This window comes from Cyanistes caeruleus, chromosome 24 (genome assembly GCF_971803275.1).
Source record: "Cyanistes caeruleus chromosome 24, bCyaCae1.hap1.1, whole genome shotgun sequence".
NCBI lineage: Eukaryota > Metazoa > Chordata > Aves > Passeriformes > Paridae > Cyanistes > Cyanistes caeruleus.
This window is the reverse complement of record NC_141724.1, coordinates 2,744,961-2,813,496: the sequence shown is the minus strand read 5'-3', so window position 1 is coordinate 2,813,496 and position 68,536 is coordinate 2,744,961. Positions and strand designations below refer to the sequence as shown.

The window sequence follows — 68,536 nt, the reverse complement described above, 5'->3', positions numbered from 1 at the left end:
AGAGGGATGGAGAGGGATGTGGGGAGATGGAGAGGGATGTGGGGAGATGGAGAGGGATGGAGAAGGATGGAGAGGGATGGAGAGGGATGTGGGGAGATGGAGAGGGATGTGGGGAGATGGAGAGGGATGGAGAAGGATGGAGAGGGATGGAGAGGGATGTGGGGAGATGGAGAGGGATGTGGGGAGATGGAGAGGGATGGAGAAGGATGTGGAGGGATGAAGGAGATGGAGAGGGGCGGAGAAGGTATGGAGGGATGAAGGATGTGAGGGGATGGAGAAGGATCCTGAGGGATGGAGAAGGATCCTGAGGGATGGAGAAGGATCCTGAGGGATGGAGAAGGATGCTGAGGGATGGAGAAGGATGCTGAGGGATGGAAAAGGATGCAGAGGGATGGAAAAGGATGCGGAGGGATGGAAAAGGATCCTGAGGGATGGAAAAGGATGCGGAGGGATGGAGAAGGATGCTGAGGGATGGAAAAGGATGCGGAGGGATGGAGAAGGATGCTGAGGGATGGAAAAGGATGCGGAGGGATGGAGAAGGATGCGGAGGGATGGAGAAGGATCCTGAGGGATGGAAAAGGATGCGGAGGGATGGAGAAGGATCCTGAGGGATGGAGAAGGATGCGGAGGGATGGAGAAGGATGCTGAGGGATGGAAAAGGATGCAGAGGGATGCGCGCACGTGGCCCCCGCGCCCGCAGCATCCTCCCCTCGGCACGCGCTAACGAGGTCCAGGCGCGGAGTTAAATTAAGCGGCCGCTCCGGTTATTGTTCAGGGGAATTATGTGCCCAATTTCCCCCCTGAGCCGCGTTGCAAATTGACTCCTAAGTGTCCCGTGAAATGGCTGCGTAATTTGCACATTTGAGAAGCAGGAGCGGGCCGAGCGCCGGTTCTTGGCTTCGCTTTGCTTCCCTCCCCACCTCGCCCGGTTTTTGCCGCTTTCGTCCGTCCCGCGGCTCTCAGGGGGTTCAGGCTCAGAGACCGAGGGCATCCATCCTCCAAAAAGGATCCAAAAGGGGAATTTTGGCAGCTCTCAGCGCTGTGGGAGCAGAGCTGAGGCCGCGATCCCTTGGCACTCCCTGCGCCATCCCCGGGAGCCTCCGCGGCTGCTCCCCAGCTCCCGAACCCCAGCGCATTTCCCATCGGCTTCCCTGGCCTAGGGGGGACCGGACTCGAGGGTTCAGATCCCCCCTGATTAGGGCAGGCTTTGGATTAGGCTCTGAATTAGGTCAGGGCATGGGGTCCTCCACCCTCCCCGTTGCTCTGGTCTTTCCATCCCATCTTTCTCCTGGAGTTGGGATTCCCTGACCAGCCCAGGGCTCGTGTGGCACACCCAGGGCGAGTGACACAGGTGACACGAGCACAGCCACCGTCACCCAGCTTTAATCAGCCCCATCCCAGCTGAATTCTCACACCCAACACCCCTCCAGGAGCCTCGGGAAGGGGCACCACAGAAGCACCACGTCCATCCCAACTTTTGGGAGGAGAAATGTCTTCATCGAGAGCCAGAAAGTCCTTGAGCAGTGATTTCCCAGGAAGATTAACCCATTTCTCCAGTGAAGAAGGGCAGCCGGCGTCTGGAGCCCATCCCAGTCCTTCTGACACATGAAAAACTATTAGTAAACGGAAGCGTTTTTAATGAAAACTGACCCAATTTTGAATGCCACTTCTCCTCCCGCCTCAGGAATAGGCTGTGCCAGAGTTTGAGTGAAATTAGGTCATTGTTGAACAAAGGTCATGAAAGAACTTGAAAAGCTTTTTGATGGGAAACCCCAGTTTTTATGGGGTTTTGTGGAAATCCCCTCCCAAATAAAGTTATAAATAGAGTGACAAAACAGCGCAGGGAGCCAACCATCCCTGTGTTACCCACCCCAGTAAAAAACCCAACTGCAAACTTCAGCCTTCCTGAACCTGGGGGAAGAAACAGGAAACCTGCTGAGAACCTGACTGGCTTTTTCCCCTACTAAACCCTGGCATCCCTCTCAAGCCTGGCCATCCAGGATGGGGATTTGGGGAAATCTCCCAAGAGCTTGGCAGGACAGGGAGGGCTCTGCTGTGCCTCTGATTCAACACAACCCACTGCCAGAGCCCTCGAACTGAATCAAAGGCCTCTTACAGGAAACGCTCCCTGAGCTTTCCCAATCGCCCTTGGATGAGCTAATCCCTGCCCCATTCCATGGGAAGGGATGGCAGCTCCTTCCTTCCTGTGCCAGACTCGGAACTCCTGGGGAGCTTGTGCAAATCAGTCACTAGAAGTGGAAGTTTTGGGGTTGGGAACACCCCAGGAGGTTTTTTTAAGGGGAAAGGATGGTTGAGGTGGCTCCTGTGGGAAGGTTTTTCTGTTTCTTCCCCCAAAGCTGCTCAGGTGCAGATGTATCCACGCCCCAGGAGTGTGCAAGAGGAGCGGCAGCCTGAGAAACCTCTGCCTTTGCTTTTGGGGATGAATTCTCAGATGAGGAGAGGCCTGACCCAGCAGCAGAGGCAGCTCTGATCCAGGGAATAACTTGATTTTTGAGGGCTCCCATGCCTTGCACGCACATGTGTCCATATATACACAAATACTCACACTCAGCACCAATTCCCCCTTCACTCTCTAACAGAAATTTGGGCGGACTGTGCCTGGTTTGGGTGGTTCGAGGCTCTGGTGGTCACTCCCCTGGCTGTTTTTGATCCTGGTGCCAAGTTCAGAGCTCTGCTGCCACCCTGTCCCCACCCATGGCACCTCTGCAGGGCCAGGAGCCACCCCGAGGGCACAGCCAGCACAGGCTGCACTGTCCAGCTGTCCCCACGCTCTCAGGAGCGGCTCTGGGGGACCCTGGCCCGGTGCTGGCCCCAGGGACACCGCAGTGTCCTCAAACCCAGAGCCCCAGTGGGGGAAGCAGAGCGAGGAGCAGAATCCCAGCCCCAAACAAAGCACTTTTGTGCTCCCACAGCGAGGGGTGGGAGGGCTTCCTGCTGCCCTGCTTTGGGGGCTGCTTCCCTCCTTCCCTGGCCTGTCCTGACCTCCAGAGCTTCTCCGAGCCCACATTTCTGCCCAGCACCTTCCCTCTCCTCCTCACCATTAGCATCCTCCCCGTGTAAATGTTAATGAATTGTCATCAGACCAAAGTAATCACCAGTCAGCAAAACTTAATTTTACTAAAAGACAAAAAGAGGCTTCGCTCTAATTGATGGAAAATTGGTCGTTTCTTGTCAGGTTATTGTTCATTTCCCGCCTGTTAATGACCAGATCCCTCCAGCCGTGCCCAGCCCGGAGCCTGGAGAGCAGCACGGAGCAGCCGCCAGGAAATCTGGGATGAACAGGCACATTTCCATTAAACTTCCAGTGGGAGCCTCCCAAAGGAGTGAGGAGAACGAGCCCCTGGCTGGGGAAGCAGCAGCGGTGGCTGCTCAGAGCGCACAAACAGCACCCAGATAAGAGATGGTGATTACATTTTTGGATGCCTTTCTGTTTTAATCACCCAAAGGGCTTGGAATTGGAGGAACTTTGAGGTCCTTTCCAAGCCAAAGCATTCCCTAATTCTTGTGATTCCAAGAGCCGGGCAGAGGAGCCCTGGTGCAATTCATGGCCTCACACATCAGAAATGCCTTTTAATGTCCCTTTATCACAACGTTTTGGGTTGGGGGAAAAAAAAAATGATGGAGAATTGTCTTTCCCTTCAAATCCTGGCATCCCAAAGGGAAACAGATCTGCTTCCCACTATCCCAAGCAGTGGTTTTAGGGACATGAGGACCCTGGTCTCGCCTTGCTCGGTGCCACCCGTGGAGTCCTGGCTGTGGTGGGAGCAGCCCTGGGCTCCCCGTGCCGCTGCCCGGGCTGGCTCTACTCAGGCTATTACGGTAATTTGATAAGCCACTTCTTCGTGATATGAATCTTCGCCTTCGTTAAAGGCAGGGGAAGAAAAAAAAAAAAACAAAAAAAAAACCCCCATTGCATTTTGATGGCTCACAGGGACAGTTCATTAAGCAATCAACTCTTTTAATGAAATATTTCTTTGTTAAAATATTCATTGATCTGCCGCGGGTGTGCGTGGAGAAGGGGAAGGACCGAGCGTCCCGAATGCTTTTCTGCTGAGTCTTCCCAAGCACGGGCTGGGAACGGCGGGATGGGCCCTGGCATCGCCAGGACAGGAATTCCCACAGCGACCCTTCCCTCTGGAGTGCCTGGAGCAAGGATTTGGGGATTTTCTGGGTGGTTTCCCCAGCCCTCTAACCCACCTGTCACACCCCGGCTCTGGGGGTGTGCATCCCGGGGGGGGATGCGGGGTGGGTTTGTGGTGACACGTGGGGACATTGTGACACACATGGGGGGAAGTTGGGCCAAGAATGAGCGGAAATGGGCAAAAGTGGAAGGGGCAGAGTGGGAAGAGGGAGTTGCCAAGGGGAGGAACTGCTTCTCCCAGGCAGGTGTGAGGGGACCCCTCTGTGACCATGCAAAGAACATTTTACACCCCGCAGGGCTGCAGCCAAACTCCCCAACCCCAACCTAAAGCGAGCGGGAGGGAGCCAGGACAGGGAACATTGGCAGGGAAAAAAAGAGAGGAGGGGAAAAAAAAATATATATATATATATCAAAGGGTGAGAAATGAACAACTGCAGACAAAGCAGCGAACGTGGCCTCCCCCCCTCCTTCCTCCAACCTTACACCGTGAGTAATTCCCGGCCGGCACCGTGACGGCTCCGGCAGCAGCCACCACGTGCGGGTGAGCATCTCCTGAAGGAGCAGGAGGGAACAAACGGCAGCAGCCGGGAGCGAGTCCTGCTCCGGATGAGGAACGCTCTTGGGAAAGCAGGGAAATGATAAAAAAGGAGGAGGGGGGAATGGGGGTGCTGATGGGGCTGGGGGAGCCACGTGTCCCGTGTGCCCAGGTGCTGGTGGCACAGCCCGGCTTGGCAGAGCTGGGGGAATTTCCATCCGGGCTGGGTGGTGGCTGCTCGCAGCTCCTTCCTGTCCTGCACTGTCTGCGGACCCCCCAAACACCCCAGATATCTTCGTGTCTCTGTGTGGGAGCAGCACTCCCAGGCACTGGGGGTTTCCCTCCCTTATCCTTTCCCTCCAGCTCCCTAAAACCCGGCTGGGTCCAACCCTCAGTGAGCAGTGGGGGAAACTGAGGCACGGCACAGCCACCAGCCGGGGATCTGAGGCGGTGAAAGCCCCACTCAAAACCCCCACTGAGTTCTGACCTGAGCCCAAATTGCTGATTATTTCCTTGATATAAAAATGATTGAGCTGCTCTGTGCAGCTCCGGGAATGTTGGGATCCCCCTGCCCGGGGAATCACCGGGAGCTCCTGCCCGGGGGTCCCGGGATGCCTCTGGCTGGAGCAGGGGAGCAGAGTGCCAGCCCCTGGACAGGCAGCAGCCTGTGGCTTTCCCGGGGAGCCAGGAGCCTCTCATCACTTACAGGAACTCGGTGCATCATCCCCTGGCCTTACGCAAGAGGCGAGCGCGGTCCAAGAGCTGCAGCGGCCGTGGCCCCGCCAGCCCGTCCGGGCAGAGCCGGATTGCTCCGTGTGCTCCCAGCCTGCGAGCGGGGCCCTGCCAGAACCCACCCTCGGGGGTCTCTGCGGGACCCCCCGGCCTCTCCAGCCCTGTCCCGGCTGGGGGTGCAGCTCCCAGAGCGGGGATTGCCCCGGGAAGGGCTGATCCTGCTCCGTGCTCCGCTCACCCGCCATGCCCCAGAGGGTGTTTGGGGGTCGGGATGAGCCCCGGGGGTTCTGGCCTGGGTCCTCAGGAGGGAGAGGAAGAGGGCAGAGGGCTGGGCTGTGGGTGCTGCTGGGCATGACAGGGTGCTGGGGTGAAAATTGATGGTGTAATTTGTGTGGAAAACCAGATTTGCTGCTCACCAGTTGAACTTTCCCCCTTGGAAGGGATGGGAATTTGGAGTTTAGCTGCGTCAACACACAATACCATCCCCAAAACACTGCTCTGGAAGGGAAAATTAACTTTCTTCCCTCATTCTCTCCATTCTCCCATCCCCAATTCTCCTCTTCCTCATATTTCCATTTGTTTTTTTTTCTTTGTTTTGCCTCAGAAGCAGGAGGGAGAGAATCGATTCAAGGCAGGAAGCAGAGGAGTTCAGGGGGACTCGTTCCCATCACCAAACACTGATTTTCCAAGCGAGCACATTCAGAAATCTCAGGTTGTGTTTCTGAAGTTGCTCTTCCCATGGAAGAAAAAAGAGAAACCAAAGGAGATGTTCCCCACTACCAGAAATGCCGGTTCAGAACCTGTGGCAAACAGGCTTTGGATTCATCTTGGAGAGGACTTTCCTGGAAGGATGAGGAAGTTTCAGATGAAGTGATTCAGAGCTGCTTTTCCTTGGGTGGGATTCAGGAGAAACCCAAACTGACCTTTTCCATGGAAGATTTCAGTTTTCTGACAACCTTACAGCAAACTGGGGTTGTTCCCATTCCAGGCAAACACGGGATCACCGTCCTTCGGCTGAAAAGGGTTTTTTTTTAGGTTTTAAAGGTTTTCAAAATCCTGGTTGTGAGATCAGACAATCCCCAGGGAGGAAAAACCCCAACTTTGTTAGGAAAAACAATTTCCCACAGCTGGGAGTTCGGGGGTGGATTGCAGATGCTGAGAGTGAGGGTGAGCTGGGAAGAGGTGGAAGGTGGAGTTTTCCTGGAAGAGCTGAAGGACTCGGGGTTTGGGGCTGATCCCTCACCCCGCTCTGACTCTGCTGCTCTGCCCACGTGGCTCAGGGCTTTATATCCACACAAAGTGTTTCATGCCAGAGCTCCAAATCCTCCTGCCTCCGCTGGACCCTTTGGAGGTGATCCACGCCTGAGGCTTTACCTGGTGCAGAACAAAAGGAAGTTTTTTTTTCCCCTTCCCTTTTTCCCTGTGTCTCTCTTTTGGGAGCTCAGCACTGCTGCAGGAGCACCTATGGCAATCCTTCCTGGCAATTTCCTCATCCCTGCAGCCTCCCTGATGTCCCCATTGGTTTTCCAGGAGCGAGGTGGTCCCTCAGTGACCAAACCCCGCCAGGGAAGGAGCTGTACCAACCCTGTCTGCCCGCGATCCATCCGCGTCTCCTCACCCAGATCCCTCCTCCCTGCTCTGCCTCATTTCCAGGCTGACACAGTTGAACAAAGAGGGATTTTGGGGCCACGCTGGATTCACAAACTCCCCTCAGTGAAGGCTGCCCACGTCTTTTCGTGCGGCTCCTTCCCGCTCTGACGATATTTGATGTCTTCAAAGGGGCTCCTCTGATGTAGGGAAAAGAGGGCAGGCACAGGTTGGATGAGGCTCGTCACTCAAAGCTGTTTTTTCACTCAGAAAAGTGCCGGGTTGGGATGGAATAAGAGTGGGTATTGTGTTTGTCATGGACTGACAGCTGGGTGTAAAACTCACAAAGGTCTCAGGGCTTCCAGCACTCCCAGGGTTTGGAATGTGTCAGGAGCGATCTGGGCTGAACTGGGGGGGCCGAAGCTGCTGCACTTCCCATGTGGGGACCCTCTAAAATGATTTAAGGTGTCCCTTAACTCTGAGTGCTGAGCATGGAATGGATTGAACCAAGGATTGATCCAAGGGCTGGATCTCCCCTGCCGTACTGGGAGAGCTGGGAATGTTCAGCCTGGAGAAGTGAAGGCTCCAGGGAGACCTTAGAGCCCCTCACATCTAGAGGTGCTCCAGGAGAACTGGAAAGGGACAAGGACAAGTGCCTGGAGTGAGAGGAAGCGGCTGCTCCATCCCTGGAAGGGCTCAAGGCCAGGTTGGGTGGACTTGGAGCAGCCTGGTCTGGTGGAGATGTCCCGTGGGTGACGGGCTGGGATGCAGAGCCCTGCTGGGCCATCCTGGCCCTGGGTGCGAGGGGTCACCCAGAATCCAGAGCTGGCTGGAGAGGTTCTCCCTGGTGTTTGATGGCAGGGGAGAGGGAACGCTGTCCTGCCATGAAAGGAGGTGCTGGCAGGAAGCGGAGCCGCGGCGCTTCTGAGAAACGGGGCCTGGGGCGCCTCTGCCACCAACGCCGGGCTCCTTCCACCAGGAGCTCTGCAGAAGTGGGAGCAGCAGAGGCTCCCTGATGGGAGCTCCAGAGGGGCCTGAAACCAAACCAAGCCCTCTGGAAAATCCCTGGACTCCAACAGGGGTAGGTGAAGACCTCGGTTTCAGGCTCGGCACAGCCCAGGAGCTTGCCCTCATCCTGTTTGTCCCCTTGAAGGGAGATTTCTTTGGACAAAACCAACAGGATATTTCCTAGGGCCATCAGAATGTAGTTGTAGAAAACCAGCTTTCCCATCTCACAGAAATTCCCTAACTTTTCATTCAATAATAGATTATTAAAAAATAACCAAACCAACCATAAACAGTCTTCCTGTAAAAAAAAAAAATCAAATTATAGGGGGAAAAAAAAATCCAGGTGTGTTGAAATACTTTTCATTCCAATTTCACCTCTTAAAGCTACTTTAGCTGTCCATAAAACGGAAATTTCAAAAGAGCTACTTTTGAATTTAAAAAAAAAAGGGAACAGAGCAGCTGCTCTTTGGTGCCATCAAGACATAAGTGGCTTTGGAAAACTTCTCCATGTGGGAATGGGATTGTCCATCCCCAGCCTGTGCAGGTGGGAGTTCACCCCCCAAAGCAGGGCTGCAGCAGCGAGGCTGGAACGCTGGTCCCTGCTCTGCTCCAGCTGTGTCACCCTGCCCCGTGTCCCCAGCGCTGGGCCAGGGTTGGGAGCAGCACCTGCATTGGGTCCAGCCCCCTCACGGAGCTTTGGGGCCTCTCTGCAGTGTTTGGGTGCAATATCTGGGTGCTGGTTTGGGTCCCTGACACAGCTCTGCTCACCCAGGGGCTCTGGGGGCCCTGTCCCTGCTGTGGGATGGGATGTCGGGGTGTCACGGGGGGTGTCACACAGCGGACTTGGGGCTGTTGGGGTCACCAGCTCGGCCCCTCGCTGTTCCCATCTGTAAATCGAGCTCAGCGCCCCTGTCCTGGCTCTGCCCCGTGCGTTGAACTCGACGTTCCGAGCGCTCTTTCCCCACCCGGCCCATCCTGTGATCCCAAGGAGCGCCTGGAGCCGTGTCCCCAGTCCCCCCGTGCCTCAATTTCCCCGCCGCTCCCCCTTTCCCCGAGCCCAGGGCTCCGCCGCGCGCCGGGGACCGAACGCGGCAGAAACCAATTAGCGCAGGCATTAATGAGCAAAACGCGGGGTGGGGGTGGCAAAGAACGGCGAGGTGGGGTGGGGGAGGCTCCATCCAGCGGGGTGCTCCAACCAGCGAGGGGACACCCCCCCAAAAAAAAAAAAAAAACCAAAAAACCGGCCCAACACCCCCGAGCGAGCGGGGGGCGCGGGGGGGATGCTCGGGCGGGGAAAGCGGCTGCACCTGCTTTAGAGGAACTATGGTAGGGCGGCCGGCGCCCGCCCCGCGCCGCCGCGCCCGCGCCGCCGCCGCGCCGAGCCGGACCTGAGCGCGGCCACGGCCCGGCCGGCCCCGGCTGCCCGCGCCCCCCGCCCCGCACGGCCCCGCTCGGCCCCGCTCGGCCCCGCTCCGCCGCCGCACGGAGCCCCCCCTCCGCCCCCGGCCATGCCGCGCCGCCTCTGAGCTCCGGCCCCGCCGCGCCCGCCCCGTCGAAGTTTGGGGAAGGTGGCGGTGCGGGGAGGGCTGTGCTGGGCTGGCGGGGGAAGCAGCGGCGCGGCTCATGCCCGCCCCGGAGCCCGGCGCTCGGCGCGACCAGGTGGGTGCGGGCGGCGCGGGAGGCTCCGCGGGTGTCCCCGGGGGAGGCGGGACCCCCCCGGCAGGTGCGGGGGGTGCGGGCCGTGCCCCCCGTGTCCCCCCCCCCCCACCGCTGCCCCCGGCCGGGCCGTGCCCCGCGCTCGGAAGTTTTGTTACGGCTCCCGGACAAAGGGAGCGGGGCCGGCGCTGGGGGAGCCGGGGGTGCGGGCGGGCCGGGGCTCGGGGGGCGCACCGGGGTTCCCCGGAGGGGGGGGTCCCCGCGCTCGGTGCGCCCCGAGCAGCGCGGGGGTCCCGGTGCGTGCGGGGTGCCCGGCTCCGGGCGGGCGCGGGGGTCGCCGCCGCCCCCGAGGCGTTCGGGCGGCCGGCAGCGGGGAGGGGGGGTCGCGGCCCCCTCGGCGAGGGGGGGTCGGGCCCCGGGAAAGTTGCGCTGCCGCCGGCACAGCCGCGCTGCCGGTGCCGGATCCGGACCCGCCTCCGCTCCGGCGCTTCGGGGGTCCCGCACCCCCCGAGGGGGCAGCGCACCGGGGCTGGGGAGGGGGGGCCCGGCCGCCCCTGCCCTGCAACCGCCCCAGCGCTCCCTTTGTTGGTGCTTCCCATTTCCTCCCCATCTTTTCCTTTCTCTCCGGCAGTTTTGGTTTAATTCCGGCTGCTGGAGGGCTTGGGTGGGTTTCCCCCCCCCCCCCCCCCCTCCTTTTTTTCCCTCCTCCATCACATTTTAACTCAGCCTCGACCCGCCGCTGCTTGGGCCCGGGGGTGTGATTCCCTCCTTGGAGAGAAATCCGTAAGTCTGCCCCAAGTTTTGCAATTCCTGGGAGAAGCAGCAGCCGCCGCCGTCCCCGACAACCTGCAGCCAGCCCTGGGAAAATCTAGCGCCGCGTCCAAAACCCTAAGCCAGACTGCCAGGTGAGGGAGAGGAGGACGAGGCACGGCTTCGGATGGAGCTGGAGAATATTCCCGAGAAACCCCCGCAGGTTTGGATTCCGGAGGGGCTGACGGCAGCCGGCTGCCCCGCGGCTCAGCCCTGCCTGGCTTCCACCCGCTTGTAAAGTTTGCGGGGGTTCCGAGCGCCTTTGTTTGGACGGGGAGAGAGGTTGGGGGGGCTTTTCCAAGGATTTGGGGGGGGTCTCTGTAAGCCGGACACGATTCCCGGTGCCGCGGGAGCTCTCGGCGGGGACGCTGCCGGCAGCGGCTGCTGGTGGTACCGGCGGTGTTAACGTGTTTGGGAAGAGTTTTTATTACGGAGCATCGTCTTCTGGGAGTTCCGAAATTGCCGGGCAGATAACTCGTGCTGGCTCACCCGGAGCTCTGGATCAGCCTCCGGCAACATCCCCTTCCCACCCCGGTGTCCGCCGTCGTTGCGATGCTCTCCCGGCGCTGGCAAAGTTCAGGGATTTCTATTCTTGCCGGCTCCGTGGGATAAACAAACGCGCCTCTGTCTGCTCTCCCCCTCTCCGGGAGAAAAGGGCACTCGGGAAGTGCCGCGGATGGCTCTGGATATTTCTCTGGGTGTAGGAAATCTGGTTTGAGTTGGCAGGCGCGTTCGGAGGTGTGGATGGCAGAGAACAAGTGGAGTGGAATTGGGTTTTCTTTTTCCATTTGGGAGCGACGCTGGTTTCTCTTTCCCCGTTTAAAAGGCAAACAAGCCAAGGGCCGTGTGTCTCCCCCTCTCTCCCTCCTGTGCACTTTTTAATACAAATTCAAAACGTGTGGAGGAGAAAGCAGGAATAATTGACAAACCCCACTTTCCCGGGAGTCGTGGTTGGGAAGTGCCCGCTCCGAAAACTTGAGCTGAGATTATTATTATTATTATTTTTTTTCCTGCTGCTCTTAATATAGTCCTGGAGGAATTTGTGTCCGAATTCCTGCCTGGAATCATTCCTTAGCTTCAGGCAGCTCTTCCCTCCCCATCAGTTGATACCCCAAGATTTTCCTTTTCCCACCCTCCACCCCAACTTCCATCGGATTAAGACCTCACTTCTCCGCGAGCGTCGTAAAGCTGTGGGGCAGACAATAAAATTCTTATTAGTTTCTGTATTAAAAGCTTGGGTTGTTTTTAACCCAAACCAGAAGGAGGATTTACTTTAACAAATTTCTGCTGGTGTGTTAAAAATTTACACGGGGAATACGTTCCGTGGAGAGCAGGGATTTGATGTTAAATCAACCCAACATGTGTCTCACGCAGACACCGGTCCCGGGTGTCGGCAGGGATGTGTTCCCTTTCATGCCTCCCCATATCCTCGATTAAAACACAGCAAAATCTCAGGGGTTTTTCAAAATCTTAACTCTAAATTAAAGATTTGAAATTATTTTTTTTTTAATTGCCACCCCACCTTAAAGTCCATCAAAAATAAATTGAACAAGCTCCAGGAGCGGGTGCGTGGAGGAAATAATCAGGTTTGGAAAAATTACTCTGCTCTCCCACTTTTTATTTAATTTTTTCCTCCTTCAGGTCGCTTAAATTGAACTGGGAGAGGGGAAAACGTGGGGGAGAAGGGGCAGAATTCCCTGTGCCAAGGCAGGGAGCTTTTGGAGGCTCCGGCTTCTCCTGCCCTTTGTGGTGTGGGATTTGGGGCTGTGGAGAAGATCCCTCTGCTCCCAAATAATGCTGGGAGCTGCTGCTTTGAGCAGCTCCCCGTTTATTTTGATGAGTGATTTTAATTTGTTATTTGCTTTTGGGGGGGAGGTTTGTGGGTCTCCCCAATCCCAAAGCCCCTCTTGGATGGGATTCTCAGCGTGGGGATGGGGGCGCGTCCGTTCCCGGCCGGATCGAGCATCGCTCCCAAGGTAAAATGGAAAATCCAAAGTGGCACCGGCGAGCGGCACAAAGTTGGATTTGATGGAGGGAGGAAAGTGGAGGAGAACGGGATCGGTGTGGAAAATCCACCCCCAAGCCCTGCAGCCCAGCGGGGTCAGGGGAGGGGGAAAGGCTGAGCAAACGGAGCGAGGTGGGATAAAACGGATTAAAGTTGCTGCTGGGGGAGGTGAGGAAGGGGCTGGAGAACGGATAATATCCAAAATATCTGTAAAAGCCGTGTCCAGCTCCGCTGTCCTGCCTGGAAACCCGGCAGCCGTGGGTTTTACATCCCTTTGGAAAGGGAAGAGCGGGGAGTGTTCGGAAAACAACAACTACAAAAAAAAAAAAAAAAAAATTAAAAAAAAAGATCAGTGCAATGTATAAAATCAAGTGACACTAAAATATCTCCTCGGGCCCTCGGCCTTTCTCTCCTAATAACCCGGCAGGAATGCGAGTGCACTCAGTTGTGAAGTTGCTGCCCGGAGAGCCCGGGAGCTTTTCTTTTCCGCCGCTGGCTCGGGGGATGCTTTGAGTCTGCTGATGTTTGTGTCTCGCTGTGGGGCTGGGGAGGGGCCGGGGGGCTCCGGCTTTCAGGGTTTTCTCTCCCCTTTGATTTTTTTTTTTTTTTTTTTCTTTTTTTTTTCCATCCCCCCCCACTCTCTTTTCTCTTTTCTTGTCGGTCTGGCGGGGAGCGGGGCTGGAGGGGGAGACTTGTGGGGCTGGGATTGCCTTTGTGGCAGCAAGGTGGGGGGCAACGGGAACGGGCTCATTCTTCCCACCGGGGAAAGGCGGGAGGAGAAGCCCGGAGGTCCCTGGGTTTATAACTCATACACATTTATGGCTCCTTGCCTTTCCCCTCACTGGTGAGGTTTGGGAGCTTGAAGGATTTGGGAAAATTCTCTTAATTTTGGGAAGGGAGAGCTGGAATGGTTTTGTTCCCCCCCCGTGGGTTTGAAGCCCAGTGGAGTGCTGGGATGGGGCTGGCAGGTGGGTTTGGGGTCTCCAGGGCTTGTTCCCCATTTCTGGGTGCAGGGAAGGTTCCCACCTCCTCCTCCTCCAGGGCCACCCTGGGTTTTTCCTCCGTTCCCAAAATGACCCTGCCGGCATCACCTGCCGCTTCTGGAAGTGGGAACTTGAAATTTCCTGTCCCTTCCTCTTTGGTTTGCAGCTCCTCCAGCACGGACAGGGAGATTCTGCAGGGTGGGGAGCTCTGTCCTGCTCCGTGGGCATCTCCCCACAGAGGGATGAGCTCCAGTAGTGGGAGAGGAAAGGAAAAAAAGGAGAAAATAAAACCACTCAGAGCTTGGAATTTCCATGTGTTTTCCTCAGAAGGTGTAAAAATCCTCCATGAGCCACTCCTGGGTGCACCTGATTGAAACTCAGGGGGAGCAGCTGGCTTGGAAATAACCCCAGGGGCTGGGACATGGCCCTGCACGGAGCTGGGGACCCTTGGGGTGGCCCCAGAGCCCCCTGAGTGGCCGTGGGGCTGTGACCAGCAGTGCTGGATCCTGGGCCAGCTTAGGGCAAGGACTTGCACCCATTTTATCTCTTACAAAACCTTCCTGTGCTGCACCTTTTCAAGTCAAACAGAACTTGTAGATCAAGATGGGGCTGGGCACAGCTTGAAAAACTTCCTAATCTTTTTTTTTTTCCCCTTTTTTTTTTTTTCCTCCCCCCTCTCCAAGTGTTTGGGAGATAAAATCCAGCCAAGACGCTGCTCGAGGGTTTGTTTTTGTTTTTTACAAACTTTTCCTAATTTAAACGGCTCTTGGCATGGCTCAGGCGAGGCTCCAGCATGAAACGTGTTGCGGTGATCCGGCTGCCCGCGACACAAACGTGTTTGGAAGTGGAATGGCATCAGGGAAAAGGGAGAGAGGAGAGGCAGGAGAAGCAGAGGAGGAGGTGAGGAGAGGTCCAAAGCCACGATTTATTTCACAGGGATCCTGCTGGAGCAGGGATGAGCTGGAGGGGAGTCATTAAGGGCACCGGGATGCACAGGGAAAAGAGCCCGGCGTGAATCAGGATCCTTTCTCCTGGAAGAAAAACCAGGATCCTTTCTCCTGGGGTTTATTTATATTTTTTTAAGGAAAATGCAGGCTGTGTTTGCAGCCCGTTGTGCTGGGGTGGGGTGACCTGGTGCCGGCGTTCCCAGCCCTGGGTGACACTTCCCGGCGGCTCCTGTGCCCTGGCAAGTTGGCAGCAGCCGCTGGCAGCGTGTTCCGGCGGAAGCCGTCCCTCCTCCTGGATTGTAGAGCCAGGTTGGCAGCAAAAGCAGAGATTTTTCCTGGGAAAATAAGGAGCAGAGGGTGGATGTGGAGGAAATCTCACCTTGCTCTGCTCAGGGCTCCACGCTGGGTTTATCAGAGGGAGAAGTCGGGGTGAGAAAATGATGTGATGGAAGATTCCTTTCAAAACTGTGGAAAAGTGCACAAAAAAATTTAAGGTGATAGAGGAGGGAAAAAATGCCGTGTGGGGGATGATTTGGAAGTGATTTTGAAGTGTTTTATTCTTCCTCATTGGGAAAACTCCTTCAGCATGACCGGAGCTGGAATGGGCTGGGGAGCACCGGGAAGGCCCCGGCAGGAGGAGGAGGAGGAGGAGGAAAACGAAGAGGAGGAAGCCCCAGTGGGATGGGTTTGTGCTCTGGGTGCTGTGCAGCTCGTGTTTGGCAGCTCCAGAGCTCGGGGAGATGCTGCTCCCGTTTCCACAGCCGTGGATCCGTGGCCGGGATGAGCCGCTCGCCCTGAGCAGGTGCTCGTGGAGTGACTCCTTGGAACAGCCCTTGGCCAGAGCTGGGGTTATCCACAGGGATTTCACTGCTCCAGGGCTGATGAAGGCACACAAACTGTGCCATTCCAGCTTCCTGGCTGAGCATCCCACTGCCAGATTCCCTTGGGATCTGTCAGCTCTGATCCCAAACCCTGCGGCCCTTCCCTTGCTTTCTCCAAGTCCTGCTTTATTCCACAACCTGTAGATTTTAGGTGAGTGATTTTCCTTTTGCTGTTTACTGGGATTCCGGGAGCTGGGGCCTGGCTGCAGCAGGGTGTGGATGGGACCACCTGGGAGAAGCTGTCACGGACTGGGAAAAGAGGGAGCAGTGGAGGAGGGAACAGGTTGGAGGCTTGATGCAGAGTACGAGGCCAGGGTTGTGCTGTGGAGCGAGGGGTGAGCCGGGATCCCGCGTTCCCAGCTGTTCTCTCTGTCTGGAGTCCCTTTGGATTCAGATTCCGGGTGCCTGGGAGTGGGGATGTGTCCCCTGCTGCTGCCCCATGGCCCAGGACAGCTCCTGGAGCTGGCACCGGGCTCACGGCTCCACTGGTGCCTCCCGTCCCGTGCTGGGATCACGGCGCATCCGTTGGGATGGGGATCCCGGCACAGGGGATCCCACGCTGTCCTGGAGCTGCTGGGAGGATGCTCCTGGAGCAGGAGGGTCCCCACAGCCTGTGGAGATTCCTCAGCTCCTGGACTCTGCACCTCCAGCTCCCGGGAGAAGGGAGTGCCTGGCAGGGATGGCAGGGAATGGCAGAGGACATCCCAGGATGGGGGTCCCACAGAGCCTCAGGAAAAGCTTTTGGGACTCAGGGGTTGGAGGGCTTGGAGGAGCCACCCAGGGTGAGGGGACAGCTCGAGGCAGGACATACCCGGCAGAGCCAAGGTTCCTTGTTGAGGATCTGGAGTTTTGGGCTGAACTGGACCAGGATCCGGGCAGGAATACTGGGCAGGGAGAAGAGCTCTCCCGTGTCCCCTGTGTGTGCCACTTGCCAGGCTGTGTCCCGTGTCCCAGCAGGGAGGGAGGAGCTCTGTGCCCCCAGGAGCGTTTCTGGCACCCAGCAGGTTGGTCCTTCCTCCGGGATGCTGCCAGACCTGGCAGTGGGAGGGAAATTCCCTGGAGCGTGGGGTAACTTGGATCGGGAAGAGAAACACGGCATCACCAGGGCTCTTAAAAACAGAAGAAGAGCAAATAAAGGCATGGGGAGAAGTGTCCTGTAAGTTTTGAGGCAGGAAATATTGATTTTGGAAATGTGCTGGGCCAGGCAGAGCTGCAAACCCGTGTATTTTTCCCGGGGTGGATTCAGGTGGGATTATAAAGTCTCCAGCTTTGCCTTTCTCTGGGATTATTTCCCAAGAATTTACATTTCTCTTTTACATCCCAACCTGCCTTCCCTGCAGCTTCCTGGATGGATTTTTATCCTGCATTTCTGCAGCATTTCCAGGCTGCTGCTGGGATGGGGTTGGGTTTGTCCCCCCTCCCCATCCCCTGCTGCCCTGCCCTGCACTCAGCCTCGGCTCTGCCCGAGCCAGGCTGCCACACATGTTCCCCATTAATAAATCAAACCTTCAAAATCAACAGGAATTCCTCATTTGGAAAACAAAAGGGGCCCTTGTCACCTGCTGGGTGTGTAAAGCTGGGGCTGGGGGGTGAGGAGGAGGAGGGTGATGCTCATCTCATCGCTCCCAGTTTGTCTCGGCCTCTCAGCACCTGTGGTCTGGGGCACTCATCCTCAATTTTTCCTCTCCAGCAGGACCCATTCCTGTCCCTCTGACCCCAAAGCACTCGGGGTTTGTTGGGGGTCTGCAGGGGTCTGGGTTCAGCAGCAGAGCCCGTGTTCCCCCATGGAGGTGAAGGAGAGGAGGAATTGGGGCAGATCTCCATCATTCTGGCTTTTTGTGCGTATTGGGGAAGGGAGATTCCCTCAATGTGCTCTTGAGAGAAACAGGTGAAGGGAAATGGCCAAAAATGCATCCTGTGAGAGGTGGGAGTGTGAGCGTGCCGGAGAAACCCTGGGAAGGGATTTCAGGCTGAGCTCTGCTCTCGTGGCACAACCTTCACTTCATCCCCTTTTTCTGAAGTGCCAGGAGTGAGATTTGGGCTGGAATTGGGATTTGACTTTCCCAAAGTCAAACCCCAACGTGCTGGGGGCTGCAGGGTCCAGCTCTTTCCCAGGGGATGGATCTCAGGGCTGGGCTCTGCATCCTGAGGGATGCTCGGGACCCTCCGGATGCGGCAGCACAGCCCTGTCTGGGTTATCCCCACTTCTCCTTTTAACCCAGGTTTTATTTATAAAAAGATGCAGGGCAGGGCCTGTTCCCAAACCCCTTGATTCTGGTGGGCTCCCACCAAACAAATTCCATTTTCCCTGGGAAGTGGAGCCGTGGCTCCAAATCTGGGTCAGACTCGGGAGGTGTCGGAGCAGCCCCGTCCATGGATCAAACCCCTCCTCATTCCTGTGTCCACAGGTTTTCCAGCAGCTCTGACTGGCACGGGGGCTGTGCCTGGGAAGGAGGAATGCTGGAGTGATCCCCCTGCTCTGGGGGTTTAAAATACTCCCTGAGGAAGAGTCTGCTGCGTTTGGGAATGCAGTGGGAGGGAGTTTGGTGGGTGAGGGGGTGGTTTGGGGGTTGCTGCTGGCTGATCCCTCATGTCCCCACCGTGCTGGAGCATCGGGGGCGTCGCTGCTGCTGAATTTCCAGCTGTAAATTTGGGATGGAGCTGCGGGAGACGAGGGCCGTGCCCATCCCTCGGGGAAAAGGATGGAGGGACAGACCCCTGTCCCCTCAGGGGGCACACACAGCTCCTTCCTCTGCAGCCTTGGTCCTTTCCAAGCGCTGTTGTAGACACAAACGCTCTGGGAATCGTTCTGGGACTCAGCACAAATTGCTGGGTTTGTCTGGAGGTTTAGGATAATAATTGGGGGTTTGAAAACTCCTGTCAGGGGGCAGGACTGTGCTGGGACTGGGGAGGACATGGGGGACACGGGGCCAGGGATGTGGCTCGTGTCCCTGAGGGATTTGGTGTCCCCAGCTGTGTCCTCTTCCCACCTTGTCTGATCCTGTATCCCGGTGGTGGTGCCTTCCCTCACCACCGTGGGATGATTTTTGGTCTGGGGACAACAGGGGACATCCCCTGTGTTGGTGCCCTGCCTGTGACAGCCCCTGGGACACCACGTCCTGCCATGGGTGATCTCAGCACTCTCTGCCCACCCAGGGACAGTTTGGGGACAGCTCTGAGTGCCCCTGGCTCTTGGGGGATGCGGGAAGAGGATGTGGCTGGATTGTGGAGGAGCGGGGACTGCCGTGGGACAAAGGTGGCACCCAGAGGGTGGCACCAGCCCGAGGTGGGCACCCTCACCTGTGACCTCGTGCCAGAGCCCTCGGCTCAGGGATTTTGGGATCTCCCCTAAAAAAGCAGCTTCCAGTTGTGGCGAGTCCTGCTCGGGCAGGGGACACGTTGGGAGCCAGGTGGGCACCAGGGACCTCGAGCTGCTCACAGGACCCCAGGACTGCAGGAGGGTGACAGCAGTTGGTGAATCACTAATTAATATTTTTAAAGGATGAGGGTTATTTTTAGGAGGGGTGGAGGGAGCCTGATTCCTGGGAGTGATCCCTGGGATTTGCACGGCGCCGTCTGTCCCATGGCAGTGGGAAGGTGCCGGGGGCTTCCTTGGCCACCGAGCTGGAGCAGCAGCAGCCACCTGGGGACCAGGACATCCTGAAGCTGGGCTTCAGGATCTCACCATTCCCAGGAGGAGGCTCTGCCTGGGATGAGCAGGGATTCAGGACATGGATTCACTTCCCCAGCTCTGTCCCAATCCACCGAGCAGGGATGTGCTGGATTTGGGAAGCTGCCGTGTCCCGCTGAGCTGTGGGGATGCTCGGGAGCCTGGATGGAGCAGCTGGACCTGGGAATGCTGAGTGTGACCCCGGAGCGATGCTGTGGGACCAGATCCCATCCCCGTGTGCCCAGCTGGCATCCAGAGGGATCCAGTGGAAGAAGAGGTTTGCTGCCATCCCTGCAGGATCCATCCACGCCGGGCCAAGCACCTCCCGGATTCCCCATGGAAGAGCCACAGAGGGGGACGTTCCTGGGAAGAGGACGTGGTGGCTGGACGTGGCACATCCAGGTGACACCAGAAGGGAACCCCGGTGACCTTTGGATTTCAGCACAGGGTCCTGGTGGGAAGCGCTTCCCGCAGCCGAGGGATGCTCCTGCCTGTCCTGCTCTCTTCCCAACACCTCAGATATCAAATGCACCACCCCACTCCTCTCCACGGGCACCCAGCAGCATTCCCAGGCAGGATCCCAGCACAGCCCTGCCAAACACGCCGCTTCCCAGATTTTAGCAAAGTGCTGGAGAAATCTCCGGGGTTATTCCCAGCCGAGCTGTCGGGAGCCACGTTCGACTGCGGGGCTGGCTTTGCTCCGTGGGGGTGGCAGGTGCCCAGAGAAGCCAGGAGATGCTGAGGCTGGCCACGGAGGAGCCAAGCTGTGCGGGAATAAAATCAGGGAAGCTGTTTGGAAGCGTGGAGCTGGGCTCTGGCAGGGCTGCGAGACGGAGCCGGCCTCGGGTCACGCCGCCTCCGATTGGGATGCGAAGGAAAATGGACTTCAGACCAGGAGTTTGAAAATGCCCAAGGATAGTTCTCCCCCCCACTGCCTTTCTTCTTCTCCCTCCTCGTGAGCAGCATAATTTCTGGATGGAAACCAGGCCTCTTCCTGCATAGAAATGGGATTTGCCGTGGAAAGCATCGGGGAGTGCATTAACCAGAGCCTTTTCCGGATGAATTTTTGCACAGACATGACGGAGTCTGGGAAAACCTGTGGCATCCGAATTCCTCCCTCGTGTTCCATAGGTACCATGCCTGTTTTTTCCTCCCCTCTGGATTATTTGAAGGCCAGGAGAGACTTTTAGCAACTTCCAGTCTGACTTCCCGCAAACTCGGCTGGAAAATTCTGCTCGGGGTGGGATGTGGGAAGTTGAGTCCCAGCCCTGGCATCGCTCCTCATCCCATTCCAGAGTGTCCCTCACCTGCTCCAGGGCATTTCTTCCTCCCTGGCTCCATCCTTGCCCTTTGCTGCCTCTCCTGAGGGGATGGGGCAGGGGGAACTCCTGGAGTTTGGGGTTTATTTTGATTTCAGAGCTTTCCCCATCGCTCCTCTTTTCCGGGAGCTTTTGCCCTTCCCAGGGATGGAGCTGGGACATTTTCCTGCTCTTCCTCACTCCCACAGGGCAGTGTCCTTCGTGCCTCCATCCCAGAGGGAGATCCCTCCTCTTCCTCAGGTGTCCCAGGCTCTGGAAGGCGAGCGTGGGACCGTCCTGGCTGTGAACGGGAGGCAGGAGCAGATTTTGGCTGGAGCGTTCCGTGTGCTCCAGGTGGGATGGGGGTTCTCACGCTGCAGCAGGAATTCCAGGTGGGATTTGCAGCAGGGGGATCTGTCCCCAGTGTGTGAGCATCAAAACCAGTGTGAGCCGCGTGGGAGAGGCTTGAACCGAGCCGGGATTTACGGGGAAGTGCTGGAAAAACCTTGGGAAAAGCGGTGTGGGTGATGCAGTGTTGGTTGCAGCTCTATCCCACACCAGCCACGGGAGCTGCTGGTAATTATTTTAATGGGATTTTGGAGGGATTGTGCTGAAAACCTCATCCCAAATCCTAAAACCCTCATCCCGTGTGGGAGCGCAGAGCGATGGACGGGAGTTGTGCTTGCTGGGAATCTCACCTTATCCCGTGGATTTGGGTTTTTTTCTTTCCTGGGAGTTTGGAGGGCTTTTTTTTTTTTATTTTGTTCCTTCTGAATTATTTTCCCCACCCTCTTCATTATCATTTTTGTTAATTAGATTGTGCTGGGGAACAGTCTCTATTCAAAAGCTCAAAAAGCTCCGAGATGGGTTTTTCCAAGTGCGGCTGCGTTCCAGGAGAAGGACGGGGAAGGGGGGGTAGAACGAAGATGCTTGAAAGAAATATAATTTTTTTTAAAAATAATTTCTTCATAAAGCTTTTTTAAAAAGAAAACCCCGGGCCCCCTTCCCCCACCACAGCCACCTCCCCTCTTTCCCCCCCCCCCTAATTAAACGATTTGAATTTCCACGTTAACCGCTTGGTGCTTCCTCGGCGCCTCAGATGATTAGAAAGGGATATTCATTTATGCCTTTTAAACGCCGCCCCGATTAAAATCAGAGAGATTTTTTCCTTCATCAAAATCTAACATCCTTGAAAAATTAATTTGATGCCTCTTGTTATCAATTAATTGAATCTCGTTGGGAGAGAGGCTCGTGCGGCGGGTGGTTGGAGCCGGCCCTTCTGTTCTTAGTTGCTTTCCCCCCTCTCCGCTCCCTTCCGCTGCTTCCAAACACTGGGACATTATAAAACTCGGCCTTTTTTATTTTAAATATATTATTTTTACTCATCTCATAAAATAAAATAAATGAATAAAACTTGTTCTTTCTCTCTCTTTTTCTCTCTTCCCGCCCTCCTCCTCCATTCCCCCCGAGTTCCTCTCGGATGAAAGACCCTTTTTTTCCCTTCCTTTCTCTCATCCCTCTTTCCTATAACTTCCAAGAAAGGGGGAGAGAAAGAAAAGTTGGGGCTTTCAGCAATTTCTCGGCGGCCAAGGTCCGTCTTTCTTCCTTTCTTTAACGGGGGATATTGGATATTTCATTTGAATCTCCCTTTTTTCAATTAAAAGTGCCCCGTTCCTTCTCTTCCAGCCGCTCCATTCTCCTGCTCTGGCTCGGCAGCCGGAGAAGCGATTTTCCTTTCTTTAATATTTCAGCTCTTCCCCTGAGACGGACTGCCTGCCTTATTTTTTATTTTTTTTTTTTTTTTAATAGACTTTTTCTCCCTCTATTAAACTTTTCCAATCTTCGTCCTTTTATTTTTTTTTTCCCTTCCCACCTCTTTAAACAAAAAAAAAAAAAAAAAAAAATTTAAAAAAAAACCAAAAAAAAATGAAAACCAGGGAGGAAAAGTTATAAAATGGGAAGAACTGGGTCATTCAGGAAGTTATTGAAATAACTTCAAAATTAGGCTTCACTTTCACTCTCCTTGGAGTGGTTCTGCCTTTGGATCCAGTCTCTTCCCTGGTGGCTCCGCTGCTGATGTCTGGTTGGGAATTTGGGGTCGGAGGTTTTGGGGGATAACCCAGGTGAGAGCAGGGAGGTGGCTTTGGTTTTCTTTGAGGGAAGGATCTGGGATGGGATTTGGTGGGGATGTGCCATGCAAGGACTCCTCAGGGATGGTGAGGGGATGTGTCCCCCCAGTCTGGTGCCCTAAGGGGTGATTTGGTGTCAGGACCCCAGTGTCACCTCCCCCTGTGCCCAGCTGGATTTGGGATCCAACAGGTGAGAGGCTCTTCAGCCCTACCTGTCCTCACTGAGGGGCCTCTCGTGCTCCTGTCTGGGGTCACCGAGGATTTTGGGGCTGGGCAGAGGGTGACCCCGATCCATCTGCACAGAGGGAGTGTTTTGGGATGTTTAAATTCTCATTTGGATTGTGCTGGACAGAAGGAAAGCAAGTTTTTAGGAGGATGAGAAATTCGGGGATGCAGGGCTGGACCTGGCACTGTGGTGGCTGATGTAGCTCCATGGGGGCTTCCTGGATTTTGGGGCGTGCCCCCAGTGGGCATCCTGCAGGATTTGGGTACTGGGCCTGCATCCCCTCCTGATGGGACAGAGGTGCCAGACCGGCATCCTGACATGATGGGACACCAGGCACGGGTCTTGCATCCCAGCCTCAGGGTACGTGGGTACCAGACCTGCATCCCAAACTGAGGTGGCTCTGGTACCAAACCTTTATCCTGACCCACTGGGACGTAGGAACCAGACCTGCATCCCAAACTGAGGTGGCTCTGGTACCAAACCTTTATCCTGACCCACTGGGACGTAGGAACCAGACCTGCATCCCAAACTGAGGTGGCACTGGTACCAAGCCTTTATCCTGACCATTGGGACGTGGGTACCAGACCTGCATCCTGATCTGATCGGGAGCTCATCCTGCATCCTGACCTAATGGGACCTGCAACCCCACCTGATGGGCCACTGCTACGACACCTGCACCCCATCCTGGTGGGACACAGGTGCTGGACCTGCATCCTCGCATGGTGGGATGCAGATATTGGACCTACATCCCAACCTGATGGGGTTTGGGTGCCAAACTTTCATCCTGACCCAGTGGGACATGGGTACCAGACCTGCATCCCAAACTGATGGGACACAGGCACTGGTCCTGCATCCCAAACTGATGGGACACAGATCCCAGACCTGCATCCCGACCTGATGGGACATGGGTACCAAACTTTCATCCTGGCTCAGTGGGACACAGGTACCAGACCTGCATCCTGGCCCATCAGGATGCTCCATCACCCCAGCAGTGACCCATGGTGGGTGCAGAGACCAGCAGCACCCACCGAGGGGCTGCCCTGCTCAGGATCCCCAGGTCCCCACGTGTGGTGGCTCCAGAGCAGTGAGGTGGGAGCCCCATGCTCCACGTCACTATTTAATTAGATGTCCCTGATTAACAAAACTTGGCGTTCACTTCCTCCTGCCCTCATCTTTCCTGGCTCCGAATCAATGGCTTTGATATGCTAATTAGGGAGTAATTTAATTTCAAAAGGCCGCAATTAACAAGGGTGTTGTGGACATGCTGTAGTTAAGCGGCGTAATCTAATTTGCATTAGTAACAAGCAGGGACTAATTAGAAGCTTAATTAGACACTTAGACGGCTCTTGTGTTTACTTTCTTAATGAGATGGAGTGGGGTTCCTTTTTTTTTTAATCTTTTCAAGAGCACAGCGAGGGAAGCCGGGATGGAGCAGGATGGAGCAGCAGCCCCGGTGCCCGGCACGTGCTCCGGGATGGAGCAGCAGCCCCGCTGTCCCAGCACCGGCCTGGCCACCTCCAGCCGGTCCCACACCCACTCTGGGAGGGGTTTTGTGTTCCTCGAAGCTTGGCAGGCAATGGGAGAGGTGCCAGGCGGGCATTGGTGTCTCTGGGAACGCCTTGTGTGGGGTGGGCACAGGATCTCCTGTGGGGTTGGGCTCTGGAGAGCGAGGGATGCTCCAAGGGTGACGGGTTTTGGAGACACAGGTGGGGCTCCCAGGAGCACAGGAACAATCCCAGGGCTTCCCATGTTGGTATCTTCACACTTGCAGGTGCTCTCCAGCTCCCTGAGTGAGCTGATCCAAGGATTCGTGATTTTTAGGGAAAGGACCTCACTGCCTGCCAGTCCCTGGTGCCCACAAGCGTGGCTGGGCTGGGCTGGCACCGAGGCAGGTGAGGAGAGCCAGGGGTGAAGGTGAAGAGCCAGAGGTTGGCTCTTCCCAAAGAAGTTGCTGGGAGCAAGATGAAAGTGGGAGATGAAAGTGCCCAGAGGTGAGATCCCATTAAAGCAGTGCCTGGGCTTAGCCAGTCCCTGGTTCCTTAAATATCTTCTAATTTACAGTAATGCTCCGGATTCCTCTCAGCTCCCCCAGACTTTTATTTTAATCCCCTTTCCACATTTCCATGTGTTTATGTGTTAATTAAAGGGTAAAAAGCCACTCTCGAAGCAATCCTGGGCTGCTGCTTCTCTTCTAGCCGAAGCCTTTTAGGATTAGCAGCCGCTTCCTAAAGCCTCGTGGTGCTGGAGCAGGACAGGCAGGTTGCTCAACTTTCTGGAGCTGGGAGCAGATCCAGTGCCTGAGATCCAGCTTTGCCGAGTCCTCTTCTCCTTCCAGCTGTGCAGAGGAGCATCCTGCAGATTTCCGAGGGTTTTGGGGGGATTTGTCGGGTCCGTTCTCCTTCAGGATCCACCGGTACCAGGGGAGAGGCCACCTGCTCCCCTCCACCTCCTGGGGAGGCTGGAGCTGGGAGGAAGGTTCTGGAATACTGCTTTGGGACTGGGATGTAGTGGGAAGGGTGGGAAGAGCCTCTGGAACATCTCAGTTTGTGTTGTGTCACCCGTGCTGTTGTGGTGTGGTGGGAGAGTTTTCCCAGCGGTGTTTCCCACTGTTTTTCCTTATCCCTCCCTCCTGGGTGATGCTTTAGGAGCTCTTGGATTTTGTGGGCAGGGTCACCCACAGTGGCCAAGAACAGGGACAGCAGGGTGGAGGTGACACTGGGTCCGTGTGTGGCCCACAAAGGACAGCCCAAAATTACGGAGCTGCCGAGGGTTGTGGCGCCGAGGATAATGAGAAAGAGGGAAATCCACTGAAATTGGTGTTGGGGCAGTGGTTTCTGAGGAATTCGTGGCTGTTCCAGCAGGGGCTGGGAAGTGCCACTGAATTTCCGTGTCCATGGAGCAGTGGCATCGCTTAGGACGGGTCTGGATAACCCAAAATTCCTTGGGAGCTTCTTGTGGGGGAAATCACTTCTTCATCTGCTCTTGCTGCTCCAAAAATCCCAAATCCATTGCTTTGAGTCCATGGTTTTGGTCACCTCCACGTTCATCCCTCCCTCCTGGAGGGCTCGGTGGCACACTCGTGGTGTTCCCACGGGAATCGTGGCACACGCGGTGGGAGCCGTGTCCTCAGCGCCTTCCCTCCCTGCCAGGGAAGCTCCGGGCATCCATCAGCCTGTTAATTGCGCTAATTAGAGAGTGCGGAGGTGTTAATTGGAAAAGCCTGGGATCGTGGCTGTTTGCGGGAGGGATGGATGTCAATAAAGCGGGATTGATGGCTGGGATGGCGTGTGCTCCGCGCAGGTTAGCGGCGAGTCGGGGGATGGCAAGGAAATGTTACTGCTCAGATGAAGCAATTGTTAATTAAAAGCCACGGTAATTAATACACCCTCGTTGCCATATGGTCCTGCCGAAGGCTGGGGGATTCGTTGCTCCGTTTGTAATTCTCCGTTTCCTTCCCTTTGTCCTGCGGAAGGTGCGTGGTTGGATAAAAGGGGGGAACAAAAAAGGCAGAGCGGTGGTTCGGCGGCGGAGCTCGGGAGTCTGAAATGGTAATTAATGGTAATTAACGATCCATTTGTGCAGCTTCTGTTGCTGTTGCCGTTGGAAGGGGGCTCCTCCCTCCCGTTTTAAGCAAACCCAGCCTTCCCCACTGGATGCGGGTGGTGTTGGATCTTCCCGCTGACTGTCGGACACCCTCCCTGCCTGGGGGAAGGTCTGATCCTGCCGAGCCCCTCCGGATGCCGCGTACGGAGAATCCCTGGAATATTGCTCGTGTTTGAACTGCGAGGGGTGAGCAGCAGGAGCTGGGATGCTGCGGATCCCTCCCGGCTCTGTGCAGAGCTGCACGTGTGCTCCGGCATCGTTCAGCCGAGTTCTGCTCTTCCCAGTCATCCCGGATCATTCCTGGCTGGAGAAATGCTTGTTCCAAATTTAAATCCGCTTCATAACCTCACAGGCACCGGCTTCGTTTTTATTTTTTTATTCTCTCCCCCTCTTTTTTTTTTTTTTCTTTAAGGTTTTGTAAAACTTTTTATAGGAATGGAAATATTTCCATTATTATGATGATGACTTTCTTTTATGACTTCCCTCGCAGCGTTGTTGGGATCCCAGACACTCCAGCATCCCAGAGGGGTTTGGGAACGGGAAGTGGAGTTTTACAGGACTTGGAGAGGGAACTCAGCTGGCCCGGTGTCCCCAGCTCCGGGAATCACCCGGGCTGCAGGAATCTGCTCCAGCATCCCGCCTCTGGCAGGGGCTGGAACCACCAGAGCGAGCCCACGGCTGCTCCAGCAGCAGAGATTTCCTCCTAATTCCCAACAGTTAAACTCCAGTTTATGCCCGAAGCCAGGAAAGTTTTATATCCTTTCCAAAACCAATTTTTTCTTCTTTTTTTTTTCTTTTTTTTTTTTTTTTTTTGGCCTTTTTTAATACTTCCTGTTGTAACTCTGGATATTCCTGTTCTCCGTGTAAAAGTCAAATCCCTGCTTGAATCCTGACGAGTTTCTGGCCCTGGTGATGCTGTTGGAGTGTCAGACACGGAGCGTTCCCCGTGGATTTCAGAGTGAAAATGGGAACAGGAACAGCAATAATCTCATATTTCTGAACTTGAAATCATTGAAATTCTAAGTGAGGAAGAAAAAAACATAGTTTTAAGGCAAAAGGTGAGGGGTTTATTGCAGATTTTTGCTCCTAACTCAGCATCCTGTGAGCATCCCATCCTTGGGAAGCTTCTCCAACCACGCCGTGCTCCAACCAAACCCAAATCCCAATAATCCCCTTAACCTTGGGCTGTCCCACAGCCACTGGTCTGTCAGCCCCAGAGCCCTGGGACAGTGGGAGGGAGCCAGGAGCTCCTCTTGGGAATGGATGTCACTCATATCCCCTGCGGAAATGACTTTTGAAATGCAGATAATCTCCAACATGCAAATGAGCAGCTCGCTGCTCCCTGTTTAATATGAATGATCAGCCCCTGAATAGCGATTATTACACGCCACATTTCAGCAATTATGTTGTTCCTGGTTTGTCTCGCTGCCTTTTGGGGTGTGGAGGGGGGAAATAGGGGGAAAAAAGAGTGGGGAAGGAGAAAGGGAGGTGGTGTTTTTTCATCCCATCCCTCTGTTTTTGTTCTCATCTTGTTACAAACTCGGCGAGCGGTGGTGGGTGAGCGCTGAGCCCGTGCTGGTGGGATGGAGGGGTGTGGAAATAAAACTGCTTTTCCAGGGAGGAAAACATGTGTTGGGAAGGGGGGAGAGACCCTCGCTCTGGGTGGATTCTGTGCTGCCACTTTTCTGTGTCAGGGCTGGATGTGGCACCAGCTGGATGTGGCAGAGACTAGTGGTGGGTGTGCTGGTCCTGTTTCCTCCAGTGCCAGCCCAAATACTGGAGTTTCTCCCAGAAAAAGGCACCTTCAGCTTCACAACCACCAACCTGCTGCTCATCCAAGCCCACTGAGCAAAAACTGGGAGCAAGGAAGGATTTTCCAACCCGTATGTCACCGTGCTCTTGTTTCCACATCCCAGCTCTGCCGTTCCTTTGGGTTTCCTCAGCTGGCACCTTCTGCCAGGTGGTTTTTCCCTGCCAGGTGGATTTTTCCTGCTGGGAAGTGGTGGTTTGCTGGGAGATGAAGCACTTGGAGGGAATGTTTCGACTTTGTTAGGATTTTCAGGGTGGAATCCAAGGTGTAGGTTTCCTGTGCTCGGTGTGCAGCCTCGCTGGGGCTTCGGCTGCGCTCTCATCATGAAATACTTTGGGATTTGGGGAAAACAAACAGATTCCTGGAGCTCTGTGCCTTGCACCAGGCTCAGGGAAAGCTGGAATTGTGGGTTTTCCTAAGGAGTGGGTTGCGCTTGCTTCACCTAGAGATGTGCAGCGTATTTGTGGCAGCTTCAGATTTCTCTGTTGGGGTGAATTGAGCACAGCTAAAACCCAACAGGGTTCGACACCCCATCCCACCTGGATCTGGGACAGCCAGGGATGCCAGCCCCCGTTCTCAGGCTCTTCTCTCCCCTCTGTAGGTCCTGCTAGCGAGTCATGATGGTTGAATCTGCCTCGGAGACGATCCGTTCCACGCCGTCGGCGCAGAACGGGGTGAGCAGCCTCAGCAATCAGCCCGATGGCGGCGGTGGCGGCAGCGGGGGCGGCCCCGGGGGCGGCAGCCGCGACGGAGCTGCCGGAGCCGAGGCCAACGGAGAGATGAGCCCCGTGGAGCTCCTGCACTTCCAGCAGCAGCAGGTAGGCCAGGAAACCTGTTCCTTCTAACCTGGCTTACACGAGGCAGCCGGGTCCTTGGAGGATGTGGTTTGGGAACAAGACCAGGTTTTGCCCCGCTTTGTCCTCGGGGTTGGGTTTCCACCAGGTTTGGCCGTTCCTGGTCGAGCTGGGGTGAAGGTGCTGCCCCGAAAAGCAGGGGTTTGTCCTTGTCCCACATCCCTTGGGAAGCAGAGCTCTTCCATCCCCACAGCTCGTGGGCTGTTGCTGTTTTGGGGGGGAAGGTCCTGTCTGCTCTACCCCCCATCAATCTGAGGGACACCAAAAACCTTGGCCGTAACTCCAGGAGCAGGGGCTCCCTGAGAGGATTTTGGTTGTCCAGGAGCTGCTTTCCCATTCCCTGTGGGAATCTGTGGGAGATTGAACCTCAGCCACATGGGCCAGGACACGTGTGACAGTGACATGTGTGTGCAGCAGCTCTGGATGTGCCCCTCGGGTCGCCCCTGCCACACAGTCCCCTCTCAGCCCTGGGGACTCACCTTTCCAAACAAACTTTGGCAAAAAAACATCAATTTCCCTCCTCGGCTACTAAATAAGGCAATGATCCCTCTCCTCGTGCGGAGATCGCTTCCCTGAGCCATAAATTCCAGCGTGAAAGCTGTAAAAAATTGCTGTGTCTGATACTTTAGTAGGGAGTGCTGTAAATCCATTACCTGGATAACAGGCGTTCCGCACGCCGCTAAGCCCCTGTTCCCTGCATCCAAAGGGTAATCATGCGTGTAATGCCGCTGCCAGGGCCCCTCCGAGGAGCTGCCTGCTCTCCCTCCTGGAATTCCACCGGATAACGGGAGATCCGTGTCCCCCCCCAGCCAAAAAGATGCAAATCGTGGCTGTGAAATGAAGGGATCTTCTCCAGAAAGTCGGGTTTGCCATCCTTGTGGATGCTCCCGGTGAAGGCTGATGTTTCATTTCACCACCTTGGCGTTTCTCCTGGTGGATTCCTGGTGAAAAGCTGGCTGGCACATGGGATTGTTAAAGCAGAGGGTTTGGTGATCTTCCAAAAAAACCAAGTGACACCTTCACTTGTATGGAAGGGAGAGGACCTATCCCAAGGATTATCCATCTTCTTGCTTCAGGGAGCAGGCTGAGCACCAGCTGGGGTCAGGAATAAATGTCCCCACCGCGGGAGTTTTGGACAATTAGGTGCTTGATGGAGGCTTTGCTCCATCCCCGGGAGCATCCAGCGTTCTCAGCGGGTTCTCGGGTGGCTGGGCTCTTCTCGTGTTGCTCTCTCATCCTGGAGTGTCGGCACTCAATCCTGATTCCCGTTGAACTTTGTGAAATGCCCCCCGAGAACCCTGCAGGGGTGGGATCCACCTCTCATCCCGGTGGGTCTAAAGCTTCGTGTCTGTGGGGGTTTCTTTCTTGGGAGCTTGTGCTCCCATTTTGGGCTGGATTTGACCTTTTCCGGTGCCTGTGACCTCACTGCTTGTACAAGGGTGAAGCCAAACAAGTCTTTGCAGGGAATTTTTGGGTTAAAGCTCCTCTCCAAGGGTGCTGTCTGGAGTGGGGTGGGGGATTGGGGCCATGGGGGTGTTGTGGGGTGTTGTTTTGGGGTGTGTGGCAGCTCCAGCCTGGATTGCTGAGATCACCCAGCTCTGCTGCACTCCGGAGCACAACATTCCCTCGCCATCCATCCATCCTTCCATCCATCCTTCCATCCATCCTTCCATCCATCCTTCCATCCATCCTTCCATCCATCCTTCCATCCATCCTTCCATCCATCCTTCCATCCATCCATCCTTCCATCCATCCTTCCATCCATCCTTCCTTCCCAGTCCACACCACTTCCAAGCATCCCGCAGAGCCTGGGAGGGGAGAGCAGGCGGCCGGTGGGGTGGGGAAAGGGCATCCCCCTCCCCTTCCTCCCCTTCCTCCCCTCCCTCCTCCCCTCCTTCTCTCTCCCGCAGCCCGGGGGGCTGGCGCTGGGGTTAAATCCCTGGATTTCAATGCTCGGGATGGGGCTGAAAAGCCTCAATAGCTCGCGCCCGCTTTGTGCCGGGGCTGGCGGAGGGGAGAGGTCGCCCGGGGGCACCGGGGGGCAGCCCCCGGCCCGGGACCCCCCCGCCGTTGCTGTGGGAACGTAGAGGGACCTCCGGCACTGCCGGGCTCCAAAGGGATCCGCCAGCCCCCCCTGACAGCCTGGATCCCCCCGGAATTCCCGGTGGAGGAAGGAAACAGGGGCAGCGGGGTGATGGGGCTGGCACATCCCTGTGCTGGGGGATCCTCTGGAATTTTAGGGGAGTGGGGATAACAAGCGCTGCTCAGCCACGATTTGGGGTTTTCCAGAGTTATTTTTTTTTGCTGTCTTCCTGCAAAAAATTCCAACTTTTATCCAGCAGCTGGTGTTTAAATGCATGGGGTGCAGAGAATGGGGTCACTGCAGCTTTGGGGTGCAGGGAATGCAGAGAAAGAATGGAAAGAGATCCTTGCAGGCACGGCAGGAGTTGCACGTGGAGAACCCAAATCCGTGTGAACCTGGTGGAGCAGGGATGTCCTGGGAGAACCGAGGGGACAATCCCCGAGTCTGACATGCCACAGGAGCTCCTTCCAGCTCTCAGTCCATGGAAAAGGAGACATCCGGAAAATCCAGCTGCTCTGGTGTTGTTTGGGGTTGTTTCATGATGTAAAAAATGCCTAAAAAAATTTGCAGCGTGCTGCAGACAGACGTCAAAGAAACGAGGAGGGATAAACAAAAATAAGGCTTGTTTTGAAGAAGGAGCAAACGAGACTTTTTTGGGAGTTGGGGCAGGGTGTGGAGGGGGAGGAGAGGCACTTTGCTGCCCTGGGAGAGATACCATTCCATAAAACATGTGATCACATCTCAAATATATTGTGTAATCCTCTATTATTAGGGTATTTAAGATAAAAATGAGGCCGGAGCACTTAAGAGAAACTCATCTCTCTCTTCACTTTTCTGATTCATATTTAATATTTCACTGAGGACGAATGCAGGAGCAGTTTTTCTTTTTTTTTAACCCCCCTTTTTTTCTCCCCTTTCCCCCCCTTTTTTTCTCCTTTTTTTCTCCTTTTTTTCCATGGGCTGGGATTGTCAGGAGCGTGTTCCTTGTGCTCTTAATTAGTGGGGCTGAGTTTAACCCCTCGCCTGTGAGGACTGAGGAGTCAGGAGCAGAGGAATAAAGTCCAGGAGCACTGGAGCAGGGAAGAACAGCTGGAGCTGGGCCACAGACACGGAGCTGGGTGTAAAAAGGACTTTTTTTTCCATTTCCTTGTGAGGAATTGTGTCATTTTTTTGTTCATTTGGATCTTCTGGAGCCATTTGGTTGTGGTTAAGCGAGGCCAGGGCTGGGCTGGTGGAAGTGCTCCTCAATATGGCATCATTTACTGTTAATATCCAGCTAAAAATATCCCTGTGTGTTGTTTTAATGGTGCTAATTCTGGAATGTGACGATGTCATTTTTATGAGGTTAGTGTAAAAAATCTTCCTTATTTTTTTTTTTACCTTTTTTTTTTTTTTTCAGCCCTTCCCAACTTCTTTCCACCCTCCAAAAGGATTGGAGGGAAAAAGGGAAAATAAAAATTCCCTTCCTCCCTCTTTCCATGCAAAGTTCTTGCTTCAATGGAATTTTTCAGGTGCTTTTCCTCTTTTTGGAAGGTAAACCACCATATAAAGCTCTGATCTAGGTGGAAAATCCCTCAGCTGATTTCGGGCAGCTCTTCCCAGCTGGAGCATCCAGGCTGGAATTAAAAACTCCATCCTCATAAAGTGAAATATCTGGTTAATGAGGCACTTTCAAATACCCCAGGCAAGATTTTCCTTTGTCCTGGGATTATTTTGGGTTGAATTTTTTGAGGGGGAGGCTGTATGACCCATGGATGTCTCCATGCTCTCCAAACTTTTTTTGGAGCTCTTGACCCATTTCTTCCCTATCAGAAGGCTTCAGAGAGGCTCTGTTGGGGCAGGTTTGGAGGAGGAAAAGGCAGGGATGAGGATTAATCCAAGGTGTGGGGTGAGGCAACTCTCCCTGGGCTCTTCCAGGGCTGGAGCCAGGTGTTTCCTCATGGCAGAAAGGAAGTTTGTGGTGTTTACCATGGAAAAAGGAGCTAAAATCTGCCCTTCCTGGGGTCTGGAGTAGCATCCAGCACATCCAGGGGTGGATGTGTGAAGTCCCACAGGCTGGAGAGGGAAAAATCAGGATAATCCTCAGGTAGGCTGGGTGGAAGTTGGAAAAAGGGGCTGCTCCCCTGCTGGAGGATGAGATGTCTGGAGTTGGGGATGGTCCAGAGAACTGGAGGGATTTGGGGTCTGAGAGAAGGGAGGAACATCCCTGGGGGGATCCCAAGAGCCGGGAAACCTCCGGTGCTGTGGGAGCAGGTCCTGGCAGGGCGGGATTAATCCCTGCATGGCTGGGCTGTTTATTGACCCCATTCCTGCACACACCTTCCAGCATCTCCCACCTTTCCCTGCAATTTCCATGTCTCCATCCTCTTCCTCATCCTGGAATGTGCTGCTCTTGGGGAGGGCAGAGCCAAACCACATCAGCCCTGGCTGGGTCTGAGACACTGCAAACTTCTTCTGGGATCAACTGGTGATCAGAGGGAGCCATCCAGGCGTTTGACACCAGGAATTCATTCCCAGTTCTGGCTGATGTGCACCTGGATAACACCAGGCAATGGGATATAGGTTGATTTTTATTTATAAATAACTTTTCCTGTGGTTCACAGAGGTAAAATCCCATCTACTCCCACAGAGAAACTCTTCCTTCTGCTTCCCACCTCCTCAGCCCCAAGGAGAGGCTCTGAGTGACACTTCCCTATGGAAAAGCTTCATCCTCCCACCCCCGGGCTGCTCTTCCTGCAACAAATGCAGCTGACAGGTGGCTCTGCATCCCAAAATTCCATCCTGAGTGCTCCACACGCTCTGCCCAGCCCTGCAACAGGTTTCCATCACTGTGCACAGGCTGAGCCCAGGGAGGGGGCAGCTCCAGGCACTGCCAGAGAGGCCCCTGTGTACAATTGTGAGGCCATGTCGGGTTTCTTTTCCTGTAAATCTTTGTAATTTCGTGCTTCAGAGCACAGCAAAGTGAGGGAGCCAGCGGGGAGTGAATTAAATTCCCCCCTGAGAGGCAGCGCGGTGGGGCCAGGCCGGGCGGGCACCCCAGGCTGGCCAGGCCTTGGGTTTGGGAAGAGAAAATTCTGGGAGAAGTCTTGTGCAGCACTTTTTGTGTGCTGGAATTCTGTTCCTGAGGCTTCCCCCTCTGTGTTTTCAATCCCTGCCGTGCTGATTTTTGCCAGGCCGGGGCAGGGGCCTGCCCTCGCTGGGTCTCCTCTGTGAGGTGATGCTTGCAAACACAGCAGGAATTGCACGTGGAGAAGCCAAATCCATGAAAAACTCATCTAAAAGACCCTTGGAAAAGCAGCTAAAGCCAGGCCTTGGGTTTGGGAAGAGAAAATTCTGGGAGAAGTCTTGTGCAGCACTTTTTGTGTGCTAGAATTCTGTTCCTGAGGCTTTTCCCCGCTCTGTTTTCAATCCCTGTTGTGCTGATTTTTGCCAGGCCGGGGCAGGGGCCTGCCCTCGCTGGGCCTGCCCTCGCTGGGTCTCCTCTGTGAGGTGGTGCTTGCAAACACAGCAGGAATTGCACGTGGAGAAGCCAAATCCATGAAAAACTCATCTAAAAGACCCTTGGAAAAGCAGCTAAAGCTCAGGGATTTGCTGTGGGGATGTGGGATGCAGCCCAGTGCTCCAGCACCCATCGGGCCTGGCACTGAGCTGCCTCCAAGTGAATTCCTCCACCTTGACTTTTAACTGGAATTACTGTTTTCATTTCCAAAAGTAATTAAAATATCAGACCTTGAACTGTCATAACTGTCACAGGGTTTTTGTGCTTTCATTAGCGATGCACATCTATCCCTGGTAATAACAGGGAAAACAAAATGCCCATGGAGAAACACTGGGGCTGAGGTGGCTCTGAGATCTGGACTGTGGGATTTTTCCAGCAGTGATTCCCAGCTGGAATCACTGGAATTGAGCTGGAACTGCTGTGTCTGTCCTCAAGGATCTGAGTTTTAAATTGTTTGGATAAAGGAAGTTTGGAAGTTTTTGGTTGGGCGGTTTTGGGGGTGCTCAGTGGCCGTGGAGCAGCTCTAGGTGCACAGCTCTGGTAATTCACCACAGGAATAGGAAATTAGGATCCATTTGCTTTTTAAATTCCTCAGGTTTCGATTTTCTTGGGGCTGTCTGGTTCATGTGATGGTGACAAGCACAGCCAAGGGTGCCCAGTGCTGCGCGCACGGTGTTTGGTTTGGGATCCCTGCTATGAAATTACAAATTCTTTATAAATTAAAAAAATTAATTAATTAAATTTATTTATAAAAATTTACAGCTGGGTCTGTTAAACCCTTTGCTCTCAACCTCCAGCTGGAAATTTCCTCTTATTTTCCACATGCCCTTGTAGTGCATGTCCAACTGCACAGGCCAGGTCAGGTGGATTTATCCACTAAAAAAACCAGATGTGGCATGGCTAGGGCATCCTTTGTTTTTTATGTACTTTTCCCAGGAGTTCCCTGTGCAGAGGAGCACAGGGAAGAGCTGAAATGGGATCTAAAATGCAGGGAATGACTTTTCATGGATGCTCCATTTGAGGAGGGGCTCTGGGTTGGGGTTTTGTGGGTGCTCCTGGTTTGGATCAACAGGTGAAGTGTGTACTGAGCTTGGAATGGATTTGGGAGGGGGAGGAAGGAGGGTGGAGATTTTTCAGAAATGTGCCCCCAAAAAAACCCCAGAAGGAAGGAAAAGAATCCTTGTAAAGCAGAAATAAGGAGCAAACAGGTCTGGGAGCACTGGGTTGTTTTCCTCAGAGCTTTATTCCTTTTCCTGGCTCCCAAACTCTTTTTCTCAGCTCACACTTGCTCCTCTTTCCTCCTCTTTGTAGGATTTTCCTTAATTTCCCCTGTTTTTTCTCCAGCTGCCCATAGTGCTGGGCATGGCTGTCTCGTACCTATGTTTTTCACAAGTGCGTTTTATCAATTTCTATTGTTTTTTCCCCTGTTTTTGTGGGATTCCCAGTGAAACACCTTCATCCCTGTGAAAAAACCTGAAGAAACTCATCACTTTTTCTAGGCAAACCCCCCTAAAAACAATCAGGTTTCATGGTGGTCACTTGTGTGGGTTGCTGAGCACCTTCTGCGTCACCATCAAATCCATTTGGACACATTCCTGGATTGTTTCAGCCTGGGATCCCGCTCTTGGCTTCACCCAAACCTGGAACTGTCTGCTGCTCCAGTGCCTCAATCCACTTAATAAAATGAAATGCCCACAGTGGCTTTGGGCACAAGGGACAGCAGCAGGAACATGATGGTGGCTCTGGAATAAATCAGCCAGGAGCCAGATCTCTGGGTGGCTGTGCCAGGGCTGGGCTTTGGGAATGACTTTTGTGACATGGGAACACTGGACCTAGATTTTGGGAAGAGGACAGGGTTGTCCCCATGGGGGCTGGGAGAGTGCTGGTCTCGACTGGGATGTACTGGTGTGGCAGGAGGGAGCATCGGGGAGCGCTGGTGCTCCTTGTGCATCAAACCCATCCCGTGAATGAAATCCATGGAGAAGCAGCCAGAGCTGGAGGAGGAGGAGGAGGAGGAGGAGGGAGCCTTCCTGATGCCCACCCCTGTGTCTCTCTTGCAGGCTCTGCAGGTGGCTCGGCAGTTCCTGCTGCAGCAGGCCACGGGGCTCAGCTCCCCCAGCAGCAACGAGGGCAAGCAGCCGGCGGTGCAGGTGAGCCCCGAGGACGTGCAAGTGTCCCCCGTCACCCCCTTCCCGGGAAGGGCTGGGCCACAGCTGTGTGACAGCACAAACCCCTGTCACCTCAGTGGATGGAGCACTCCGGGAGTTAAATCCTCTGGAAACCTCCAGAAGTTTCTTGGGAGGTTTTTTTTATTTGTGTGGGAATGGAGAAGGGTCGGGGAGGGGAGGTTTTGTGTCACCACTTTTTGGGACAGTGTTTTGGATGCAGTTTCCCGGGGTTGGAGCATCCCAGGATCGATGCTGGGTGCTGTGAGGGTGGCACTGGGCTGGAAAAGTGAACAATCCTTTGGGCTGGAGCCAGGGCAGGTCCTCCAGGATGGGACAGAGGCCCAGCTGGGATGGGGATTTGTAGCACTGACAGGAAAATGGGCTTTGAGCAGACACATCCTGCTCCTGTAGGCATGGGGAACCTCCCGTTTGCTCCCCTTCTCTGCCAAAGGAAAAGGGCAGAAAATGGGCAGGAGAGGGGTGAAATCCGGAGAGAGGGGGGAGGCAGGGAGAAGCAAAGCCCCGGCGATGGGAAGTGACAATTTAAATAGCTGTGCGGAGGGGCTCTCCCTTCAGGCTAATTAAATTTATCGGAGAACAGCAGGTTACCTTATTAGAGCCACGTGGGTTTAATTAACAAAGGAAAGTAATTAGCACAAGCGCTCTTGGAGCTGGAGGTCCTGCCTGTGCCAGGCTGAGCCAGGTGGCAACAGGAGCCAGGCTGGGATGGGCAATCCCGGGATCCTCTCCTGGCTTGGAGTGCCAGGGCATGGCTGAGCCATCCAGCAGCAAATCCCAGGGCTGGTCAGGAGAGCCCAGAACCCCCGGCTTGGGAAGCAGCAGCTGGGTGGGAGCAGTGGGAATTAGTCAGGGCTCCTACGGCACAAACAGGCGGCTTTTTCCAGCGGTGCCGGCAGGAAGGAAATGCAGTCACTGCATGGAAAATGTCTGCAGAGGACAAAGGCGGCGAGGGTGAAGTCAGATTCCGGTAACCGGCGCCTCGCTCCCCTCCGTGGGTGTGTGTCCCTGCACTCCTCCTCCTCCTGCTTATCCCTCCTTGCTCTCCCTGGTACTCCCGGCTGGATGCAGCCGAACATCCCGTCCTTCCCTTGCCTGCTGCTCCCCAGCCTCCCCTCCCTGCCTGCCCATCTGGCCAGCGCCTTTTGCCGGAGCGAACTGGATCTCCTTCCTCCCTCCCTCCCTCCCTCCCCTCCTCCCTTTTTTTCTCTCTCCGTGTTGCAAAAAGGACTTGTGAAAGTTGTAGACGTGAGTCAGAAATAGCTCATAACTCAGCAGCGCCCGGCAATCCCTCCCCCCGCGGCCCCGCCGGCAGCTGGAGCGGGATCTGACCGAGGGGAGATAGGGGATTAAGCAGACTCCTTTGAAAGGAAGTTTATCTAAGGCACGGTGGTGTGGATGAGACTGGCCAGGACGGCTGCAAGAGGAGGAGGAGGAAGGCTGGATCCCAGCACAGCCTCCTTGGCTTGGAGGCAGCAGGAAGCACAGCAGAATGGGAATGTTTGGGAATTGGGGTGTCCTTGGGGTGCCAGCCTTGGGTCCCTGCCTGTGGATGTGCAGCCCCCCAAGTTGGGAATGGATTTTGACATCCGTGGGGAATTTTGTCTCCCCTCGGCTCTGTGCCAGCCGGCTCCTGGCCCCCCGTCCCAGGGGAATGAGCAGGAGGGTCCTGGTGCTGGCAGGGAGAGCAGGAGACCCCCTGTGCTTGCCCACACCGTGCACTCTCCTTTTCACCCCACTGATGGGGCTGGGATGTTTTTGGGGCACCAAGCCAGCGGGAATATTAATGACATTCCCGACAGGCTGCGCTTAAAAACAACCAGAGAGCTGCTGGGCTCAGCAGCATCTCGGACTGGGAGTTGTTTTTGGAGTAGGGACCCTCTTCCCACAGATGCCTGGAGGTGTGTGTGGAGAGTCTCACGTTGTCACTCCAGTTACAGCTGCAGGAAAGGAGAAAATCCTCCAAAACCCATCTTTGTGTTTTCTAAAACATTTAAAAATTCTTTTTGAACTTTAAAACTCTTGGAAACTTGGTGGGCATTGACAAAATGTTGCTTTCAGTGTTGCAGGGCATTGTCATCCTGGGATGGTGGGAGCAGCAGATCCCTCTGGGATCCAGTAAAGTAAATCCGTACAAAAATGGAAGGAGGTGCTGGAAAAGCAACACCCCAAGTTGTCAGTGCTGGCTTGGAGGCACCTGGGAGTGATGGGGTGCCCTCTTTGGGTGCCCTCAGAGCTGGGGGTCTCCCAGCTCTGCGGGGATCAAGTGGCTGGAAGGGGAGAGGGGCTGGAGGGCACCCAGGGAAGGGAGGAGAGGAGTTTGGAGCAAACTGCGGGAAATTGCTTTTCTTTTGTCTGCTGCAGCAGAGAGGGCAGCGGAGCAGAAAAGTGTATTTTGTTGATTTGAAACTTGAGTGAAATGGGTAATGAAGACAGATCAATAGCAGCCCTTCTGCGTTCCCTCTCCGGGAAAAAAAAATCCAGCAGCCCGTCCATCTGGGCTCGTGCCGAGGTTTTTCCATTTGAACTTGGAGCATCCCTGTCTGTCCCTGCTCCATCCCAAAGCCCCCAGCAGTGCCAGCCCCGTGCCACTGCCACCATCCCACTCTGGGATGGGTGTTTTGGGCTCACAGAGGAGCAAAGGCACTTTAGTCCCTGTAGAACAATCGGTGTGAGAGCTGTGCCAGCACCCCGTGGCCACACAGGGGATGGAGGGACCCTGCCCAGGTGATGCTGGGGACGGGGGCTCACTGAGGAGAGGGCTCAATGCTGTCACCTCTGCTGCCACTGTCCCCAAGCAGCAACTGGAGCCCAGCCAGGTGTGATTGGGGCCTCCCCAGTGGGAAGGCTGTGCTAACGAGGATGCGCTAATGAGGATGCTCTAACGAGGACACACGTTGGGCTGAACACGCCGGGGATTGATTCCTCCTTTTCCTCACATGAAGCTGAGCATCAGGGCCTGGTGTCCTCCATGCTGGTGTCCCCTCACCTGCTCACCCTGCTGCCACCCCACCCAGGGCGCTTGAACCTTTGGTGCTGGAGCTGTTCAGAGTGTTCCTAAAATTGTTCCTAAAACCACGCACAGCCTCAAAACCCAGCCTGGCATGTGGGGCTCAGCTTCATTTCTTTGATCCTGGGCAGATTTTAGTGTACATGTGCCTTATCCCAGCCTGGTGAGGTCCAGAGGGGGCACAGCAGCATTTAGGTGGCCCTGTGCCACCCCTCAGGGTTTATGAGCCATGGCTGGGGTCACCTCGGTGTCAGTGGCATCACTGCCTGGCTCCGGGCACTGGGAGCACTCCCAGACTGTCTGAGCCAGCTGGATCTTGGAGCTCGCCCAGGGATGCTGGGTGCAGGAAAGGAGGCCGGGATGTGCCAGGGAGATTGGGGTTGCTCTTGTGCTGTGAGAATTGGGTGCTCTGGGGTGGGATTTGCTCATCCCCTGCCCCTAAAACAGCACAACTCGAAGCTGCTTTTGATGGTTGTGTCCCCCCTTCTGTTCCCAGCCTCTTCGGTTTGTTTCTATTGGGTTTGGATTTGAAAAGAGTGGTTAAAATTAGGAAAAACAGCACAAACGTCTTCTGAGTTAAACCCCAAGATTGGATCAGAGCAAGGATGTGCAGCCCTGAGCTCTGCAGGAAGCCAGGAGCACCCTCCAGAGAGGAAGAGAGGGGTGTTCATCCCGAAGATCCCAGAGCCAGCAGGGATGGAGGGGATGAGGTTTGGGCTGTGTGGCTGAGGCAAGGACCAGGAGCTGCCCCTTCCCACAGTGGCGGTGACGTGTGGCCCTTGGGGATGCGGTGGCTCCTGCAGTGACCTCCTGGCCCGGGTGACAGCCGGAGCAGGGATGTTTGGAGACTGACGGAGGATGTCCCCAGGCTGTGCCAAGCCAGCTGTCCCCGGGGTCAGGAGGGCACTGTCCCTCTGATGACAGCCCTGCTGCGAGCCGAGGCCAAGGGGCCGTGGCTTTCCCCGCTCTGCCTCGCGCCTGGGAGTTCAATCCTCTTCCCGTAAAAACAACCCAAAAAAATCTAGGAAAAATTTCTCAAGAGCCTCGCTCCCCATCCTGCCTCGCTCCACACGGCCAAGTCCTGCTTCCCTCAGCTGGCTTTGGCTCAGGGAGGGAATATTCCCTGGAATACCTGCCTGCTTTTCCACCCACCGCTTGCTGCTCCCGCCCCGTCCTCTGGCACGGGGATTACAGGCGGGCCCGCCTGGAAAAGCAGCCCCTGGAGATGCTGCTGGCCGGCCAGAGCAGCGCCGGGTGTTTCTGGGAGCAGCCAGAGCTGTTAGTAAGCAGTTTCTGCGGGGTGGCAGCCGGCCAAGGTGTGAGTCAAACCCTTCCTGAGTCGGTGTCTGGCAGATGCCAGCTCGTGACGCGTCGGGCTGGTCCCCAGGCACTGCTGCTGCTCCGGGGCTGCTGCCGGGACCTGCTTCCCCAGGGATGTGCCAGCTGCAAGGACATTTCCCGGCTGCTCCGGTGCCTGGGGCTGGAGGCAGCTGGGTGCCACTCACCCCTCACAGCCCCTGTGCTGCTCTGGTGTCTGGGGGTGGTGGCAGCTGGGTGACATTCGCCCCTCACAGCCCCTGTGCTGCTCTGCCTGGCACCCTTCAGCTCTCACTTTGACCACCTGCATCCCAGGTTTTGAGGTAGTTTCTGCCCAGATCCTGCTGTTACCCAGGGATGCCAGGCTGGCCTCATTCCCTGCCATGGGCAATCTTGTCACTGAGGGCCACTGCTGCAAGTGAAGGGATGTCCCAGGGCCACCCTGGGGTGTGTCCCTGTGGGCTTTTGGCCAGGTTGGGATGGACATTTCCAGCCCCATTTCCATCCCCATCTCGTTTTGCCAGAGCAGCAGCTCTCCCTGTCCCCAACAGAGGCAGCTGGCACTGTCACCAGAGCTTGGGACAGAGAACCCCCAGCAGTGGGGTTTGCTGGCCCACACTGGGGTCAAGGCAGTGCTGGAACATTCACAAGGCATAGGATGAATGGGAGCAAAACCACCTGTAAGTTGGAACTTCCTTTTTTACTAAAAGTTGCTGCTTTCCCTGAAAACCTTAACTGGGAGAAGAACGTTTTCTGTGAGGAAATGCTTCATGGGAACCAAGGAAGCAGCAGAGCTGCCCCTCTCAAGTTCACCCCATTCCCACCTCACCCCCATATGGATCCACCACCATTTCTCCATGTCAGCTCCGCATCCGAGCGGGGGGGGGAGGACAAAAAAGCCATTTAATGCAGACAAAGGTTGTATGAAAATATAATTCTGCTTTTGTTAGCAGCCATCAAACTCTAAAAAGCATCACTTTTGTTTTCTTGTAACATTGTGAAAACCTCATGTCGGATCGAGAGCTGGGGCCCTCTCGACTAATCGCCTCTCCTTTGTGTTTTTAGATTATAGGGGCAATTAGTGTTGTCAAAACCTCTGGCAATTCTCTTTGCTCTTGACAGGGTGTCAGTCCGCTGGGCGAGAAATGGAAGGTGTTATAACTCTCCGGTAATTAGGATGCCTCCGATTTGAAAATGCCAGCAAACGTGTTCGAGGGGCCGGGGGAGGGGGCAGGGAGCCCTCCCGGGCTGGGGGGGATGTGGAGGAGCAATTAATTAGGGGCTCTCATTCCGAGCACGTTGCCGGCTGATGAATTGGCAGAGGGAAATTAGCGGCGCTCCTGGGCGCGCACTTCGCTCTCCTCGCCAGCTTCCCTCCTGCCCAGATGTTCACCCGGGGCTTGGCACAGCTGGCTGGGAGCACCTGGGTGCTCAAACAGCAGCTCTCCACTGGGTGCTGGTGCCACGGAGGGCTCGGGGCTCTCTGGTGGGTGCCAGAGACTTGCAGGGTGCTGGGGCTCATTCCTGAGCTCCAAGCCCTTGGGTGGGAAGTCAGAGGAATTAATCAATAGCTCTGCCACGGAGGTGGCTGGAGGGGGAAACGCTGGTGACAAACAGAGCTCGCTCCGTGTCCCACGCCTCCCTGCAGCAGAATGCCTGAGTAAATAGATAAGGCTTTGCAATCTCCCTTGAAGGTCAGCTGGACACCCATCACAGATGGGAGGGACTGCACGGGGCCACCCTGTGGTCCCATCCCCGCTGGAGTGGCTGGAAGGGGTCCAGACTGGGCAGCCTGGGCATGACTGGGGGTCCTGGCTGGGTGAGACCAGCAGGAAGCAGGGTCTCAGTGGGACTTTGCTGGGTTTCTCTGCTCTTTGAGGTCCTGAGATGCTGGGCTGAAGAGTTGTTTAGTTTGGATCAGAACTGGGTCCTTGGCGTGCAGCTGGATCCTGGCTTGTGCTCTGTCCCATCCCACATGTCAAGCAGTTGCTGCTTCTTCCTGGGATCCCCTGGAAGAGCCTGTGGCTGCTGGTGGCTCCTACCCAGCAATTCTTATTTGCTTTCCCAGGAATAGGAGGCATCCAGGAGAGTCATTAAATTACAGTGAGGCCCTAACCCTGCCCAGAGCCTCAGGAAGGGCTTTGGGCTTGTGGGATCAGTGGAAGGCCAGGACGAGGCAGCTCCTGATGGCTCCATCCGGGCATTGCTCCACCTGGGCAGGACCCAGCAGGGCTGGGATCCATCACTGACACCTTCCCAGGAGCTTTGCCTGGGGTGTGGACCCGTGTTTTGATAACCAAAGGCAGAGGCTGGCAGGTTCCCTCCGCCCTCCCTCCTCTTGGCACAGTAATTACGGGAGTTACTGGTGTCAGCTGGAGGTAAAGCTTTGATGTGTCTGGAGAACCCCATAACCTCTTCCTCGGTGCTCTGCAGAGTTATTTGGGTGATCGGTATCTTCCCACTTCCCTGGCTTTTCCCTCCACCCTTCCCATGCTCCCAGCAGGGGAGGGAGCTGTGGTTTGATGCCCAGTTCCCCCCAGTTAAATTGCATTTAAAGGAGAGCCCTCAGCTTGCTGTGGGGGAGCTCATGGTTCAGGAAGCTTCATCCTGGTGCCATCAGCATCAGGGGACACCTCCCTGCCATTGCCATGTCCCAGGGGACAGAGCAGTGGCCAGGGGCTTCACCCAGAGGTGACAGAGATGTGGGAGACACGGAGGATGCTCTGGGAGAGGCACTGCTGGTGTTTGGGGCGAGTTTTGCGGGTCGGGGTTGGGAGTGGTGACGTGTCCTTGCTGTCGCAGGTCCCCGTGTCCGTGGCCATGATGTCCCCACAGATGATCACGCCGCAGCAGATGCAGCAGATCCTGTCCCCGCCCCAGCTCCAGGCTCTCCTGCAGCAGCAGCAGGCGATAATGCTGCAACAGGTAACGCTGCACTAGAGCTGAATCCAGCCAGGCAATTCCCACCGGGGTCTGGGAATGCTGGAGTTTGTTGGAGGCAGAAGAATGGGTCCTTTCCTCCTTCTGCTTTCCACATGTTTCCTTTGGGATTCCCAGCACGTCCAGGGATGAAAAGAGCTGCAGGTGCTTACAGTGCTGGTGCTGCCACCCTGAGCCAGGGTCTCAAAACCTACAAAATTCCTGCTCAGGGATTTGAGGCTGCCCAGCTCCTGGGCAAAGCCGGGGTTGGGGTGGATGCTCTTGGTTCGATGTGCCCCAGGCAGAGCCCCCGTGGCCACTGCTGGGCTTTGGGCAGGTGCCTGTGTCCAGCTCCAGAGCTGAGGTTTGTTTCTCATGGCCCTTCTCGGCTTTTCCAGAGATTTTAGTCAGATGGGGAGGGAAGAAAAAGGAGGAGAAGGAAAAAAAAGCAGATTTCCACTCTGAAACAAAATAGGTCTGCTTGGGTAAACAGCTCCCGCCGGCGGGAAGGAGGGAGAGAGGGAGAAACCCCACAAGCATCCTCCACACCCTTCCTCCTGCCTCCAGTACCTGTTTACTCCAAACAGGCTGATAAGGATTCAAGGTTGGCCCCAGGGAAAGAACAAAGGGTAAACACTACCCTGGGTGGGTCCTTCCACAAGCCTCTTTGGAGCCGGATAAAGAAACACGTTTGACTGCAAATTAAACAACCCAGGCCGGAATAGCTCACATTCTCCACCGGCAGCAAACCAAACATCACACCTCTCACCCCTGACCCAATGTTCCTGCTCCCAGCCCGGCCACGCCGCAGCGCCCTGGCTCGGGCTGGCTCAGGGGTAAACACCCAGCCCCTCCAAACCTGTTCTCCGACACAAACAGCCACTCGCTGCCGGCAGCCCCGAGCTGATAAAGGCTTCCCGGCATCCCCAGGGACATTCCTGAGCCCCTGCCAGGGGGCTGGGGGGTCTCTCTGACCTCCCCGTGCCTTTCTCCCCCTCCCTGCACACAGCAAATCCATCACCCACGGATTATTTAGGGGCCAGGGCAAGAGCTGGCAGCGATGCCAGCAGATCCCAGCGCTGCATGTGGACACTGGGACCTTTTCTGGGGGCTCCCTGTGGATCCAGGGGGTTTATCCCTGTTTTAATGGCTCAGAAACACCTCTGCTTTGATTTGAAGGATTGTTTTGACTGCAGGACTGAACCCCCAGCTCTCACAGGCCAGGGGTTGCATCTGCTTCTGGTCCTCCCCAGCTGGGACCTCACTGGTTCTCACAGCACTTGTCAGGGGTGTTTTGGGGTCCCATCATGCCAAAACTGGAGTTTCCCCACCCTGAAATGCTCTGTGATGTGCCAGCCTGCTTTTCTCTCAAGGGCCAGCGGGTTGGCATTAAAATAAACAGCAGGGTGGGCACTGGGGAGGTTCAAGGGCCATGGGCATGCAGAGGCTTTGGCAATGCGTGCCCAGGGCTTCTCTGCTGCCCTGACTCCCCTGGTGGGTCCTTTCCCACCCACCCTGCACTGGTGACACAGGGAGCCTGCCCTGGTGACAGTGCCAGGAGCCGGCATGGCTGTGCCGAAGCCTCGGCGCTGGGCACGGGGTGGTGAGATGGGAACGGGGTGGTTCCACTGCTGATCCTTCTGCTCTCTCCCCTTGCCAGCTGCAGGAATACTACAAGAAGCAGCAGGAGCAGCTTCACCTGCAGCTGTTGACCCAGCAGCAAGCCGGAAAGCAGCAACCCAAAGAGGTGAGCTCACCTGGAGGGCACCGGGCCAGCAGAGCTGGCAGCAAATTAAAAGTGGACCCTAGCAGCCCAGGGAGCCACAGGGATGGGACATGGGGACAACCTGCTCTGGATGTGCCAGGGTGGCCAGTCCAATCACTGGGAGTTGTTCTTCCTCCTCCTTTTCCTCCTCCTCTTCCTCCTTCCCTGCGACCTGGTGCATCCACAAGATGTGGGGTGTGGGGCACCAGCACCAGAGGGGCCTCTCTGGTGACAGGGACAGGTCCCAGCCCCCCAGCACAGAGTGAGGACTCCCCAAATCCGCCCGTGGTGGGATCAGGGAAGGCTCAGCCCAGCCCTTGCCCTGCCAGGCTCAGCTTGGGCAGCCCAGTCCTGGCTGAGTTGGCGCAGCAGTGCCCTGGTGGCTGGGCAGGGCTGGGCAGGTGGCAGCCGAAGCAGAGCTTTTCCTGCCAGGAAGGGCGGCTCTCCAAAGCCCAGGGAATGTGAGAAACAGCAGTGATCCCAGCAAAGGGCTTTTCCTCAGGAGACTCTGAGGTGGGCAGGGCTCTCAGCCCCCCAGGGCCACGTTGGCAGTGCTGGGCAGGCCGGTGCCTGGTGGAGACTCATTTTATGCTCCTGTGAACCCCCTTTCCACAGCAGGTTTTTCCCCCAAGGGCACAGTGATGCCTCCCAAAGGGTTGTGGCTGTGTTTTGGGGCCGTGCTGGTCACACAGAGGCTGGGGACAGAGCCCAACCAGCAGACAGCAGTGCTCCCTTCCTTTTCCTTGGGTATTTTTGCCCTTCTCTCTTCCTAAAATGCTTCAGACAGGGTTTTTTTGCAGTGCATTTTTGCAGAATTCATGTCAGGCATTGCTGCCCCTCTGCTGAGTGTCCTTCCATGGGCTCCCAGTGACAAGGGACGAACTCCTGAGCCACTCCCTCCACGTCCCTGGTGCAAGCAGAGCTGCTGGGGCTGTTTGTGGCCATCACTCCACCCAAAATCCAGTACCCTGACAGACACCCAGCACTTGAAACTCAGATTTTTGGCAGGGAGGGAAGATTTTAAGTCCAGACTCTGTGTTGGGGTGGCACAAGGGGGACTCAATGGCAAAGCCACGTTAGCATCAGGGGACCAGTGTGGCTGCAGTGGCTCAGGGTCACCTGCTCCAGCCTCAGCCAGGCTCTCAGTGTGGGATGTTGGTGCATTTACAGGCTCAGGGTTATCAGAGCCATCTCCAGGAGCTGCTGGTGCTCCGGGAAACGGGGGAGGCGTAAATGTGAGCTTCCTCAAGGACTTTCCTGCTGGCCCTGGCGATGTTCTCTTGCAGCACCGAGCAGGGATATAATTAAGCTCTAACAAAGCGCTTGCTTAGCGGGCTCTGCTTTAAAAAGCGCGTGTTAACTTTTAATTAAATGGTACAGAGGAGATGGGAAATTTATCCAACAAGAAAGGGTGTAGCAGGAGGGGGAAGGGGTGTTGGATGCTGCTGGAGGGGTGTGGGTCCAGCTTTCCAGCTGGGAAAAGCACTGAGGGGGGTCCCAGCGAGGGGATGTCAGTGTTTTCCTTCCTCAAAATCCTTGGGTAAGCTTTGGTTTCGCACCAAAAATTTGGGAAGCTGGTGTTCCTAAAGTCTGTGTTCATGTTTGCCTGCTGGGAATGGTGATGCTGTGGCTTCCCTGAAACTCAGGGAAGAGCTGGAGTGTCTGGGATGCCTCCACAGAGCTGCCCCTGGACCTTTCATGGAAACCCACTGCCAGATTCAATTCCTGCCCCGCTGCAGGATTTGTCAATCCAGTTCCTTCTGCATCCCCTCCGCCTGATTCCAAGGGCTCCTCTTGGCACTGCTGTGAGTCAGCAGCTCCGAGCGGGAGCTGCAGTGGGAAGGGCACCAGGAAGGAGCCAGGAGCAGGGGCAGCATCTCCTGGAGGAGCAGCTCTGATCTCCCTGGGGCAGGGGCAGCAGCTCCTGGAGGAGCAGCTCTGATCTCCCTGGGGCAGGGGCAGCATCTCCTGGAGGAGCAGCTCTGATCTCCCTGGAGCAGGGGCAGCATCTCCTGGAGGAGCAGCTCTGATCTCCCTGGGGCAGGGGCAGCAGCTCCTGGAGGAGCAGCTCTGATCTCCCCGGGAGCAGCACAGCTGGGGGTGCCCCAAAGAAGGGGAGGACAATCCCAAAGAGGATGGAAATGTGTGGGAAGAGCCCGTCAGCAGCGTCCTGTCCCTAAGGATGCTCCGTGTCCATGGGTGCTGCACCACACTGGGGGCATGAGGAAGGGGCAGAGCAAGGCAGCTGATGCATGAATCCATGCATCCCACCAGGATGGGGCTGAGCTGCGGCACACTCCAGCCCATCCTGGAGCATTTTCCTGTGCTGGGGTGTGAAGGCCACCCCTCAGCCTCCAGCAGCATCCTGGATGTGGGGGAAACAAGGAGCTGTGGTGCAGCCCCTCACCCTCATGTCTCCCATCCTGCTCTTCCCAGGATGCTTGGTTCCTCCGAGCAACAACGGGGTGCAGAGACCCCAAAATCCCTTGGGATGGTCTCTGTGTGTCCCCAGAGCTGCTGAGGGCAGGGGTTGTCCCTCTCCTGAGGCAGGCAGGGTGGGGAGGGGGGGCTGCTGGCGCCTAACCCCGGTGTCAGCTTAATGAAGTGCTGCTGTCAGTCCCGCGTGTCACGGCGCAAACTCCTCCTGATGTGCTCATAAATCAAAGTGACGGCGCCTCTTGCCCCGGTAGCTGCACCCACTCAGCTGCATCTAATGCACGGTGATGCTGCAGACCCCCAGCCCCGTGCTGGGAATGGGCTGGGAATGAGCTGGGGGAGCCAAGCCCAAGGATTCAGCCCCAACACAGAGCCAGCTCTTCCTGGAGTGGCTTTTCCAACAGGAATGAGGGTCGTGAGGATCAGAGGGGTGTGAGATTTCAGGGAAAGCTGGCCCTGTCATCCAGGCTCTCCCCAGGCTGGTTTGTCCAGGGAAAGCTGGGCTTGGAGCCCATGGGCTGGTGGTTGGCTCTGCATCCACCCATCACTCAGGGCTTTAGAGGTCTGTGGTGCCACAGTTGCTCCCTAGACATGGCAGGTTGGCTCCCCATAGGACCAGAGCTTGGTTTGGCTTGGATTTGTGTTCCTGGGGCTGCTCCTCCTGTTCCTGGTCTGTGGAAGCTGAGGGGACATGGGATTTGAGGCACGTGAAGCTGCAGGTTCAACTTTCGCATCGCCAGGTTCAACAGCATCCCTGGAGAGTCACGTGTGGGTCAGGGCTGCCCGGGGGGCTCCGGGGGTCTGAATGCGACCAGGCCGGGTCAGGAGAGCCGGGCTGGCCTGTGGGATGCAGGCAGCGTGCCCAGGGATCCTCCTGACCTCATCCACTCCCAGCACCACAGCCTGGAAGTGACGTGGATGAGGCTGTGTTAGAGCAGAGCTCGGGCTTGCCCCGAGGCCCTCGGGGAGGGCGGTGGTGGAACCGGGAAGAGGAGGAGAATCCCATCGTGTCCCATCCCATCCCATCCCTTCCCACCCCAGCTGCTGTTTCTAAGCAAGGCGAGGCCAGTGTGTCCGTCCCACACGGTGTCAGAGCTTCCCCTCGCCAGGAGGGGACACCCTGGGGGACAGAGAAGCTGCTGTTGAAGCCCTCGGGCTGCAGCCTGGTCCTGCCCTTTTCCCTCCATCCTGCTGATCCCATGGCCTGGAGCTCTCGGGAGTGGCTCAGGAGTCAGGGATTTCTCTTCATTGAGCAGGAATTGCTTTGATTTGTGCCTTGATCTTTAAGCCTCAGAGGTGCAGGGCTGAGACAGAGCCAGGGAGGATCCAGATCTGACTCTGGGGAGGCAATTCCGCTGTGGCCTAAGGGTGGAGAGGACAGGGAGAGTCCACACATCTCTCCAAGGCTGAGAAACTGGAATTGAACTCCATCTGTACCCTAGTCAGGACATGTGGTTGTGCCTGATGCCGCAGAGAGGGGTTTGGAGCCCATCCTCACCCTCTGATTCACAAAGCCAAGGCTGAGCATCAACAGCATCCACAGGGGTGCACCTGCATCCAGTGAGACCCTGGGTGCTGCCCCCAAACCCAGTCATGGGCTGGGATTGCCCCAGAGAACTCAGTCATGGGTTGGGATTGTCCCAAACTCAGTCATGGGCTGGGATTGCCCCAAAGAACTCAGTCATGGGTTGGGATTGCCCCAAACCCAGTCATGGGCTGGGATTGCCCCAAACCCAGTCATGGGCTGGGATTGCCCCAAACCTAGTCATGGGCTGGGATTGCCCCAAACCCAGTCATGGGCTGGGATTACCCCAAAGAACTCAGTCATGGGCTGGGATTGCCCCAAAGCCAGTCATGGGCTGGGATTGCCACAGAGAGTCTGTCTGCTGTTCCCTGTTGATGCAGCCTCAGGGATCACCAGTTCCTCGGAATTCCCAGTGCCTGGGGGGTCTGAATCCCCACGATGCTCACAAAACAGGACATCCTGACTGCAGAGCTCTTGTGCTCCTCAGCGAGAGCACAAACATGGAAATAATCCTTTGGGGGGCTGCAGAGTGCAGCGAGAGGGGGGGATGTGCCCCCAGCCCGGCTCCTCGCTCCCCGCCGGCACCGTCTGTCCAAACAGGGGGGTTTGGGGGGGTTCACGGGGTCACGGAGCCGCCTGCCCCACTAATGAGGCCGGGCAGCCCCAGGGCAGCTCCCCTCTCCCTGCCGGCTCGGATTAGCAGCTGCCTGTCCCCAGCCCTAATTGAATTCTCTCCCCTTCACTTAATTCTCATGGATTTCTCGACGCCTCCCCAGGGACCCATCCTGCCTAACTAGTTTAGGGCCAGCGATGCCGGTCAGAGCCTGGCCAGCTTTGGGGGGGTGGGGGGAGAGGCACCTACTTGGGGGTGCCTGTGGCCAGGGTGGGGACACTGCTGCTGGCACTGGGCACCCCCTCCCCTGCACCACTTTCAGCCCCTCACCAAGAAAAGGCTCATAACTGTAATTTTTTACAAACAGGGATAAATTTCTGCCTTACAGGAGGGTTCTGTGCCTGTTGCCTGCTGGGACCCCCCCCCCCTTTTTTTACACCAACCCCGCAGCTGAGCCTCCCCTGAGGGGACCCCCCCAGCCGGGCTTTGCCAGTCCCTCCCGGCACAGCTCCTCTCTCTCCCTTTCTTTCCAGCGCTTTATTTTTCCCTTCCCCTTTTCCCTTTCCTTCCCCTCCTCTTCCGATAGATCAAAGCCTCCGTCCGGCTGAGCCGGGAGCTGAGCAGGCCCCGCAGCAGGATGGAGGCACGGCCGAGCGCGGTGTCCCCACAGCCGCCACCCCTCGCTGCCAGCGCCCCTCGCCGCGGCCTCCAGCCCCCGCCTGCCCTGCCAGGCCGGGAATAAGGCTTGGATTTGTCCCTCCTTTTGTCTCGGCAGCCGTTGGGGAACAAGCAGCTGGCCTTCCAGCAGCAGCTCCTGCAGATGCAGCAGCTCCAGCAGCAGCACCTGTTAAACCTGCAGCGCCAGGGCCTGGTGAGCCTCCCCCCGGGGCAGGGCACGGTGCCCCTGCAGACCCTGCCCCAAGGTAAGGACCCCGGCCTGGGGGGGCTCCTGGGCCGGAGCTTGCCCAGCTCTGGCTGAGGGGGGCTGGGCAGGGGCTGTGCTGTTGGGTTTTGTGATGCCCCCAAAGTTTGGGGGGTGATGGTGTCAGCGGTCGGAGCCATGCAGGGTTGGGCTCAGGGTTCCTGTGGCAGAGGGGTGCCAGGATTTGGGGCACCTCTTTGTCACAGGGGTGTCAGAATTTGGGGCACCTCTTTGTCACAGGGGTGCCAGGATTTGGGGCACCTCTTTGTCACAGGGGTGCCAGGATTTGGGGCACCTCTTTGTCACAGGGGTGCCAGGATTTGGGGCACCTCTTCCTCTGGCAGGGGGGTGCCAGGATTTGGGAAAACAGGCTCTCCTCCCTTCTGGGAGCAGCTCTGTGGGTGCTGCAGGTGCCTTGGTTTGGATTTCCCAATGGGGTCCTGCAGCCTCCCCTTGCTGTGCCCAGCTCCAGGTGATGCTTTCCCAGTGCTGGGTGAGATTTGGGGAGTCAGGGAGCAGGGAGGAAGCCCTGGGTGCTGCCTCACGTCCCTGCTGACCTTGGTCACTCTCTGCCACAGCTGTTTGCCCCTCAGACCTCCAGCAGCTCTGGAAGGAGGTCACGGCCGCCCAGCCCGTCGAGGACAGCATTAAGCAGGAAGGTCTTGACCTCACCACCAACACCTCCAACTCTACCTCGTTTTCGGCCGCCAAGGTCTCACCTCCCATTTCCCATCACCCTCTGCCCAATGGACAGAGCACCATGCACACGCCGAGAAGGGACAGGTAGAGCCGGGTCGGGCCCTGGCACTTTGTGTTTTTATTCCTGGAGAGGTGGAAGGGGCTGGGATCCATCCCCCGCAGGGCTGGGAGGGGTGGGGGGTTTCTGCCCACCCTGTGAAAGAAGCTGCACCCACAGAGGACAGGGAGCCATCACCATGGGTGTCCCAGGGCTGTCCCCATGCCTGGGAATGCTGGAGAATCTCAGCTGCACCATCTGAAGGCTCTTTTCCCTCTTGTGCAGCTCTTCCCATGAAGAGACCCCCGGCTCCCACCCGCTCTACGGCCACGGAGAGTGCAAGTGGCCTGGCTGCGAAACCCTCTGTGAGGACTTGGGGCAGTTTGTCAAGTAAGTGTCACCTTTCTGGGGAAGGTTTTTCTGACTCAGCCTGGGACAGAACAGAGCTGGTGGAGGGGAAGATCTTGGGAATTGGTTCAGACATCCCAAAGTGTGTTCCCAGAGCTGGGTGACCACATGGAGAAGGAGAAAACACAGCAGGGCTTGCTGCTGGTGTTGTCCCATCCTTGGAAGTGTCCGAGGCCGGGCTGGCTTGCAGTGGAAGGTACAAAGGTAGAATGGGATGAGCTTTATGAGCTTTATGAGCACTTCCAAGCCAAACCCTGGATGAATGAATGATCTGGAGGAGGCCAGAGCCCGGGCAGGCGCCGGCAGCAGGCGAGGGGGGCTGGCAGCCCTGCTGGGGGGCGCGGGGGGAGGCAGCAGATGGCAGATGGCACCGCTGACACCGCTTGTGGGCTCCGGCGCTGACTGATTAACTCTGCTGTCGGAGAGCCCTCTGCTAGCGTCAGGGTCAAACAAATTGTTTTCACGCTTCGTCAGAGGTTTACTTAATTAGTTCATTTGCAATTAGATCTCTTTGTAGCCAGGATTTTTAGCAAAGACATCAGAAGGAGCTGACGGGCTGGCGGGCTCCTTCCCCCGCCTCCCCGGCTGTCTGCTCTGCGAGCACCGCGCTCCGAGGCCGGCGGGTTTTGGGGTTTTCCAAACTCATCCTCTGTCCTCTGGGCTGGCTCCGGTGGGAACATCCCTTGGGCTGTGCCACTCTTCCTCAGGGAAGGAGCTGAGCAGAGGCCTTGCCCGGGAGGATGAGGAGGTGCGAAGGCAGCCCGGGCATGAGAGGATGACTCAGACTCTCTCTTGTGTCCTCCTTCCTCTGCCTCTGAGTCACGGGGTGAAGCCAGATAAGGCGTCTCCTCCTGCCTGGCAGGGCATGTTTGGGTGGCACGGGGCAGATGAGCAAGCTCCAGGATGGGAGCTGGAGTTGGCAGGGAAGGGTCACGGGGCTGGCAGAGCCGTGCTGTGCCAGCCAGGGTCCCTGTGTCCCATCTTCCCATCCCCCTGGGCACAAGGGCAGCCTCCCAGCAGCGCTGGGGAAGGGTTTCTGTCCCTTCCCTCCCGACCTGGTGTCTTCTAAACCAAGACACCTGGGCACGTGTTGGGGTGTGGGACAGACAGACAGACAGAAAACTCGTAGCTCCCAAAGGCCAAGCCCAGCTGGGGCCTGGACCCTGCCTTGAGTGTGGGCAGCAGCTCGGAGCTGCTCCGAGCACCCCCTGATGGAGCAGCTCGGGTGGTCTGTGCTGGGCTGCGAGGGGGCACTGTGGCCTTGGAGCCGTGGTTGATCAGGGTGAGGTCAGTGGGAAATGGCTCCGTTCCCACTTGGCTCCGATGGCTTTCTTTCCCCTGGAGAAGCAGCCGTGCCCTGGCTGTGCTGTGCAGGGAGAGGAGCAGGGCTGAGGCTCTGGGGGCTTTGCTCACGGATGGGTTTGGCAGCAGGGCTTGCTTCCCTGGCTTGTCTGTGCATGCTGGGGCTGGAAGGCTCTCACAGGCAGCTGGGCGAGACTCCTGCCATCCTCTGCATCCAGAGCCAGCCTGGACAGGGCTCCTGAGGCGCCTTCTCCTGGGATGTCTCAGCCTCAGTCTGGGGAGCATCTGGCACACAGCCCCTGGGACCCCCCAGCATCACCTTTTGGGGTTGTTCTGAGGGTGGCACCTGCCCAAAGTCCTCCTCCAAACCATCCCTCTCCTCCAGTGAGGATCCCCTGGGTTTGTGCCCACCCCAGCAAGGACAGGGCCTGGCCTTGGGGCTGGCTCTGTCCCCAGGCTGCTGCTTTGCTGGGTTTGGGGCTGGATGTCCCTGGCTCCTGTCCCTGAGAGCCCTTTCCCTCCCCGAGGAGGAGGGAGGGCATCGAGGACTAAAGGTCCTGGTGCTTCCTAAACAAAGCATCTTGTGAACACGAGGCAGGAAAGTGGCAGCATGGGGAACAGCCTGGAAATGCCACCTTCTGCCCTCAGGGCTTTCCTTGGAGCGTGTAAGGCAGCCTCCCATGACGCTGCTTTTGTCCTGGGAACCTGCTCCTCAGGTCCTCCTGGCACCTCCTGCCAGCAGCCTGCTCCAGGAAAATCCATGGGCTTTCCCTCTGCCAGAGGCTGCTCCTAAACACCCCTGGGCTGCCTCGGGTAGGGCTGAGTGTCCTCCAGCCTGGGTTTGGGGTGGTGCCACAGCCTGGTGTGCTCAGTCACCTCCGTGCCTCAGTTTCCCCCATGCTCACCCCGCTTTGGGAGCATAGCTGAGCAGTTTGCAGGTCAGGGCTGATCCAAGGTGTGGCACCAACAGAGGGGTTGAGTTTTGGGCACGTCCAGGCCTAACCAAGCCTCCGTGTTCTCCCCAGACACCTCAACACAGAACATGCACTTGATGACCGAAGCACGGCCCAGTGTCGAGTCCAGATGCAAGTGGTACAGCAGCTGGAGATACAGGTGGGTGTTTCACCCCAGCCCCCAACATGGGGACAAAAAGCCACCTCTTTGTCACCCTGTGCTTTTGGATGCAGGAGAGGGTGACAGGGACGTTTTAAACGCCCTTCCCAAACAGGAATCCTGCATCCAGCTGCAAACCAAGCCCTCAGACAAGTTCTCCTCTCATCCCAAAGTGTCCCCGTGGCTAAAAGGAGATGCCACAGATGTGGAAGGGAGGTGCTGCCAGGAGGGTTTGTCCCCACATGGGCTGTGCCACCTCCCTGGGAGCCATGGGGCTGCTTGGAAACCAGGCCACTTATTTTGGTGGCTGAACGTGGTCTTTGGAGCCCAAGTTTGAGGTGCTATTTGTGGCAAGGCAGCTCTTTAAATAGTGCTTTTCCCAGCCTCTCTGAGCCCCCAGCGTGCTCTGCATAATTTGGTTAATGGAGAAGGGAGGGGATAAAAGGGGGAAGAAATGAGGTGGGGTTGGAAAATGGGATGGAGCAGGGGGTCACCCCCATGGTGTGACAGCACCTGGGGCTGGCAGGAGCTCAGTGTGACACCACAGGGGACACCGGCCCAGGGCACAGCAGGACGAGATGTGCAGCACCCTTGGGACCCCCTACCCAAAATTAGGAGATTTACAGGGCTGTGGGATGAGGGGACACAGCCAAACCCGGGTGGGTCCTCCCAGGCCATCCCTGCCATCCACCCTGCTCGCCAAAGCCAGAGGTTGAAAGCAATTAGTGGGGCTTAAAGAGGGGAGGGAAAGGAAAAGGGGAGGAGGGAAAAAAAAATAAAATAATAATAAAAAAAAAAAAAGCTGAAGGGCGAGAGCAGAGCTGTGTGTGCAGAGAGGAACCTGCCACGGAGCCACCAATTAGAAAGTTTGGAGCGTGGAGCTCCTGCTGTGCCGGCTGCATCACGAGGGGAGAGCTGTCAGCTCTAATGAGCACCGGCAGCAGGAAAGCAGCCGAGCTGCTCCAAACTTGCGGCAAACTCCTGCTTTTAACCCCTTCCTCGCCTAGCTCTGCCAGGGGGCTTGGCTGGAGCGCGGGGACCCCCCGAGCTTGAGGGGTCCCGGTGGAAAGGGAAGGTGACGGGAAGGGAGCGGGGTGTCAGATCCCATCGGCTCCGCCGGGCTCAAAATCTCTCCTGGTGCCAGAGTGAATATTTCAGCTTTGTGCTCACTGCGGGGAGTAAACAGCAGCGGGGAGCAATTACAGCGATGTGGGAACACGGGGGGATGGACGGACGGACGGACAGGGAGCTGCTGGGGAGCAGCAGGAGGGCAAAGGGTACAGGGACAGCAGGCACTGGCCACGGGGACCAGAGCACCCAGGGCTGTGGTGGGTGGCAGCCTGGGGGCTCTGGGAATCTGTGGATTTTCCTCCTGAGTGCACACAGGGAGCTGGAGCAGCCCCTGTGCCCCCCATGGTGGGTGCAGCAGCCCCCACAGGGTCACAGCCCCACTGGGGCAGGAGGTGGCACTTGCAGGGGCACCCTGGGGGTTGCTGCCTGTCCAGACCAGCTCTGGGGGCTCGTGGCAGCTCCTCCAGGCTGGGGGCACCTCCATGGTGACTTTGGCACTATGTGACCATCCCCCTCTTGCTTCCTGCCTCCCCCAGCTGGCCAAGGAGAGTGAGCGTCTCCAAGCAATGATGGCCCATCTTCACATGAGACCTTCAGAGCCAAAGCCTTTCAGCCAGCCTGTAAGCGTGAGTCCCTCTTCCTGCCCTCTATGTCCCCCTCCCCAGTGGCTGCTGTCCCCTCCTTGCCCTGTGCACGGTCACCTGGGTGGGCTCCATGGGATGGATGTGCCCTCCTGGCCACCTTCTGGCACTGCCTGGGCCCTTTTGCCACGAGCAGGAGGGAAATGCAGCTGCTCCAGCAGCTCTGACAGGGAGCGGGTGCAGCCCCATCCCATGGGTGCAGCCCAGGGGTCCATCCCCATCCCATGGGTCCATCCCCATCCCATGGGTCCATCCCCATCCCATGGGTCCATCCCCATCCCATCGGTTAATTCCCATCCCATGGATTAATCCCCATCCCGTGGGTCCATCCCCATCCCGTGGGTCCATCCCAGGGGTCCATCCCCATCCCATGGGTCCATCCCCATCCCATGGGTCCATCCCCATCCCATGGGTCCGTGCCCATCCCATGGGTCCATCCCCATCCCATCTATCCATCCCCATCCCATGGGTCCATCCTCATTCCATGGGTTAATTCCCATCCCACAGTTCCATCCCCATCCCACAGTTCCATCCCCATCCCACAGTTCCATCCCTATCCCATGGGTCCATCCCCATCCCACAGTTGCATCCCCACCCCCTGGCTGCCTCCCATCCTTTCCAAGCCCATCAGGTGCCCCCCTGCCACCCCCTCCCCGCCTGCTTTGGAGCCACCGCTGTTCCTGGGGCTTTCCCAGCCTTCCCAACCCCATCCCTCCCTGCCTGTCCGTGCAGCTGAACCTGGTCTCCAGTGCCACCCTCTCCAAGAGCACTTCCGACACGTTTCCCGACGGTTTACCTCATCCCCCCACCTCGGCCACAGCGCCCATCACCCCCCTGCGGCAGGGCCCCTCCGTCATCAGCTCTTCCACTTTACACAACGTGGGGCCCATCCGCAGGAGGAACTCGGAGAAGTTCTGCACCCCAATCTCTTCAGGTGAGCTCCGGGGTGGGGCTCAGCGCCCTGCTGAGGGGCAGAGTGGGTCCCTTCACTCCAGCCTCCCCCTCTTTGTTGTCCCCCTGCAGAGCTTGCACAGAATCACGAGTTTTACAAAAACGCCGACGTCCGGCCGCCCTTCACGTACGCCTCGCTCATCCGGCAGGTGAGAGGCTCCCTGAGCCAGCTCTGCACCCCAAAACCCTCCCTGAGCGCCCTCTCACCTGCTGAACCCCATCTCTGCCCCTCGGGACGGGTGTCCAACCCTGCGAGTGACGGCCTTGTCCCCTCTGGCTGCCCAGGCCATCCTGGAGACCCCCGACAGGCAGCTAACGTTGAATGAAATCTATAACTGGTTCACGCGGATGTTCGCCTACTTCCGGAGGAACACGGCCACCTGGAAGGTGAGAGCAGCCCTGCCTGGCACCCTGGGCTCTCCCCAACCCATGCTGGGCTCACCCCAGCCCACCCTGGGTTCATCCCAGCCCACCTTGGGCTCACCCCAACCCACCCTGGGCTCACCCCAACCCACCCTGGGCTCATCCCAATCCACCTTGGGCTCACCCCAGCCCACCTTGGGCTCTCCCCAGCCCACCTTGGGCTTTCCCCAGCCCACCTTGGGCTCACCTATCCCACCCAGGCCTGGCTGCTGAAAGGAGATGCTCCTGTGCTAAAGGACCAGTTCATTGCCCAGCTCTAAAACAGTGCAGGAAGTGATTTTAGGACCAAATCCTGCTTTTTTTGCCCCCCACTGGGCTGTGGGGATGCATCATTCCTGCAGTGGGATACAGCAAAGGGCTGTGTGGTAAAATCCAGGGATTTTCTTTGGAGAAGAAGGGCAGAGGCAGGAGGGAGAGACTGGAAATAGCAAATAAGGTTAATGATAACCTGGGGGCAGGTGACACTGCTGGTGCCTGGATCTTGGTGGGGGCTGGGAATGCAGGTCCTGATCCTCAGGGGGGATGAGAGGGGGTGGCAGGGGGACCATCAGCAGGGGAACCCCTCTGCCTCCCCCCAAGCAGCTGTCTGTGCCCATCAGGTCCCCCCCACACCTCTCACAGGCAAAAGTTGTTATCACTGAGGAGGTTTTGTCACCAGCCTGGGCTGCTGGAGTGAATTTTGGGGCAGCATATGGGTGCTGGGGCTGCTCCCTCTTTGTTTTTTCAGAAATCAGAGCTGGGAAAAGCTATCTCAGAGGAGCAGGGGGGTGTGGAAAGAGCAGTTCTGTGACTCTGTGATTCACTTCTTGCCTCGACCAGGGAAGATTTGTTTATTTATTGTTTCCTGCTGCACATATTTACCGAGAGGTGGCTCAGCTCCCTCCTGCTCGGGGCAGCAAGGAGTGTGAAGTGGCAGAGGGAAACCTGCTAGTTTAAATAAAAATAATTAAAATCAGCAAGGTGCAAGTGAGATGGAGCTTTTGGAGAGGCTTGAGGAGGAGGAGGAATCCATTCTCCAGGAGCTCAGGGCCCCCGTGTGTCGCTGCTGCAGATCCAGGCTTTGCTTCCATGGGAAGCTTTTGGGTGGATATCAGGCATTTTGGCAAATCCCTGGGATGGGTTTGCTGCAGGGTGGCAGCAATGGGGCAGAGTGCAGCCATCACTGCTCCCAGGGCCTCAGTTTCCCCCTCTGCAATGAGATAATGGCAGGTGAAAATGCCTTTTTTCCTCCTTTTTATTGCTGAAATGAATAAATATTTTGGGGTTTTTTCTCAGTTTCCACATGTCCTGTGTTAGCAAAGGCAGAGTTGGAGAAGGGCATCCCTTAGTTTTCTACTTCCCTTTTTTTATTCTTTATTTTTTCCTGTTCTACCACCAAAAAGGGCTGGCAGGGGACTAAAAAGAGCTGGGGGGGGAGGGATAATTCCCTTCACAACTTGCAGTGTCCAAGGCCAGGCTTCTTCTGAAGGAGGGGGATACACAGGAAAAAATAACGTATTTCCTCTCCTTGAAAAACCACTTTTCTGGGGCTTTTCCCTCATTTCCTGTAGCTTCCCCCCGGGATGGGACAGGAATGCTGGGGACCAAGGTGGGGAAGCCACGGGGAGACCCCAGCAGGGCCCAGGCAGTGGGTGGAGGGTGCAGAGCAAACATCATTAGAGGAGAGAGATGAGAAGCAAACAGAGCAGCTGGGCCTGGCTCTGAACAAACACTGCCTGGAAACACAAAAGCCACCTCGGGCTGAGGCAGGGGACGTGTCCCCTCTGCCATGGGGGGTCCCAAATCGGGGGGCTGGCCTGGGACCTCCTCTGTTACCTGGGAACAGCACAGGGATGGGGCACCCCGGGCTCCAGGGATGCAGGATCACATCCTGCTGGGATTTGTTTTATCCCCACCTGAGCCTTTCCAGGCCCATCTCCGCCGGTGGCTCTGGGGGTGTCACTGGGGCAAAGAGGGGACACAGACACTGTGGGCAGGGAAAATTCTGGCTTTGCCACGTTCCTGTCTGCAGCCAGGGCTCAGTTTGGGCAAAAGGAAGGAGGGAGTGTGGGCAGGACCCAGCCTGGTGAGGGAGGGATGTCCTGTGTGTGCTCACAGGGGACAGGGGCGGTGACAGGACCCAGCCCTGCAGCTGGACAGAATGGGGGATGAGGGCTTGTCCTGCTCCTTGGGATCCCTCTTGAATCCCAGGTCCCTGGGATGTCTCTCTGCATCCCGACCCCCCTGTCTGGGTGATGCCAGTGCAGAGCTTGGGGCCAAGGGGTGCCCAGGGTGTACAGCCCAAATGGAGAGTGTCCCTTTGGGTGGCAGTGGCACCAGGCTGGGACCTGGGCCTGGCTTTAGCCACACCAAGTGTCCCTCAAGGAGCTGGGTCAGCTGAATCAGGGTCCTGCTGTGGCCCAGGGCTTCCCCCCAAAATCCCATCAAGCAGCTCTGACTGGGCCTGGATCTCCCTCCCCAGGGACCCTGGGAGCTGCTTACAAAGTGTCCCCAGGGCTGGCTCTGCCAAAGGCTCAGGGGAGCCTGTCCCTGCTGCTTGTCACCATGTCACCTGGAACCATGGCATAGATGGATGGATGGATGGATGGATGGATGGATGGATGGATGGATGGATGGATGGATGATGGATGGAGCAGGATTGGATGGATGGAGCAGGGATGGATGGATGGATGGATGGATGGATGGATGGATGGATGGATGGATGAAGATCCCAGCTTTGTTTTTCTCCTCAAATTTCCAGCCAAAGGGGTGATGCTGGTGCCATTTGCTGAGTTTCTGGGCACTCTGGCACTTGGTGGCGCAGGGGGGGCTCAGTCCTTGTGTCTCCTTTTGCCTTGTTGTGCTGGCCAGGCTCCTTTGTTTATACAGCCCCCGTTCGACCTTTTAAATTGCTGTTAATGTTTTAGCGTAACGAATTAGTCTCTCATCACGAATCAGGACTCGAAATAAAAAAAAAAAGGAGAGAAAAAAAAAACCCTCCGAGGCCAACTTCCTGAAATTGGGGTCATTCTCATTTGCAAGGCAGAGAATCTGAGAACCTTAATGCAAGGAAATTTATTCAAAGGCAGAGCCCCGGCGTGATTAGGCCCTTTGTAATTATAGCTCGGAGAGATTCCACTCCAGCCTCCTGCCTCCCTCATGGATTAGCAAGTGAGTCGGAAAAATACACAGGATTTAATTAGAGGCAAATTAAAATTGGTAATGAAATAGGGGCAGTAGCAAATGGCAGGGAGTTGGAAGGGGAAAAGGGAGCTGGTATCTCTCGGGGCTGCGCTGTCTGCCTACGTGTGTGTCTCTTTATTTTACATTTAGAAATGTAAAGATGGTCGATGTAAAGAAGAAAGGGAGGGAAAGGACCAAAACGGGAGGGGAGGGGTGGGGGGAAAGAAAAAGAAAAAGGAAGAGGAGCTGGCTTTGCTGAGCATCACCAGAGTGGCAGCGGAGCTGGTGTCCCTTGTCCCACCCTGTCCCCACCTTCCTCAGCCTCAGGGTCCTCCGAGCGGGGTCGTGACCACTCAACGCCCTCAGTGCCCACGGGGTGAGGGAGTGCCCAGGGGGCTTTGGGGAGCGTTTGGGGTGGCAGGACACCCCCAGGAGCTGTGGGGCTGGGCAGGGAGGAGGATGGCGAGGAAGAGGAGGGTCTGGACAGCGGGATGGCACCGAGGTCATGCCCTGTGTGCCCGCAGAACGCCGTCCGCCACAACCTGAGCCTGCACAAGTGCTTCGTGCGCGTGGAGAACGTCAAGGGCGCCGTGTGGACCGTGGACGAGCACGAGTACCAAAAGCGAAGGCCACCAAAGATGACAGGGTGGGTGCTCCTTCCCCGCAGGACACGGCCCCAGAGCTGCCATCACCTCGGTCCCCAGGCCGGGAATGCTCAGCTCTGCATCCCTCTGCTTTCTCTCTTCCTGCAGGAGTCCCACCTTAGTTAAAAATATGATTTCAGGACTCGGTTACGGAGCACTTAATGCAAGTTACCAGGTAAGGACTCAGCCCTGGCCCCGACAGGGACATGGAGACACTGAACCCTCCACAGTCCTGTTCTCCATTGGGGTCTTGCATCTCATCAGGAAATGAGGGACGAGGGGGATGGGTTCAAGCTGAAAGAGGGGAAATTTAGGTTTGATATATGGAAGAGATCATTCCCTGTGATGGGGCAGAGGCCCTGGCACAGACTCCCAGAGCAGCTGGACGTGTCCAGGGCCAGGCTGGACAGGGCTTGGAACAACCTGGGATAGTGAAAGGTGTCCCTGCCCCCAGCAGGGGGTGGGATGAGATGGGATTTAAGGACCTTCCAACCCAAATTCCATGCCCCTCCGTGCTCCGTGTCGCAGGCTGCGCTGGCGGAGAGCAGCTTCCCCCTGCTCAACAGCCCCACCATGATCAACACCAGCTCGGCCAGTGCCATGCTGCACGTGGGCCACGACGACGTCAGCAGCACCGTGGAGCAGGTCAACAGCAACGGCAGCAACAGCCCCCGCCTGTCCCCACAGCAGTACAGGTCAGCCTGGCCTGGGCAGGGCCACAGGGCTGCTGGGGGAGGCTGCCACACTAGGACCTGGGGGGCTCCTGTCACCAGGGTGAGGGGGTTTGGGTTCCTGTCACCAGGTGAGGGGGTTTGGGTTCCTGTCACCAGGGTGAGGGGGTTTGGGTTCCTGTCACCAGGTGAGGGGGTTTGGGTTCCTGTCACCAGGGTGAGGGGGTTTGGGCTCCTGTCACCAGGTGAGGGGGTTTGGGTTCCTGTCACCAGGGTGAGGGGGTTTGGGCTCCTGTCACCAGGGTGAGGGGGTTTGGGTTCCTGTCACCAGGGTGAGGGGTCCTCTGGACCAAGAATTTCAGGGAGTTTTGGGTGGTGGGACCCACTCCCCAAGGCTGAAGGCTCCCTCTCCCCACAGCCAGCAGGAGCTGCTTGTGGGCTCTCATCCCCAGGGTGAGGGGGGTTCTGGACCAAAATCTCAGGGAGTTTTGGGTGATGGGATCAGCTCCCCGAGGCTGAAGGCTCTCCCTCCCCACAGCCACCAGAAGCTGCTTGTGGGCTCCCATTCTCAGGGCAAGGAGGGTTTTGGTTCCTGTCCCCAAGGCGAGGGGGCTCTGGAGCAAATAATTCAGGGAATTTTGGTGATGGGATTATCTCCCCTAGCCTGAGAGCAGCTTTTGGGCTCCTCTCACTGGGGTGAGGTTTTGGCTCCCATTTCCAAGGTGAGGGGGCTTCTGGATCAGAACTTGGAGGAGTTTTGGGTGGTGGGATCAGCTCCCCGAGGATGAAGGCTCTCCCTCCCCACAGCCACCAGGAGCTGCCTGTGGGCTCCTGTCACCAGGGTGAGGGGGGTTTTGGCTCCTGTTCTTAAAGCTAGGAGGGTTTTGCTCCCATCCCCAGGGTGAGGAGTGTTCTGGACCAGAAACTTGGAGGGGTTTTGGGTGGTGGGCTGTGCTCCCCGAGGCTGAAGGCTGCCCCTCCCCACAGCCACCCCGTGCACGTGAAGGAGGAGCCAGCCGAGGCGGAGGACGACAGCAGGCCCGTGTCGCTGATGGCCACCACCAACCAGAATGTGACGATCCCCGACGACAGGGACCTGGAGGAGGAGCTGCCGGTGGAAGACTTGTCCTAAGGACTCCTTCCTCCTCCCCCACCGAGGGGCAAACCCTTCCCACCCTCCCGGACGGAGACCAAGAGCGATGCTCCCACCTCCCCAAGGTGACCTTGGCGTTATCCTGCTCCTTTCAAGGCACTTCCACAAAGCAAAAGGTTTTCCTTGGGACGACAACGACAATGACACCAACCTGCTGCTGCTGGCGTGTCCCTCACGCTGCCACTGCCCGGGGACGGACTGGCCCCGCCACGACACGAGAAGCAAAACCCCAAGAGCTGGACTTGTCCTGCCCTCCTCCCTTGGTTAGTGACTGGTGGACGAGGATGGTAGGTTGGTTGTTCCTGTCCGAAATGGTCCCTCCTTCCTTCCTGCAGGGAAGGCACCTCCGTCCCCTCTTCCTTCCCCGCGGTGCCCGAGCCCCGGGGAGCGATGGCAGGACCCCGCTGTCACCTCTGAGTCCCCCGCTGGGTTTTGCACTACGGAGGGATCGTGGACCCTGCCCGTGTGCTGCCTCCACCCAGCTTTGGGGGAAGAAACAGCAGAAACGGGGCTGAATCCTCTGCTGGATGCGGGGTTTGTCACGGAGCTGGGATGGACACGAGCCAGCACGGTGGTGGGACCCCGTGTCCCCTTGTCACCTCTGCCTGGCAAGCAGAGCGGCCTCCTGGCTTGCCCACCCTCCCCGAGCCACAGCTGTGGGGGGCTGCTGGTCCAGCAGTGCTGACCACCAGTGCTGACCACCAGTGCTGACCACCAGTACTGCCCACCCCAGCAGTGCTGCCCACCCCAGCAGTGCTGACCATCAGTGCTGCCCACCCCAGCAGTGCTGACCACCAGTACTGCCCACCCCAGCAGTGCTGACCATCAGTGCTGCCCACCCCAGCAGTGCTGCCCACCCCAGCAGTGCTGACCATCAGTGCTTACCACCACTGCTGCCCACCCCAGCAGTGCTGCCCACCCCAGCAGTGCTGACCATCAGTGCTGCCTACCCCAGCAGTGCTGGCAGTGAGGACACAGCTCCCTCCTCGCTGCTGGACATCGGCTGCAGCGGTGTCACCTCCCAGCCAGCAGGGATGGCCACAGCTCCCGTTCCACTTCAGGCTCCCTGCGCCTCCCATTCCACCCCCAAAGCTGGGCCAGGGGTTTGGTGGAGCAAAGCTGAGCACCTGCAGGGGACCTGGGGGTCATCAAAGCCAGCCCTGGAGGGTCCCCATGGTGGCCAGATCCCGCCATGGCCCCTGAGCTCAGCCTGCTGCAGGTGGTGGGGCTGGGGGGGAATTCTGCTTTTCATCTTTTCTTTTCCTCATCCTTTTGTTTGCGTCCAGATGGGAAGATACCAAAAGATTTCTAGAGACAGAAGGTCCGTAGTTCAGGTGAACAGATGGTATTCATGCCAAAAAGAAAAAACAAAAAACAAAAACACACACACAAAAAAAATGAATAATAACGAGAACAACACAACCAAACACCCCTCTTCTCCCTGCTCTTTCTTTCTGGGGTGGTGATGTGGGTACCCAGTGCCAGGCTCCCCTGGGAGGCAGCGTGGCATTCCCAGTGTCCCATGGTGGCTTTGGGGAGTGTCACCTTCCCTCAGGAGCATCCCCATCCCTGGGAATCATCCCCTTCCTTGGGAATCATCCTGTTCCCTGGAATCATCCCATTCCCTGGAATCATCCCCTTTCTTGGGAATCATCCTGTTCCCTGGGAATCTTCCTGTTCCCTGGGAATCATCCTGTTCCCTGGAATCATCCCCTTCCCTGGGAATCATCCCCTTCCTTGGGAATCTTCCTGTTCCCTGGGAATCATCCCATTCCCTGGGAATCATCCCATTCCCTGGAATCATCCCCTTCCTCGGGAATCATCCTGTTCCCTGGGAATCATCCCCATCCCTGGGAATCATCCCCTTCCTTGGGAATCATCCCATTCCCTGGAATCATCCCCTTCCTTGGGAATCATCCCCATCCCTGGGAATCATCCCCTTCCTTGGGAATCATCCCGTTCCCTGGCACAGCCGGGCTGGCTCTGGCTGTCCTGGCACCCAGCAGCGCTTGCTGTGCTGGGCCTGGAGCTGCTCTGGTTTTTAGGGGCAGCTCTGGGCTCTCCAAGGTGACCCTGAGGTCTCCTCCGTCCCTCTCTGTCCCCATTCTCCTGGAATGAGACATTCCCGAGGGGCTGTTGGCATCAGGGGAGCCGTGGCTGGGGGGAAGGCGTTACCTGTCCCCACGTGTCACCTCTGCCACCCACCCTGGCGCTGTGGGGGGAGGATGACTCCCCTCTTCCTTGCCCAATTCATCCTCCATGCCCGGGTGGCTGCAGGGACTGGGAGGGTCCCTGTGTCCCCCCTGTGTCACCATGTCCCTTGAGGTGTCCCTCGGGGTGTCCCTGGGGTGTTCCCCGGGGTATCCCTCGGGGTGTCCCCTGGCTGTCCCCCGGGATGTTCCCCAGGGTGTCCTCCGGGATGTTCCCTGGGGTGTCCCTCGGGGTGTCCCCGGGCTGTCCCCCTGGCTGTTCCCCGGGGTGTCCCCCAGGGTGTCCCCCAGGTGTTCCCTGGGGTGTCCCCCGGGGGTGCCGCGGCTCTCCCGTGCCCGAATCCCGGGATTTTCCCTGTTCCCCCCGACACCCCTCTAGGTGTCACCCGCGGCCCGCGGTGCCGAGCGCCGGGCCAGCCCCTGCATCCCCGGCACATCCCGGGAACATCCCGGGAACATCCCCGGCACATCCCGGGAACATCCCCGGCACATCCCCGGCACATCCCCGGAACATCCCCGGCACATCCCGGGAACATCCCCGGCACATCCCGGCACATCCCCGGCACATCCCCGGCACATCCCGGGAACATCCCGGGAGCATCCCCGGCACATCCCGGGAACATCCCGGGAGCATCCCCGGCACATCCCGGGAACATCCCCGGCACATCCCCGGCACATCCCGGGAACATCCCCGGCACATCCCGGGAACATCCCCGGGAACATCCCCGGCACATCCCCGGCACATCCCCGGCACATCCCCGGCACATCCCGGGAACATCCCCGGCACATCCCCGGCACATCCCCGGGAACATCCCGGGAACATCCCCGGCACATCCCGGGAACATCCCCGGCACATCCCGGGCACATCCCGGGAACATCCCCGGCACATCCCGGGAACATCCCGGGAACATCCCCGGCACATCCCCGGCACATCCCGGGAACATCCCGGGAACATCCCCGGCACATCCCGGGAACATCCCCGGCACATCCCCGGCACATCCCCGGCACATCCCCGGCCTCTGCCGGGCACCAAAGACCCTGCCCGGGCTGGGGGGCACCAGCCGAGCCCCCCTTTTGCTGCCCCCATCCCAATCCCCCCCGTCCTGCCCAAGGAGCTGCGAGGCACCGAGGATTTCCCCGTCTACTTTATTTTTTCCTTTTATTTTTCTTTTATTTTTCTTACTTTTTTTAACTTCTTTCTTTTTTTTTTGTTTTGTCTCTCCCTTTCCCCCAATTTTTTCCTTTTCTCCTTTTTTCTCCCTTTTTCTTTATTGCCCTTATCCCCCCTTTTTCCTCTCTTCCTTTTTTATTTTTTCTTTATTCCTCTTATTTTCCTTCTTTTCACCCTCATGTTTCTTTATTCTCCTTTTTCCCTCTTTCTTTTTTCTTTTTTTTTTTCTTTTTCCTTTTTCCTCCACTTTTCCTTTTCTACCTCCTTTCCTTTTTCCCTCTATTCTTCTTTATTTTACTTTTTACTTTTCCCCTCATTCCTTTCCCTTTCCTTTTTTATTTTTCCTTTTTTTCCCATTTTTTTTCCCCCCATTTCCTCCCTCTTTTTTTTTTTTTTTTTTTTTTTTCCTTCTTTCCCTTTTCCCTCCACTCTTTAATTTAAGTATTTTTGGAACAAGTTTACAGCTGCCATGGGGGTTTTATCACCGATTGCTGCTTTATTCCCGGGAAGGAGCAGGAAGAGCCGGACTTTGGGATGCTCGGCCACCCTTCACCCTCACAAGAAATCCTCTGCCTGCATCCAGGCTTTTGGGATTTTGGGGAATTATTCTCCCTCTTTGCCAGCCCCTGCTGTTCAGCCCCCTCACTGATTTTTGGGGGGGTTTCAGTAGAAAAAAGGGTGTTCCCCTTTTTTCCCATTCCTGGCCCTTTTCCTTCTCCTCCCTCCTCGCCCTTTTTTTTTTTCCCCACCTCCTTGGGGTGTGATTTATTATTTTTTAAAGCTTTTTCAGAGGTACAAACACCCCCAAAATGCATCCTGAGGCCCTCCAGATCCCCATGGATTCAGCCAAAATCCCTCTCCAGCACCATCACCCCCAAATCCCCGAGGACCACCCGGCTCCTTCCCCTCCGCTCCGAGAATTCCCGATGGTCCTTGGCCCCCATCCCGGCTCCCAAGAGCACTCCCTATATATTATATATATAAAAATAAATATATAGATATAAAAGAGGGTTTTTTTTTTTCCCTTGAAACACAATGCACAGGTTTGGAAAAGCCCAGTGGCTCCAGGTGATGCCTTTTCCCCCGGGAATTCCACGATTCCAAAGGGAAACGTGCCCGGTTTGATACTCAGGGGTAAATTTAATTCCTTCTCTTACCCCCACCCAGCCTGGCCACCTCTGCAGGGTCCCACCTGAGCCCAGGTACTGCGTGTCCCCTCCTGCCTCGCTGCCTCCTCCCTTCCCACCCCTCTGCTTCAGTTTTGGTTGGAATTTTCCGGAATTCTGCGAGTTTTACCTCAAACCCTGTAGGAGGGAGGATGGAGGACCAAACACGTGGCAGAATTGTGTGTCTGTATATATTGAGATAGAGATATTCTGGCTCTCAACCTACCAACACAAATTGTTCTTTTTTTGGGGGGGTTGTTCTGTATTTTTGTGGTTTATTTCCTGTTTCTCTCCACCCTTGGGGCACTTCTGTGAGGAGCAGCCGTGGGCACCTCCCTGGACCTAAAGGCATTTTTCTGGTATCTCCCACTGAAGGAATTACTCACTTTCCCACAGTTTTTTATATATATATATTTTTTTTTTCTCGATGATTTCTTTTCCCCAAACCTGGGGAAAGGGGTCAGAACCCAGTGCTGGGAGGGAAGGGCTGCTGGAGAGGGGACAGGAGAGCAGCAGCTGAACCTGCATCAAACCAAAGGGTTT

General features: G+C 56.5%; 1 protein-coding gene across 31 annotated transcripts; it reads left to right on the top strand.

Moving 5' to 3' along the window:
- The first annotated feature begins 9,511 nt into the window (after positions 1-9,511).
- FOXP4 (forkhead box P4) lies at positions 9,512-64,873 on the top strand. 31 transcript variants are annotated; one of them, XR_015278968.1, is made up of 20 exons: positions 26,281-26,418; positions 27,103-27,290; positions 27,995-28,115; positions 28,644-28,860; positions 36,539-36,628; positions 43,794-43,916; positions 45,571-45,657; positions 51,025-51,172; positions 51,750-51,954; positions 52,193-52,297; positions 54,643-54,730; positions 56,338-56,421; positions 57,175-57,376; positions 57,466-57,542; positions 57,679-57,780; positions 61,503-61,624; positions 61,731-61,797; positions 62,151-62,317; positions 63,281-64,230; positions 64,294-64,873. XR_015278968.1 is itself a non-coding variant. In XM_086861672.1 (19 exons), exons 4-19 carry the CDS (start codon positions 28,660-28,662, stop codon positions 63,423-63,425), a joined length of 2,013 nt encoding a protein of 670 aa, XP_086717798.1. In that variant the 5' UTR covers positions 26,281-26,418; positions 27,103-27,290; positions 27,995-28,115; positions 28,644-28,659; the 3' UTR covers positions 63,426-64,873. The 31 variants fall into 31 exon arrangements, 16 of the variants coding, with proteins under 16 accessions (XP_086717797.1, XP_086717794.1, XP_086717793.1 ...); XR_015278969.1 differs by lacking the exons at positions 26,281-26,418; positions 27,103-27,290; positions 27,995-28,115 and adding exons at positions 25,907-26,001; positions 26,102-26,177; XM_086861672.1 differs by having other exon boundaries at positions 63,281-64,873.
- Positions 64,874-68,536: the final 3,663 nt, after the last annotated feature.

What these genes read in the sequence shown, in the direction of transcription:
- FOXP4 (XM_086861667.1), top strand. Translation starts at nt 28,660, where the DNA reads ATGATGGTTGAATCTGCCTCGGAGACGATCCGTTCCACGCCGTCGGCG. An exon ending in TGCACTTCCAGCAGCAGCAG is followed by an intron (nt 28,861 to 36,538) that starts GTAGGCCAGGAA and finishes TCTCTCTTGCAG; the next exon opens with GCTCTGCAGGTGGCTCGGCA. An exon ending in GACTTGGGGCAGTTTGTCAA is followed by an intron (nt 52,298 to 54,642) that starts GTAAGTGTCACC and finishes TGTTCTCCCCAG; the next exon opens with ACACCTCAACACAGAACATG.